Genomic DNA, 72089 nt, shown 5'->3' with positions numbered 1-72089 from the left:
GATCTAAGAAGTATGACCGCATAAGCCCAATTCTGTCATCTTTACACTGGCTACCAGTTAAATATCGTATACAATTTAAAATATTACTAATCACCTACAAAGCCTTAAATGGCCTAGCACCCTCATATCTTAGAGAATTACTATCAGAATACAATCCATCACGTGCATTGCGTTCACAAAATTCTGGCCTCTTAATAATTCCTAAAATATCAAAAGTGTCTAAAGGTGGCAGATCCTTTTCCTACTTAGCCCCTAAGCTATGGAATGATTTACCAACCGACGTCCGTAAATCAGAGACAGTAGATAACTTTAAATCTAGACTTTTCTCTTTAACAAGGCATTCGCATAGTTTGTTTTAGCAATAGTACTTATCTCCCAATAGCTAGCTTGTACAACCTAATAAATAAATTAATTAATGAATAAATTAAAACCTTTTTTTTGTCAACACTCCAAAGCATGGTAAATGTCATTAATACTCTTTAGTAATATGCTGAAACTTTGAATTGGTTGTCGATTGAGTCTTAATTGCCAAATATGGTCGGTTTGCAATTTTGGCCTTTTTTCCCATGGCCTTAAAAATAGTTTGTCATACAGAACCGTTTGCCACTGTACGTTAGTATTAACGACGGCAGTGGGGCCTCTGGCCTTAGTCAAACGAGTTCCGTTTCTGTTTCTAAAAATCATCAACTACATGTAATACACTTATCTCCCAATAGCTAGCTGGTACATCCTAATAAATAAATAAATTAATGAATAAACTAAAACCTTTTTTTCGTCAACATTCCAAAACATGGTAAATGTCATTAATACTCTTCAGTAATATGCTGAAACTTTGCATTGGTTGTCGATTGAGTCTTAATTGCCAAATATGGTCGGTTTGCAATTTTTGGCCTTTTCCCCTGGCCTTAAAAATAGTATGTCATACAGAACCGCTTGCCACTGTACGTTAGTATTAACGACGGCAGTGGGGCCTCTGGCCTTAGTCAAACGAGTTCTGTTTCTGTTTCTAAAATCATCAACTATATGTAATACACTTAACCAGCAATAGTTAGCCTGCCCGGAACCGAGCTGACTAAAACCACATTACTGTGTGACACTTGCTTTTTATGTGAACGGCCCCTACGCTAATAAGATTTTGTTTCTCTCTCCCTGTCTCGTCCTCAATCCCGAGGACAATAAGACAAACAGATCCAGATCCAGTTCCGGTACGTGTGAAAGTCTGCACACCTCTGATCTACTGGCTGTTCTTCAACGTGATGCCTAGCTGATGCCTGACCAAAGACCACCGGCAGAACCCGCTTAATCTCCGCTTAATCTCCTTCCGTTTCAATGTGTATATATATATATCTCCCAAGGGTTTTTTCCTCCTAGGACTTTTTTTTACTTCCCCGGCAAAAATTCCGGGGTTTTTTTTCTCCTAGGGGGTTTTTCAACCCGGGGAGGCAGCCTTTTTGGGCTTAACTTCTATACGTTACATTAGTAATACGTTTTCTTATAATGTTGATTTATAGAAGCAGCAAATTTAGCTGCTTGTGCTATCGTGTATTATGTTATGCTAGCTGTCGATTTTCTGTGCTTTTCACTACATCTATTATGTAAAGCTGCTTTGATACAATTACCAAATTGTGAAAAGCGCTATATAAATAAAATTGATTTGAATTGTTTGTGTGACGAGTATTCGCGGAGTTTTAACTGATTTTTGTAATGTGCTTTGAAAGTCAGCTGGCGGAGACAGAAATGTCTGAATGCACACCGTGTTTATTTTCTTTATTTGACAAAAACATAAAGATATCTTGTTATTGTGAATGTACACTAATTAAAGAGGACCCACAGTTTCAAATGATGTCAAACACGTAAGTATGCTATGATAAGGAGAAAACACATCAAAATGCGTCCCCCGCGTTTTTGGACCCCTGGGGGTTAAATTGATGTTGTAATATTACAACCGAGGGTTTTGCAGAGTTAGTTGAACAACACATTTTGCGGCACCTGCTGACGTATTTCTGTAATATGGAAAAATGGTCATTGAATGAATCAGTGAATAAATCTGAACGAATAATTTTTCCACCACTAATTCGTAGCCATCTACTGATTTGTCTTGATTTTTTAAACTTGATCTGTTCTGCAGTGCTCAACAATAGTTATTCAAATATGCCACCTGTACAATCAAAGTACAAGTCCTACTTATTGGTCATTAATAAGAACATACCAAGGACAACAGAATACAGACACAGGAAGGTAATTATTATTTGTATCATTATTTTAAATTGTTGACATGTTTTTCTTGTTCTTCTTATAATTATGACAGTAGTCGCCCTACTACTTCTAAAATACTACCACTACTACTACTAATAATAATAATAAGAAGGCCCTAGTATAGCAGTACTAACAATAATATTATTAAAAAATATTAATGTTAATAATAGTATAATTGTTATGGTGATGAAGGATGAACCCAAATGCAGACCGAGATGAAGAACACTTAAGACTTTATTTGTACAATAAACAGAAAACAAAACCCACGAGGGGGCAAAACAACATAAACAAGATACTAAATGAACACTAAACTAGACAAGACTGGACTGTGACATTAAACACTAAACTTGACAAAACACTATATAACTCACACTTGACTATGACTAGATTAACTGAGACAGCGTACTCACAGGTATCTGGAAACACAGAAACAATGCACAAGCACAGGACAACAAACACAAGGATCTTAAATAGAGGACAACTAATGAGGGCAACAGGTGACAGGAATCAAACAATAATGAGGAGGAAGACAAGGGAGCGGGGTAAAAGAGACAAGACACTGGGAACACGTGGTCCAGTAAATCAATACTAAGACCACGTGAACCCACACAAAACATGGGTCTGTCATGGTTCTGCCACAAGACTAGATTAAACATAGGACAAGATGGCAGAACCACAACAGAATCCCTCCCTAAAGGAGCGGCTACCAGACGCTCCCCAGGGGAACACTAGACATGGGACAAGACAGACTGACAGATAGACAGACACCAAGAAAACATGACAAATAATAACAATGGGAGACAAGAATACAATATAAGAGGGTTGGGGTGACAATAAAAACAACAAACAAGGGAGGGGGGGCGGAGGCAAAACAGAGTTCATGTGAGGAAGTCCAGGTGGGGTGGAGCTGGGTGGGCAAGGGGTCTTGGGTTCAGGGGTAGTGGAGGACTTAGGACGAGGAGTCCGGGCAGGCTTGGTGGGGATCTTGGAGGGAACAGGCTTGGTAGGGGATGCAGACTGGGTAAGGGGAACAAAAGGAGGCAAGGTAGGGTTCCAGGGCGTGGTAGGGGTAGACAAGGGAGCAGATGGGGGCGAGCCAGGACTCCCTGGGTAGGGGAGAGAGTTCAGGGAGGACATGGAGACAGTAGCAGGGGACCAGGCAGACGAACAGGACGACAGTGCAGGGGAGGAAGCAACAGAAGGAGCCGGTGAGACAGGGGGCGCTGCGTCCGGCAGCGGAGACGAGACAGGAACAGAGACAGGGGGCGCTGCGTCCGGCAGCGGAGACGAGACAGGAACAGAGACAGGGGGCGCTGCGTCTGGCAGCGGAGACGAGACAGGAACAGAGACAGGGGGCGCTGCGTCCGGCAGCGGAGACGAGACAGTGACAGGGGGCGCTGCGTCCGGCAGCGGAGACGAGACAGAGACAGTGACAGGGGGCGCTGCGTCCGGCAGCGCAGACGAGACGGGGACCGTGACAGTGGGCGCTGCGTCCGGCAGCGCAGACGAGACCGGGACAGTGACAGGGGGCGCTGCGTCCGGCAGCGCAGACAAGACGGGAACCGTGACAGGGGGCGCTGCGTCCGGCAGCGCAGACAAGACGGGAACTGTGACAGGGGGCTGCAGCGGGGGCTGCGCAGACGGCAGGGGCTGCAGCGGGGGCTGCGCAGACGGCAGGGGCTGCAGCGGGGGCTGCGCAGACGGCAGGGGCTGCAGCGGGGGCTGCGCAGACGGCAGGGGCTGCAGCGGGGGCTGCGCAGACGGCAGGGGCTGCAGCGGGGGCTGCGCAGACGGCAGGGGCTGCAGCGACTGTGAGGTCAACCCCCTTCTCCTCCTCTTCTTTCTCGGGCGTGGTGCAGAGGCTGTGGCAGGTGAGGAGAGGACAGTGGTGGGAGCAGCAGGCTCCGAAGAGGACCCCTCGGATGGCGACTCCCACGAAACTCTCCGCTCTCGCTTTCCACGTAGCAACAAGGGTGGGGAGGAGCTCTCAGGGGCCGAAGGAGGAAGACTCGGGTCGTCAGACGCCACCACTCCCAAGATACATCCCTCCGGGATAGATGGCAGCGTGGCAGATTCTGCGGAAATCTGAATCTAACATTTTAATTGTTTTAGGAAGATCTGAGAGTATGGCAGCTATAAGTATTACAAACTGCATCCAAAATATCAATTTCTTAACTTTTATTTAAGATTTACAATACTAATATGATGGGAATTACTAGTTTGTTTAACAAAGCTAGATCTCTTTTATAGTACACCTAAGAGAGGCAGAAAATATTCAGTATCAGTATAAACTGCATTGTACAGTTATAAATAACATATGTAAATACATAAACATTGACTGGTGTGACAATCAATTATAAAACAGTTCAATAAATACATAAGAACAGAACTTCAGAACAAATTGTGTAGTTTGGAGTTCATTTTGAATCTCTGCTATTAAATTTGGCAATCAGCATCATTTTAATATTGTCCTCAGTTAGGCTGCGTCTGTGCTATGTTAGAAGTGATAAATCTACTGAAGTAGTAGGAAAATGCAGGTACAGTGCAGCCAGTGGGGCAAGTGTTGGCATTCAGTGTATCAGCATGCTTCCTCTCATATTCTTGCCTCCTTAGACGCTGTGTATCATGGTGCTCTAAGATTTGTCTTCCCTAGCAGCCCACCACTTTACTGCACTAACCTCTCCTGAATCACTTTTGTCCATACAGATGTAGCAATGCCACTCCTCTGGAGGGATCACGCTTAATGCAGGGACAATCTGGACATAATTCTTAATATCAGCTTTTAAATCAGCGACCTTGGCTGGATTAAAGATTGGGAGGGCTTTGAATAGTTCAGTACAAGGATGCTTCTCCATCACACCATCCAACTTCCTGGAACATTCTGCCATGGCCTCCTTAAACAGCTCTGAACAAGTGTACCTTTCATTGTCATTTAACTCCTTCAGTTGCTCAATAGTGCAGGGGCGCCAGTCCTCAGCATCTGCAGTGCACCCATACTGAAACAGCATGCTGAGGTCCTCCAGCTGACTGAAGATGGTAGCAGCTACGGGTCTGGAGGTTTCCTCCAATTTGGTGAGGGTGGCAAGTAAATCAGAGCTGTGCTCAACAATGAAGGTGGCCTGGACTTTCAAAAGATTTCTGTTCTCCTCTATTAGAACTCTAAGATCCCGCACAGCTTTGGAGGACAGTGGCAGTGTTTGAATGAAGCCATGCAAGATATCAATGTTTTCAGCCAAATACTGCACTGCTTTTATCCAGGATCCCCATCTTATCTGGACAGCAAACACTGGCATGAGAGGAGACAGGCCCTGCTTCATCATGAAATCCGGCAATTCTAGACGACGTCGGGGTGCCTGGCAGAAAACACGCTTCACCAAACCACACATTCGGTTCACATCTTCAAAGGTGTCTGGAAACACTTCTAAAACTAAGTGCAGCAGGTGTGCAATACAAGTGAGATGTTTGGCATTTGAACAAAGAGGCAACAAAGAATTGTGTAATAGGCCTTTTTCATATAACTAGCAGAATCTGTCACAAAACCCCATACATAATTGAAATTGATGTTATTCGAGTTAAGACAGGAAATGACAGCCTGTGATACATTGCTGAAATTAACCTTATCTAAAAATATGATATCTGCTACAACAGGTGGTTTTCCCACTGGCTGGAGGAGAATAGCGAGGACACAACGACCACAAGCATCTGTTGTTTCATCTGCAATTACATATACAGGACTTCCATGTACTGTCTGCTTGATGTCTTCCAAATATTAAGGAAATAATTGTGGAAGGTAGTCAGAGCGTAAATGAGATGGAGCCGGAATTGACCCTCCCTGCTTGCAGTACTTTGCAGAAATGAGGACAATTTGGGAGTTTTTTTCAGTGGTATGTCAGCTTCAAGGAGGGTCTTCAAAATCAAAGATGAACTCCATTTTTCAGCTGTCGATGGTGTCTTTGATATACAGGATGCCAGTGTTTGTGTTCTGAAAGATGCTGTGAAAAACATTAGAATTAAATTAATTAATTAGAATTAAAATTGATTTAGAGGTGGACACTGAAAAGAAAAAAAACTGTCATTGAGCTCATAGTCCTAGGCTATTATTTTTCTATTTTTTCTTCAATACTTTTAAATGTCCCCAGTAAGTCCTTAAGTCTATTTAATAGTGCTAACGTTACATGTAGACAGACTCCAGATACACCTGATTAAATTATTGTATTAAACTAAATCTAGAGATAATGGCCCTCATTTATCAAAAGTGCGTACACCACATTTCCAGCGTACACCTGGCGTACACCCAAAACCACGGTGACTTTGAGATTTATCAATATGGACGTTGGCGTACGGCACGCTCAAATCCGCACGTTTTGTGTTAGTGTGAAAATGCGCAAACAATTCCTAAAATCACGAAACGCACTGACAAACTAAAAGATATGCAGAGGTGGAAAGTAACGAATTAATTTATTCACGTTACTGTAATTGAGTAGTTTTTTTGTGTACTTTTACTTTTTTGAGTAGTTTTTAAAATCTGTACTTTTACTTTTACTTAAGTAAGTTTTGTTAAAAGTATTGTACTTTGCTACATTTAAAATCATATCCGTTACTGAGTAATTTAAAAAAAAAAAAAAAAAAGTAAGGTGATAAAGATGCGCAACGGATGATTGATGGGCGGGGGAATGCGCAAAAAGAACCATGGAGACGGACGAGACAGGCGTGCTATTTTTCTTATTTAGTCTAAAGTATGGCCATAAATTTAGAATTCGTTCCCAATATTCAACAGTTTGTTCCTTGAATTGAATTATTATTTGTAATTACTATTACAATTATTATTACTTCAAATTATGAATTAGCCTAGTAAAACATGTGGATGTCATGGAAACAAATAGTTAATTTGAATTATATCCGGAGCTCCGTATCAAACTGGGTCTAACATCTATAGCTAATGTAAATACAGAACAACACACTACACAAGTTACTACAACATTTTAAAATATTATTTAAAAAAACTTAACCGAACCATTAACTCTTTCACTGCCAGTGTTTTTTTAAAAAGTTGCCAGCCAGCGCCTTTCATGATTTTCACCAAAGTTTAATGTCTTCCAGAAAATGTTCTTCTTTAAATATATAAACATACAATATACCAAATGAAAGAACAGACCCTCTGCTTTCAAACAAAAAAAAAACCGTTTCATCCTACCTTCAGTGTGTCACAACTCACACACACAAATAGTAAGATCCAAAAGCAGTTTAATAGGGGTGATCCAAAATCATAATCCGTACAAGCAAAAGGTCCATATCCATAAACACAGTCCAACACAATAATCAAAAACACAGACACAAAAGGCGATGTGACATAAAACAAGGAATCCACAACAATGACTGAACAGACAGGGCTTAAATACACAAACACTAACAAGGTGAGTGGGAACAGCTGAGTGCAATGATTAATGATGACAGACAGGATAATGGGAGATGCAGTTCAATGGCACATGTGACAGTGAGGACAAGAGACATCTGGTGGCTACTCGGGGAACAACACAAATACATCATTAAATACACAGAACACAGTTTGACACTGTGACACAGTGGTCCTTTTGCAATCAGCTTTTGAATATGGGTAGGTTTCTGCAAAAACACCACATTTTGAGCAAAAAGCAGAGATAATTCTATTTTTGTGACGGACTTTTCATAGAGATCCCATTCAGAGCGATCTTTAAAACAGACACGGACAAGCAGCCGCTTGCCATAGGGCAATACTTCCGGGTTTAAAAAGTTGCGGAAGGGCGCCACCTGGTGGATAATAGCGGTATTGCGGAAAGACAGAAAATCTCGTCATTGGCGGGGAAGCATTTTCTCTTAATTGACGAGATATCTCGTCAATGGCGGGGAAAGAGTTAAGCAGACATAGAATTTAGATGTAGGCAACAGTAAATAATGATGATGATAATAATAATCATATAAAAATAAATCATTCTTCTTCTAAATAACAATAAGCGTCATTAATAATAAAAATCATAAGAACATTAATGGGTCTTTAATCCCACTCTTTAAACTCCCAAATGACACAATTTTGTTTCTTTCCACTTTCCTGGTTTCTCTTCTTTGCCGTCTTCCGTGGGTTCATGTCATAAAATGAGGGCGTGGGGAAAGCGGAGACTTGAATATGTATGGGCGTGTTATTCTAATGACGATCGTTTTCAGCCACAGCATTTATGAAGGGCAGGTATTGCGTACACCTGAATGTCAAAGTTACGCACAGCTTCATAAATCAGGCGTTGAGAGGAGTGTAAGCATAATCTTACGCCAACATATACGCCCGTTTCTACTCAATGATAACAATGATAAATGAGGGCCAATGTGTATATCAAGACCACCATATTTATATTTTGTATGTAAAATTAAATATAGAGTGATTTACAGTGTCTATTACATTTTGCAATCTATTAAAGCAAACTTAAAAAGCTTGTGTAAATACTTTTTACATAGTTTACTTTTTATATTGAAATTAGCATGTATTAAGATGTCTTAAGACCTTTTTATTATGTTAACAACATAATGAAAAATAACAAAATAAAACTTACCGGAGTGCTCGCTTTTCGGTTCTTGTGTCGAGCGGATCGGAGATGATCTAATGCTGTCTGGCGCCTCAAGTAATAGGCTTACTACACAGGGTGCGTAGGGCCCCGCAAATTACGTAAGGCCCCACCTCCCCCTGCCTCATTTTACAGCGAGTGTTATTGTTTACACTGGATGACAATATGAAGCGGAGCTATCCATCTGGCCACAAAAAAAAAAAAAAAAAAAAAATGAGAGTGAAAAGCGAGAACAGCAATCAGGTAAACTTGTCCCAGATAGCAAAACCACACTGGGGTAGATCTGGCCCACACCTACCATGCGATCCTCCCCGGATCCATCTCATGGACATTGTCCAGCGTCCAAATTCACAACGGGCCAAAAGTGGTCAGGATTCGTTTCATGGCTCTGCACCAGAGATGGGTCAGCGCTGGCCCACTCTTGTACCAAAACAGTAAAACAACACTGGAGTGGAGCTGGCCCACACAAACCATTCCATCCGCATCAGATCCGTTATAGGACACGTTCCAGCGTACAGACGCACATCGGCCAAGAAGTGGTCAGGATCAGTTTCACGGAACTGAACTGGAAATGGAACAGCGCTGGCCCAGTCCCGCATACAGATGTGGCACGGATCCGCGTACCAGATCTATGCCTTATTTTCGGCATTTATAGTTTAAGTGAAGTTTAGTCTATCATGTGTTTAGGCTACCTTATATTTAATTACCCTACAGTCAGAAGCAATAATCATAGGCCTCCATCCACATAAAGTACACATTTCAGAATGTATATAGGCTAACAATCATAGCAGTTGTCGCTTGTAGGTATTTAGGCCTAGTTTAAGAAAATTACCCAGAGGCTATCATAGCCAAATACCCCAATGAAATCAAAGAAAATGTTTAAATTTAAAAATTCTTTATTTAAAACATGAACATAACATGAACATAACATGAACACAAAACAATTAATCTAGCTGGCTTCTTGTGCGCTGGCACTTGCTATGGCCGCCCTCCATTGAAAACATGAACATAAGCTAAAACCCATTAAAAACATGAACCTAAAAAAATAAATAAAAAAATAAATAGCTGGCTTCTTGTTCTTCACGCTGGCGCTTGCTACGGCCCCCTTCCTGGTCGTGCGACAGTGCAAACCAGCGTATGGCGCACTGGTGGATGTCTGTGTCTGTTACCTGGGCTGTTACTGGACACTTGCGTACTGCTCCTATGGAAAAAGATAATATGTTAGTGTGCTACTGTAGGGCATCCTTTGGGCAGGCTACAAGTGCACTATACTCGAAGACCACAAGGATCGTCAGACAAGCTGTTGCTCATCCCCAGTTGTCTAAAACGAAAAGGTGACCGTGTATTTTTTATTTATTATTATTGAGCACATATCTTTGTGTATGGAATGCGCTACATAAACCCAGATAACCTATGACATTGATACAGTGTTGATTTTCCTTCCAAACAATCAATAGCAACCTAGTGATAATATAGGCGATTCAATATCATTAGCACGTTAAAACTTCATCATAATTACATCATTGTAGAAATAGCCTGCACCATTACTATGGCTAAAACATTTAGGTCTAATGCAGGCCATCATGGTGGGTGTAAAAAATAGAAATATTTTGAAAGAATAGGCTAAATGTGTTATAAGCAGGTCCCTTATTGATTTGGAAGAACTAGAGTGGTGGACACAATAGCCTATATGCCGTGGATATCTGGTGTTACATGGCAACTGGCATCCACATTAACCACTGGTCTATAATAGATCAGTGATGTTAAAGGAACACGCCCACATTTTGGGAATTTAGCTTATTCACAGTATCCCCCAAAATTAGATAAGTCCACAGATACCTTTCTCATCTCCGTGTGTGCTGTAACTCTGCATGACTCAACCCCCGCTAGCTTAGCTTAGCACAAAGACTGGAAGTGACAAAATACACAAACATTTTCCTATTTATGTGTTGTGATTTGTATAGTCACACCATGTACAAATAACAAGGTGATATGAGACACAGCGATCTTTTAACAGTATAAATACTGGGAACTATATTCTCAGAAGGCGAAGCACTGCTACTTGGGCGGAGTGTCATTAAGCTAAAGCACTTTCTGCTTAGGTCCACCCTTGCTCTCCTCCTCAATGCCGAATTGGAAACAAGTGTCTTGCGTCTATTCATTGTTCAAAAAGAAATTCTTTACCTGTGTTGTTTATGTATTTGGAAGATTTTGAAAATTAAATGTTGGAATTTGAGAAGCTGAGATAATGGCAATGTTAATTCTATGTATTATACCTTCATCTCACAAGTTGACCAAATGTGTGCAGCATCTGGAAAAGAAATGGAAGAAATAATTTAATTTACAATGAAAAAGGAACAGTGAACAATGCAACATTTGGCACATGATAAAATCACAGTGTTTTCAGGGTTATTTATTTATTTGTTTGTTCATTTTTTATTCACATGCATTTACCACATATCTCGAATGGTCAGTTCAACTAATTCTTTTTCTTTCTCTTTTCAACTGGACCAATTAATCAGTTAGACCTACACAGGGCTTTTCTATTTAATTTTCTCACAATAAATGTAAATTAAAGGCGCTCTAAGCGAATTGAAGCGTTTTAGACCATAAAACATTTTTGTTACATACCGAAAAACATCTCCTCACTATCTGCTTGCTGCCTGTCCGCTGATCAAACTGTAAAAAAACGCGATCTCTGTAGACAGCCCAGGCTTCACAGCTGATGGCGATTTACTTCTAATCACGGAACCGGCTTTACTGATGACACGCGCATGATAATCACAGTCGATTTTTTGCACAGCCCTACCTAGCTTGCCGTTAAACCATGCATTAACTCTAATGTAGGACCGCCATCTACTAGCCTTGTGCACCCATTTAGGGAACAGAAGTGGTGTTATTCCCCATTGGTTCTAACGTGTTAGCAACTCAGAAAGTTTATTAAAATGGTTTCCCAGCATCAAAATGTCTGGTTGTTGCGTTTGGTTGCACTAATATAATATACTAATATACATATATATGTATCTGGCAACTATATTTTTGGCCATCTGCTAACGTCTTCTATCCACTCCACGATAGTACACGGATCTGGTAGCTGTGTTGAAAATGTTGATAAAGTCAACTTTTTAAAATAACTTTCTCTGTCTGTGTTGCTTCACTCCTGATTCTTGCCATACTTCTGTTGCCTAAATGCGTGCGCATACGCTGCCACGTCATCTTTGTGTGCAAACAGTGAAAGGGTCTATTGGCAGAAGCTTTACATGGCCATGGTTTGAGGCATCAACAGAAGATTTAGAGATTTGCATAAAGTTGTCGTTATCGTCCGGTGGTGTGGACACTAATATATTTATTGTTAAAATTAACGTCTGTTACAATGTGAATATAATTAACGTTATAGTTAATGTGAACGGCCCTTAAGAATTTTCTCAGTAAGACAGAAGCTAACTAGAAAAATGTATAAATTCCAATTTTTCTTTATTAATTTTATAAATGGAAATGATAAATGAAAATTCTATTTGTTTTCTCATCTTTCGTTTTTGATTTTAAAACGGATATGGAATGGACGGAAGACCCTGATTCACAACCAAGGGCGGAGTGGGACCAAAAAAATTTACCGCGAAATTTCGTAGACCACCAGCCCTCCGTGGTAAAAAAAGAAAAGAAAATGGTTCCCTGTAAATAAGCAAATGCTGAAATCTAAAATTACAATAAAATGACTGCACAACAACATAAAATACCAAGTGTAATAATTATTATTTAAAAGACCTTGAAGTTAACAACAGTTCCCTAGTTTCATGTAAGCTAAAGCTTAATTTGGTTACAAAGCAGTTGCTTATAAATTATTAAGACTATTTTGAGAGAGATGTTTAATGTGACAAAATGTCAGTCATCGTGTGATAACGGAAATATAACGAGGCCTAGACTACATGTTTTGAGCAGGTGTTGTCAGTGAACAGGCTGTAAAACATTCTCTAACAGCAATCAAGTTGTCATTGTTTGTGTCAAACTAGTTGTGCATTTGTTGTAACATTAAAGCAGAAGATCAGACTCTGTGCTCAAAGTGATGCTCGGAGCTCCATTCCTCAGTGGGTGAACGAGGATATGCTTTTTTATTGGTTGTTGCATTAAATCTTACCCAGATACAACAGTGCTTTTTTGTGATTGGCTATTGTGTAGCCTCTTTATTTATTTTTTTGATTGGATGATAAATTGCAGGGAGACGGGCTTGATAGAGAGAGCGGTGCGGCCAGATACCTTTTGGGTGCTGCAGCATATTAAATATGTGATAAATAGTTTTTCTGCGTGAGAAATACACTGTGTGGCGGGAGTGCGTGACAAAAGACTGAAAGGCCGGCTATTATCAGACCGCCCCTCGCAGCCTCAAAACACTACCGGCCCACCGGGAAAAGTCCAGACTCTCTCAATTGCCACAACGCTACTGTTCACAATGCATCTCAGATGAACATTTGGAAACCCAAACAAAAGAGCACACAGTAAAAGACAGAATATAATGCATGCACATTGCACCGTGAAAGCTTTAGCCAGAAACTTAACTTTATGCTAATATTAGGACAGAGGCCGTTTCTCAAACAGAAAGCTGCATCCTCCGCAGGTCGCATATGCAGGATGAATACGTCATCAAGCAAGCCTTATTTCACTTAACTGAGCATTACATTCGCAGATCATAAGAATATTACAATAATTTACGATTAACTAAATATAATAGTGTAAAACTTTATAATTGTTAATATTCTGTAATAAGTCTTTATGATGTATGCAGCTTACAAATGTGACCTCCTAAGGATGCAGCCTTTTGTTTGAGAAATGGCCAGCACCTCCACGAGAAAGGTTCATTTATTAAATGTTATTAAATGAAGTATTAAAAATATCGTTGTTTTAGGATTTTTAGAACGAAATGGTTCGTAATTACTTCACGATAGCGGGATGGGGCGAACTAAAACTTAAAGCGGAAACTTGCATAGTCCCATAACACTTTATTCACCACAATCACACCATTGCCAACGAAATACAGTATTAAAAAAACAATATACCTACCCATGTTGGCATCTCTCCGTGAGCATTAGAGACTTCTTTCCTTCCTCGCGTTACTTGATCTAGATTACTCACAGGATTTAACATTGTGTCATGCAAATTATTCGCTCGAGATAAATATTTTCAACTTGGGCGAAGACATGTTTGAGGTGAATAGTGCGTGTTTTTGCGGCAAATGCTCCGCTCATATGGCCTCATTCGCATCGCCCCAGGCGAGGATGCGTCTGATCGTGTCTTTGCATTAACTTTGAATGTAATCTACTTGCACAAATCGTTGAACTCATGTCTGGTGTGAACCCACTGTAAGAGCAGCTGCAAAGGATAGAAATATTGATAGATGGTTCTGATTGTCTTTTGCGCTGACCCGCAGACACAAGCTGGCTCTAAGGGTCCTTTGTTCTGACCCCCAGACTGCGTTCTAATCTAACTGGTTCTATGTGTCATTTGAATGTTAATTAAAAAAATTTGAATTGTCGGGCCAATGGTGTATAGTGGGCAGCGCTCCGACATGCGGTACTTTCACACTTTCTAGGACCCGAGTTCGATTCCCGGCTCGTGGTCATTTGCTGATCCAATACCCTTCTATCCTCCCTGTCCTTTCCTGTCCTCTCCAAAACTCACTGTTAAATAGAGGCCAAAAAATATAACTTTTGAATTATATTATGTTATATTTGATTTTGGTCCTAGTTACTGTACTATCAAGTGTTTAGAAAAATAATGTTCTTAATTGACCAATCCCCTTGATTCTTTTACTAGTCCAACATTAGTTCTGGAATGTGTGGTTGTCAAGCTAGCCGGTCAGGATTTTATCTGTTACAATATGTGCTGTTATGGTAGTTTCAGAGTGGAAAAAGTAAGTGGATCAGTGTACCCCGAGCTGGTTCACTTTACCCCCTTGATTTTTCTGGTCTGTCTCAGTTTACCCCTAAGCTGGGGTAAAGTGAGACACAAGACCACTTTTTTTAAAACAATCATATTTTCACTGCTCTTCGTCCTGAATACAATCGGGTAATTTCCATAGCTAGGAAACATCCTGAATTAATGGGAAATGTGTAAATTTGACTGATATATCATTTTAGCTCGCTTAGAGGGGAGCAAATGTAAAAAATGTCTCACTTTACCCCACTCTCCCCTATTACAAGCAATGCTGAGCATTTGTATCGCGTGTATAGACTCAAACTAAAATCCTCTTTTGCTTTGTGTTTTCTCCTTGATGTAAAATAGGCCTTCAGCTGATACAGATGAGGACTGGAATCTGGAGTCCATTCATGAGAGACCACATTCAAAATAACAAGTATTTTGTTATAATGTGCAAATGCTTTTTTTCAGAAATAGTTTTTTCTATGTGCTTTGGTGGGCAGAGGAGTTCTGAATTGATATACATAATTTAGTATGGAGTCCTAACTCATTCTCTTTTGATTTTGTTATCATGTGTCTATTTGGAGTTTCCAAATTTAAAAAAAAATAAAAGCTCACAGAAACTACATTTTTTGGAGTATCATTCTCAAATTTGAATCACAACATGGTCAGACATTCAGTTTACCTATATGGTGTCCCCTTCAAACAGGACCTTGAAGAATTATGAATGCTCAAAAATAGAAGTGCCGGCTAACAGGTTAAATTCCAGCCTTAGTGTAGAAATGAAGTGGCTGCACCCTCATGGTTTCTAAATTTGTGCCATAATACTTTTTTTCTACAGCAGCCAGCTGATGTCTCTATTCAATACCACCTGGGCCTGCTGTGAAAAAAATGCTCCTTCTGCCCATATCCATATCACAGGTTTGGGCCAAATCAGTGTTTTGTATTTTAAACGCATCTCCTGATTTCCGGTTGAGTTGCGGAAAACAAATCTGTAATCCGGTGAAAAAACAGCATTGCTAGCAGAGCTGAAATCTTATCAGGTGCAGATCTGGCCCACTACATACGGATCTAAAGGCTTTCATGCGGATCTGGCCCAAAGGAAATTGTTATCTGGGGTGTTCTCTTTAAGTTTGATGTCATGTCAGCAAGAGCAAACAGTAAAGTTAAGTTGATGTGATTCTGTCTCTCTCTATCTGACTTGCTAAATTAGCCGTGTAGTGTTGCCAGTGCATCTCTTAGCCTGTCCATCACACAACAATTTATTGCGTCAATATTCGCGTGAATAAACGCCCAAGGGCTACGGTGTTTATAAACGGTAGCTCAATAACGGCGCCGTGCGTGAATATGCGTTCATATGCGCGTGAAATCGTGCACGAAATGTCACGCGCTCTTTGCAGCAGCAACATCTGTGTGGGGACCATAACAAAAATAGCGTGATAACACTCCTAATGTCAACGTTAATGCAATATGGAAACCAACAGATTTTCATTGGAATGGGTATAATGCCAGATAGGTCAATATGAATGCACATCCCTCAGTAAATAATAACCATCAGGAATCAAGTATTGCTCTTATGCATACTATAAACCGTTCTACAGTATGGCAAGCCATTTTAGCCTTTATACATTCACATGATATGGATTTTTATATCAAGAATTCAGTTTTCGGTACTTAAAATATAAATATTAAGAGTGTGATTTATAGTAGTAACCATATTTTTAATATCAGGAATTACATTTTACACTAGTAAAAACGTAATTCCTGATATCTGCTATTGCATATTCACTAGTTGAATATTGCAAATGCCAAGTCATATTATAAATAGTATTTTATATTTGAAAATGGATAAAGAGGAATCTGAGGGAGGAAGTTTAAGTGGGGCCTAATGCAGCTAATAAAATGAATAATAGTAGTTATCTATAACTTACAGGTGCTATGCTCAAGTTTGTTAGTAGAGGAGATGCTGGATCAACAGCCAGTACAAGCAAAGGCTCAGTTCATTCACTTCCAGCCTCAGCGAGTACTAGTACAAACACAGTACAGCCAGCTTCACCAAATACTAACACAGACTCAATACAGCCATCTTCATGCAGTACTAGGATAGACCCAGTACAGCCAGCTTCACCAAATTCTAGCACATACTCAATACAGCCATCTTCATGCAGTACTAGGATAGACCCAGTACAGCCAGCTTCACCAAATTCTAGCACAGACTCAATACAGCCATCTTCATGCAGTACTAGGATAGACCCAGTACAGCCAGCTTCACCAAATTCTAGCACAGACTCAATACAGCCATCTTAATGCAGTACTAGGATAGACCCAGTACAGCCAGCTTCACCAAATACTAGCACAGAATCACTGCAGCCATCTTCGTGCAGTACTAGAATAGACCTAGTATAGCCAGCTTCAACAATTATTAACACAGACCCAGGACAGACTTCTTCAGCGAGTACTAACACAGACCCCTGGTGAAGTACAGACAGCTTCAATCAGTACTAGAACAACCAGAGATGTACAGCCAGGATAAGATACAAGCAGCTCAGACCCTATTAGAACAGTTGCTGCTCCACCAAATGATCCAGCAGATTGGCCCCCAGTCTTAACAGACTTAATGAGGACTGAGTTAGTGCGCAGGGGTCCATTCAAACCAGGAATGGATTTTTCTTACCCTAAAGACAAATCTAGAAGAGGGTTCCATTCAGGCTTATTACAGAGACATCTGTAAAATGGGGAAAAGATTCCCAGGAGCTGGCTTTCATACTCTATCAAGAGCAATGCTGTGTATTGTTTTTGCTGTAAGCTCTTTTCTACAAAAGACTACAAAATAATAAAGGAATGTGTAAATGACTGGTCAAACATCAATGCCATTCTGAAACATCATGAGGGTAGTTCTGAACACACAAACAACATGATTAAGTGGAGAGAACTTGATCTGCGCCTTAGTTGGGGACAGACTCTTGACCATATACAAATGACAATTTTCAAAGCAGAAAGAAAAAGATGGCGGGATGTTCTTACACGTTTAATAAGTATCACACAGTCTCTGGCTGAAAGAAACCTAGCATTCATCGGACAAACTCTTCCAACCAGATAATGGAAACTTCTTAAAAGGGGTTGAATTACTGGCAAAATTTGACCCTGTTATGGAAAATCATCTCAGAAGAATTAAAGATGGAGGGACACATGCTCATTACATTGGGCAGCACACACAGAATGAGCTCATACAGTTTATAAGTTCCAAAATTCTGGAAGAAATAGTTACTCAAATAAAAGACTCAAAGTACTTTTCCATTATCTTGTACTGTACACCTGACATTAGTCACCAGGAGCAAATGTCCATTATTCTAAGAAGTGTGGCTTTAAAGGGAAAGCCAGAGATCAAAGAGCACTTCCTCGGCTTTGTGAATGTTGAGGTAACAACAGGCTTGAATCTGTCCACTGTCATTTTAAATAAGCTGAATGAGCTAAAGATTCCATTTGATGATTGCAGAGGGCAATCTTTCGATAATGGGGCCAACATGAAGGGCAAGCACCAAGGAGTACAAAGCCAGACTGCTTTAAAAAAATCCCAGAGCCGTGTTCGTCCCATGTGAAGCACATACCCTTAAACTTGTCATTGCAGATGCTGCCAAATCTTCAAAAGATGTTTGGGATGGTTTTTTGGGAATGCGCAAAAGCTTTTCACATTCTTTTTAGCGGGCACACAAAGATGGAGTGTTTTAAAGAATCATGTAAACATAACCGTGAAGTCATGGAGTGACACTAGATGGGAGAGTAGACTCCAAAGTGTTCATGCTATCAGGTATCAGGCTTCTGAGGTTCGGGAGGCATTACTAGAAGTAAGACAGACAATCAATGATCCTGTGGCCAAAGTGGAGGCACAAGCACTTGCAGAGAAAGTTGGGTCTTACCGTTTCTTGATTTGCTGTGTTGTATGGTGTGAGATATTGACAATTACAAACAAGGTTAACAAGCTCCTCCAATCTGCCTCAATGCAGCTAGATATTGCAGTGAATTTAATCTCAAATGCAAAGGCCTCCCTCACTACATACCGGGAAACTGGATTCTCTGAGGCCCAGACCAAAGCCAAAAGCATTTGTGAAGAAATTAATGTTGAGGCTGTTCTGAAAGAGAAGAGACTGAGAAACAGCAAGAGGCATTTTAGCTACGAGGCTCCTGATGAACCAGTGACTGGTGCACTGAAAAACCTTGAAGTAAATTTTTTCAACATTGTGGTCGACTCTGCTGTGACGTCCATGGATGAGAGTGGACTGGCCATCATGAGCATAAATCATGAAGTGGAAAAACACCTGTCATATGATGCTATCATTGATGATTTTGCCTCAAGAAAGTGCAGAATAGGAATATTTTGATGGTAAGATTTTTAATTCAAACATTTTAATGTTAACACACTTACATACTACATTTACAAGTGTAGTAAGATTGTATGACCAAAGAGCATTTGTGTAAATGACTGCATAAATAACTATGTGACATACTTTTTCAGGTTATTCCAGACAGTCCAAATAGACTGGTGTCCACAATGCTGAAAATGCCCAGACTGTAGCGGGAACAAAGTAAATCCCAAAATCCAAAGCTGTGTTCTATTTCTTTATATTATTTTGATATATTTGATTATTTTCTTTTAATATATTTAAGATAATGTAAATATTTACTTTAAATTCAATTGATAATATATAACTCAAAATTCTATTTAAAATATTTCGTTCAATAAAGATTTGTTAATACCTCATTCAATTTTGTATTGTTCTACTCTTTGACTGACAGATGCAGCAAACTTTTTTAAAAGGAGGGAGGTTTGTAGTGAGAGCAGTGTGGTGTCAAGTGTGAATGTGTGGCAAAGCTCACGGGTCATGGCCCGGGTAAGGTAGGAGGGCCCCTTAGCAGAATTTTGCTTAGGGCCCCAGAGAGGTCAGGATCGGCTCTGGGTAATCCACAGAGTGCTGACAGACTTTACAGAACAATACTCCGCCATCCTCATAAAAGTCATTGCCTAATTCTTTTGCTCTGTCCCGTGCTGTAATTTTTGCAGACAAATGACGTTTCCTTAACTCCTCAGTGGTACATTTTATTTTACTCATCATTTCATCAAGTTTGAGCTGACTGAAACCGTAACGACAACCACAACAGCCTACTGCTCATAAACTCGCATACACGGGGTAGATAGGTCAAGCAGGGTTGCGCAGACTGATCGGTGTGTGACATCAAGATATCGTGAGAGTACTTCAAAAGCTGCGGGGTACTTTACTGTGCACTTTCGCATCACTTTAACAATAATTTAATGTCATACGTAGGGGTGTGACGGTCATTATATAATGCACTGACATACAGGACAGACCAGGTTTACTTTTGGTTACTTTTGAGATTAAACATATTAAACAAAGTCTCACCTTTGAAATGATCTCTTCCTTCTAGTTAATTTATAGCATCAAATAAACATGAATGACCAAAAGAAGGAATGTTGTTTTAACCGTGGAAAGGCGTCAGTACACTCTGCTTTTCAAGTTCAAATCCTCCCATGCTAATCTACGAACTCTCCTGAAAGCACATTCACTGCTAGTTGTCTTGCTGTTAATTTTAAATAAACGTAGAGCAAGTAGCTAATCAGTGTCTAGTTTATTCAAATGCTGGTTTCACATCCCAAGCTTGAGCACTGAGCAGCGCGTTTTCGTAGAGCGTTTGCTGCGCATGGCTCACCGGCTGCGTTTGCAGCGCATACTGTGCAGTTTAATAACAGTATAACAATCTCAAGTTCACATTACTTTCTTTTACATGCATTTATGAGCAAAACCTCTTCAATACGCTTTTTAATCCACATTGTTTTCGTGCTGTTCTGGTCCGTGTAATGAGAGATACAATTACAGACATAAAAAGCCCATGGCAAAAATCTGTTTCTCTAAAGATTATTAAGATAGATGATAGATAGAGGATTAATTTATGCTGGGCAAAGAGTGACAATGAAATAATTCATTGCTTTCTGTTAAATTGCTCAAAGTCATCACTGTTTAAAACACACTTGGCATCACATTTGTGATTTTATGGTAAAATGACACTTTCGTGTCAATCCATGAGCATTTAAATGAGCAAAACGTCCCCCCCAAACCACAGACGGTTATGTTACGAACCGTCACATTTGACTCACGTCATAACCGTCATCACCAATTCTGAAACCGGCACAGCCCTAATCATACGGCTATTGTCTGTGCAGTGACGCCTGAACTAGAAAGCAGCTAATGACGTGCACTAAAATCCATGGAATTCCGCGGAGTTTTCAAACCGGCCGTTCGTTGTAGGCTTTGAAAGAGGAATTCTATTAAAGAAAATATATCGCCTGGCAGTGAACTTTGAGCTTTATGATTTTACAGGTATTATTTATGCTATTATAGCAACATTATACACTAACTAGGGTTTAAAAAATGGGATGATGAAGAACGTGACCTTTAAGATCCCACTCAATACCAAAATAACACCAAATTCAGTGATTAACTTGCCACACATTTTGCGTCAACTTCAGAATGGATCACCTGCTGAGGACGATGTGGTTGATATAGGACAGCACCAGACCATACAAGGACCAGAGGCTAAGGGCGCACTCACATTATCCAAACCAAACCATGCCCCAGCACGATTGTCACCCCTCCCTACTCCCCCAGGTGCATGCACTCACACTGTACTTCTTATCGATCCGAGTCCGGGCGCGCTTTCGTCATTAAGATGCGATTGTTTTGAAAAAGCAGGAAGTAAAGCGCTCTCTTAACACTGGAACCCACCGTAATGTTAAGTCTGTGTTTTTTTTAATTGGAGTCGTTTGGTGCGCGATTACAGACAGCCCTCTCACATGTCATCATATTGCTTACTTGATCTGTCACGTGTGCAGCTCGGACATTCCCGTAACCCCCCTGCGCGCATCAAAAAGTTTTTACGGAGGCAGATGAAGGTGAGTTGGCGCACAACTGACGTCTTCACCTTTTGAATCGCGCTCAGGCGCGATTGCGCTCACACCACAGCCTTCCGCGCCTGAGCCCAAGTGAACCGCGCTCCAGCCCACCTCTGCAACCCGGCCACGGCGCGATTAATCGATTCGCGCCCCTGGGCACGAAACAGAGCGATCACACTAGTCAATCAAACCAGGCTTTGGGGGTCAAACGCGCCCGAGCGCGGTTTGGTTTGAATAGTGAGAGTGTGCCCTAAGAGACCCAACACAAATCCGTCACAGGTAAGATTACAATTACTTACAGGCTAGCTGTAATGAGGAGTCACGAGACAGAGGATCCATTTGCAGTTTTATTGATAGAGCGTTTAATATACAGGGACAATCCAGAATCATAAACAGGGATAGGCAGGGTCAGGGCAGGCAGAGAACAATCAATAATCCAATATAACAGACCAGGTCACAACAGAATAAACTAGTGATGGGCGATTTCGATGCACACTTCATGAGGCTTCGAAATATTTACGAATCTTTTATTTCGAATCATTGGTTCAGAGCTTGTTTTAAACTGTTTTAAACTGAATTAATTTGCAAAGCAGATCTTTACAATGCTGCTCGTAAATAAATGACAGATATTGAAAAAGTCTAACACAACCTCTGCTATGTGTTTGTGTGTTTGTGCGTGCATGTGTGTGTTTGAATGATTACCTTGATTAGTTCATTACTGATAATAAACCCACATTACACTCATGTAACGACTGAGACAGATCAGACCCACAATAACTTCTTATATTTCATAAATATAAGTGCAGACCCTCAGTCAAAAAGCAGGCTAAGCCCAGGGGTCTGTAAACTACCCCCAAACTAAACGGCTTTTAACACTTCAAAGCAGAACTCTCTCGTGACTATGGTATCACATTAAGATTAGAGTTTTTTTAACACAAAAGAATGTGGGAGATTTTGTAACAGACAGATAAACTTTCTATTTAGTCATGCATGTATTCATTTATAAATGTAAAAGGGGAAATGTCTTAATCAACTATTTCTAATCTCATCATGGATTATGTTCTTGGGGTTTATGTTATATCAGTATATTAACCCAAACTAGTTTTAATGAATGTTTAGTATTACTTACTTAAAGGAATAGTCTACTCATTTTCAATATTAAAATATGTTATTACCTTAACTAAGAACTGTTGAATCATCCCTCTATCATCTGTGTGTGTGCACGTAAGCGCTGGAGCGCGCTGCGACGCTACGATAGCATTTAGCTTAGCCCCATTCATTCAATGCTGCCATTTAGAGATAAAGTTAGAAGTGACCAAACACATCAACGTTTTTCCTATTTAAGACGAGTAGTTATACGAGCAAGTTTGGTGGTACAAAATAAAACGTAGCGCTTTTCTAAGCGGATTTAAAAGAGGAACTATATTTTATGGCGTAATAGCACTTTTGGGAGTACTTCGACTAACCTGAAAAGTCTGCTCCCCTTCTCACTCTCATAATGGGAGAGGGAGGGTGTTACTGCGCCAAGTCGAAGTACGCCCAAAAGTGCTATTACGCCATAAAATATAGTTACTCTTTTAAATCCGCTTAGAAAAGCGCTATGTTTTATTTTGTACCACCAAACTTGCTCGTATAACTACTCGTCTTAAATAGGAAAAACGTTGATGTGTTTGGTCACTTCTAACTTTATCTCTAAATGGTACCATTGAATGAATGGGGCAAAGCTAAATGCTATCGTAGCTCCAGCGCTTACGTGCGCACACACACAGATGATAGAGGGATGATTCAACAGTTCTTAGTTAAGGTAATAACATATTTAAATATTGAAAATGAGTAGACTATTCCTTTAATCCAAATCATTTCTAGACCTTGTTTGGTATGTGTTTCGTTTTTTATTTCCTGAATGATAATATGAATTATGATTAGGAAACTCTTCTTCATAATAATATTATGAAACTCTTTAACATTTCCACCTTCACATCTAATTGAATTCCATATGCAAAACAGCATGTTGGAAGACAAAGACAGTTAACTTTTCCTCTGAAAGTGTGACCTCTGATTGGATCAGACACATCTTTAGGTGTGACCTCTTCACAGCTTAAAAAACCCTACCTAAGAACACACCAGATGTTCTGTGGTTTTCGTATGCGAGATGTAGTTGAGTTGGGAGTTGTTATATGAGTTCTTATCTGAGTTGTGTGTGTGGAGCACACACATCTCTTAAGTGTTTCTTTCTGGATACATCTGAGTCCTCTCAGGACTCTCAGCAGGATGAGGATGCGAAACTAGAACCCCATTCACACAGACCTTTGGTCCCAGAAAATACCCGTAAAATTGCCAGACAAGCGTCTGTGTGAACAAAAACTGGTCACGTTAATCTTCTGGGATCATTGCTGGAAAGAGGACCTAGTCAGATACCCGGATAACCTTCTGTGTGAACATGAAGCCGCAACAATGCCGTAATGGGCGTGTCGTAGTGAGGACACGCGCGTCATCTCAACACAAGTTATGGTTCAGCTCCTTACAACGAGAGATAACATGCATATAAACATTCACCACGAGAAATGTTGCAAACTAGATTGAAGCAGTTTTCAGGAAATGATAAATGAGACGCATAAACAATGACGCACGTGCCGTAGTGAGGACGCGCATGTCATGGCAACACGAAGTTGGTTCAACTCTTTAAAATAAGGAATTAACAACATTCACGACGAGAAATGTCAGCAAACTGGACTGAAGCAGAATCAGGTAAGTTAGCTTGTCATTTACTGCGTTGAAACGGAGATCATTCAGCAGCATAAAAGAATATCGCGTCACGTGCTCATTTGAGTTATAATAAACGAAAATACCCGCGCGTCATCCCACCAAGATATATCGTTCAGCTCCTCAAAATGCGGGTTTTAAATGCATATAAACAATCACGATGAGAAATGTCTAAAAACTGTATTAAAGCAGAGATCAGGGAGCTTGTCAAATATCCACTCAGAAGCTGAGATCATTCACCAGCACAGAACTGTGCGTTCACGCGCTCCTTTGTAGTCTTATTATAAACAAAAATGCACGCGAGTTGTTTCTGGAGAGAGAAATAATAAATACTTTGCAAACTTCAGATGCTGCGTAGAAGAGAGGGCGGGACTTTCAACAGGTCACGTGTCTTTCCGGGACCATCAGATGCCGTGTAATCTTGGCAGTGTGAATGAACAAAAACTTTAACTATTCCGGAAAAATCCAGGATGCCTGTCCCGTGTATTTTACGGAATCTCTGTGTGAAAAGGGCTTAAGCCGCCTTTCCACTGCACACGACAAACAACGGTCGATAAGCCGGAAGTCATTCATTTCCTTTGGAGAGTCGCAAAGCGGATGCGTGAGGTGCCGACCATCTGCGGATGCGTAAATATCGGATCCGTTTTGACGGTTGGATGCGTTAAAAAATTTGAACTTGTGCGACTAAACCGCATGCGATATGCCGACCGGAAGTTATGTTTTTCATTGTATTCCAATCACAAACTGTGTGTGAGGTGAAAATGATTAATCCTTTTGGTTTAACTTTATTAGTTACACTTGTATCCTTAAAAAAACACTATTGATTACTGATAATAAATACATTATTAATTTAATTTGTGTATGTAATTATTTTAATCTTGTCTTTATATGTTCTCTCAAAAAAATATTGGCAATCTTTGTCATGTATGCATAGCTGTTTATTGTTTCATTCATTTGCATTCATTTATTTATTCTTCTTCTACACCCTTTTGCTCTTTGGGGAGCATAGGTCATTCATGAACTTCCTCCAGGTGGTTCGATGTTGGGCGATCTTCTCTGCGTCCTTCCAAGATGATGTTGCTTTCCTGAGTTCTGCCTCAACAGACCCTTTCCAGCTGTTTCTTGGTCTTCCTGGCTTTCTTTTTCCTTGTGGGTTCCAGGTTAAGGCCTGTCTGGTCAAGTTAGAAGATGGTTTTCTTAAGGTATGTCCAATCCAACCCCATTTCCTGCGTTTTATTTGAGTTTCAATTGGTTCTTGTTGTGTGATTTGCCAGAGTTCTTCATTTGTAATGGTGTTAGGCCAGTAAATCTCCAGGATGTGTTGTAAGCATCGGTTAATGAATGTTTAGTGCTGGGCGGTAATTCGATAACGATAATTTTACCGATATAAACTTTTTCGATAAAACGATAAGGACAGTTCGATAAGTGATCGATAATGTTTACGCACTGTCCGTAATGTTGCGCGAGCACTTCCGGATGCGGCACGCGCTCTTGGTTTACAATCACAGTGACCGTTAGACTTGAAGGAGTGGAAGATGAGGCAAGTTACTCATTTATTAGTAGAGACCTATGATTTTCGTGATGCGGATAACGCGGACGGAATCACGGAATCCAAATGCGCGGAAACATTTTCTTGTGTGTTATGTTGGACGCGCAAACAGGGTTCGTGAAACACAGCAGACACAATAGGTGCAGTATACTGTACTTTCATTCAGCGTCCGCCTTGCGCACGCACACGTCCGCACAGCTTTAAAAGTATATTTACAGGACATTCACAAATTCAAGAAACTGAGGAAAAGCAGCAGATCCACCACTGCAGTGAATATAGTGTTTGCGTATGTGCGCTCCCACAGCAACGTGACACTCTTGACATCCATTTATCAGCGAGTATAGCTCGTATATGTATAACACACGCGTGATCACTGAACTAAGTTTTCTTTCTTGTTTAAGTGAACATAAACAGCCGTTACTCAGTATATTGAAACGTAAAGCAGTCTGTCTTGGGTCTTAAAGTGACAGTAGTCTGCTGCTTTTGTGTCAGAAATGTGTTGATTTCATAACAAATAGATTTACATTTAATACAGATGCATTAAAACAAGATTTTAGTATTTGTATGTGTCATGTTCTAAATAAAAAGTAGTTTAAAACCATTATTAACTGTCTGGTTTTTACAATTTTCATTCAGGAGCAAAAATCCGCCTTTAAATTTGACAGGAGTAAAGATTTTTTATTTATCATGATAATTATCGATATCGACTGATATGGAAAACATTTTCTCGATAATTTTTTTTTGTCATATCGCCCAGCCCTATGACTGTTTGTAACTTATTTGATGATGCTTTTGTGGTTCTCCAAGTTTCTGCCCCATATAATAAAACTGATTTAACATTGGAATTGAAGATGCAAAGTTTTGTGTTTTTGGAAATATATTTTGCGTTCCATATTGGCTTAAGTGTTAGAAAGGCTGATCTTGCCTTCCCTATTCTTGCTTGTATGTCTTTGTCACTACCTCCATCCTTCCCAACAACGCTTCCTAAATATGTATGTGTGTCCACCTCTTCTAGTCCCTCTCCATCCAGTTTTATGGCATCTATTTTGTGGTTAATGGTCATCACCTTGGTTTTTGTTTTGTTGATGTGAAGTCCAGTGGTTGCTGCATTTCTGGCAAGTTTTGTGAGTTTGGTCTGCATTTGTGTGTTGGTGTGTGACAAGAGGACTATGTCATCGGCGAAGTCCAGATCTTCTAACTGGGACCACATTGTCCACTGAATACCCAGATTTTGTTCAGCTGTGGTTGCCTTCATGATCCAGTCAACTTGATCTGTCATGATCTGTCTTGACGGAAACCTGCTTGTTGTTATCTGAATTTTTTGTCCAATTCTTTTGATAGTCTTTCCAGAACAATCCTGCTTAAAATCTTCCCTGGCACAGATGTAAGCATGATACCCCTGTAGTTGTTACAATCTTTTAGGTTTCCTTTTTTGGGGAGTTTCACCAAGTATCCCTCTGTCCAATCGTTTGGCACCCTTTCATCCTCCCAGATCTGTTTGAAGAGTTGATGAAGTAGTGTTGTTGCCATCTCTGGGTCTGCTTTGATGGCTTCAGGGGGGATTCCATCAGGCCCTGGTGCTTTGTTGTTTTTCAGTTTTTGAATGGCCTTTCTTATTTCTTGTTTGGTGGGCTTGTTGGTATTAACCTGTAGGGGATGTACGGCTGGAGGGATATCGGCCAATTCGATTGGCCTGGGTCTGTTCAGTATATCTCTGAAGTGCTCGGCCCACCTCTTCATCTGATCTTCTTGTTTAGTGAGTATTTTCCCATCTTTGTCTAGTATTGGCCTATCTGGTCTTTTGTGTTTGCCTGCTAATTTCCGTGTGGTATCATAAAGCTCCATCATGTTATGTTGAGCTGCTGCTTCTTTTGCTTGGGTTGCTAGGTTGTTAAAGAATAGTTTTTTATCTTTCTTGATGTTCTTTTTAACTCTTTCACCGCCAGCATTTTTTTTTTAAAGTTGCCAGCCAGCGCCAGCGTTTTTCATGATTTTCACCAAAGTTTAATGTCTTCCAGAAAATGTTCTTCTTTAAATATATAAACATACAATATACCAAATGAAAGAACAGACCCTCTGCTTTCAAACAAAAAAAACCCGTTTTATCCTACCTTCAGTGGTCCTTTAGCAATCAGCTTTTGAATATGGGTAGGTTTCTGCAAAAACACCACATTTTGAGCAAAAAGCAGAGATAATTCCATTTTTGTGACGGACTTTTCATAGAGATCCCATTCAGAGCGATCTTTAAAACAGACACGGACATGCAGCCGCTTGCCATAGGGCAATACTTCCGGGTTTAAAAAGTTGCAGAAGGGCGCCACCTGGTGGATAATAGAGGTATTGCGGAAAGACGGAAAATCTCGTCATTGGCGGGGAAGCGTTTTCTCTTAATTGACGAGATATCTCGTCAATGGCGGGGAAAGAGTTAACAAGCTTGTCTGCCAATATGTAGGCTTGCTGTGCTTTAACTTTTGTGGTTCTTGTGCGGCCATTGTTGAGAGTGTTTTTGGCCTGTTTGCGCAATTCTATTTTCTGTAGAGTATCTCCTGTGATCCACTCCTTGTGTTGCCTTGTCCTTCTCCCGCATGTGATCTCGCATGCCTCTATCCAGGCCAGCTTCATGTTCTGCCATCGTTGGTCCACGGTTTGGTGCTCTACTTCCAGTTTGCACAGGGGGAGGAACCGGTTTGATATGATATGATATGATATGGTACTTTATTGTCAGACAAAGTCTGAAATTTTTCTTGCATCACAGTATCCAGGTTTACAACAATTAACATTCGTTAAACAATGACATACACTTCACAGAGACACAAGACACATTATACATTACATACCCTTCTCCAATTACATCACATTCACAGTACTCTTGACTTTTGGTTAAGCGTCTTATTCAGTTCTAGGGTTGCCTGATACACAAAATAATTTTTCAGCTTCACTTTGTTAAATTTTGGAACTCTGTATCTTCGGTTTGATGGTAATAATTCAAATTCATTGTGCAGAACATGATTAGGATCAGTAACTATATTATTAGCCAGTCTCATTAGATTATTATAGTATGCTGACTCATATAGCTGCACAAGGGGCTGACCTACAATCTTTGAACAGATTTTTAGTAGGTTAAATAACCTTGTTTTTAACTTAACAGGCAAACTCCTATACCAAATACAGTTGCAATATTGCATTACACTCATTATAACAGACAAGAAGAACATGAGAAGGATCGGATTTCTTACTCCGAATGACCTAAGACGACGAAGAAAAAAGATTCTCTGCTTAGTTTTTTACAAAGAGACTCAATATGATCATTCCAAGATAACATGTTGTCAATCGTTACTCCTAGATACTTATATGTTTTGACCTGTCTAATTGTTTTATTATGGATGAAAACAGCCGATGTATTTATATTAGTATTTGCTGTAGACTCAAATATAATTTCTTCTGTTTTACCTATGTTAATGACAAGATCATTTTTCTCACACCATTCAACCAAATTATCGACACCCTGTTGATGAAACTCAGGGCTGTTCCCATCATGCAGCACAGATATTAACACAGTGTCATCAGAATACTTCAATACATACTGATTTAACCTGTCAGTTCGACAATCATCTGTGTACAAGGTGAAAAGTATGGCAGAACTAACACAGCCTTGGGGTACTCCAACATTAGTTGTAATAGCAGATGACAGTGTCTTATTCACTTTAACTTTCTGAATTCTGTTAGTAAGGAATGACATATACCACCTAATCAAATAGGGGTTTACACTCAGTTGTACAAGTTTTGACACCAATGTATTGACTTTAACAGTGTTAAACGCGGACGAAAAGTCTAGGAACAAAGTTCTGATGGTTGCATTGGGTTTGTCTAACTGTTTGGAGATGATATGCACCAAAGCAGCAACTGCATCTTCGGTACTACAGCCTTTCTTGTAGGCAAACTGCCAAGGATCAAGTTTGTTTTTAACCATCCTGACTAAGTGCTGAAGTAACAATCTTTCAAGACATTTCACAATTACTGAAGTAAGGGCTATTGGTCTAAAATCTTTAAATTCTCTTGGACATGAAATTTTAGGTAATGGTTTTATATATGCTGTCTTCCATAGCACAGGAACTGTATGTGTGTCAACTGAAGCTTGGAATACTGACTGCCTGTCATGACACGGAAGTGGGGTAAGGACGCAAACGCAGAGTTCGAAAATAAATAACATTTAATGATAAAATAGGAAACCAAAAACACGAGGAGTAAAATGACGAACAGGTAGCAAACACAGGAACATCCAAAACATAACACAGGAACATCCATAACATGACACTGGAAACAGACTGGGTAGTAATGACAATCTTCCGGCAACAAGTGTGACACAGACAGCAGTATAAATACACAAAGACTAATGACACACAGGTGGAATGAATGAGGTGATAATTAAGAATTGTCCAGGTGATGACAATATGGAACAGACATAAAACATGACACGGATCACCGTGACATAACCCCTCCCTCTAGGAGTGGCTACCAGACACTCATTACAAAAACAAACAAAGTCTGGTAGGGTGGGTCCAGGGGAGGGATGGAGGGCTTGGAGACCCTGACGAAACCGGCAGCCGCCGGGACGAAGCCAATGGGCGGTGAGCCGGCCTGGCCGAACGGGAGCGACCCTCATGAGGACTGAGGCAGACGAATTACCAGCTTCTGGGAATCGCCGGGGATCCGATGTCCCCGGAAGTCGCGTCCCGCCATCTCGGGGAACGGGCTCCCTCACGGTGGCGACCACCCCGGGGAAATGATCGGGCGTGGTGTCCGTTCCGGGCCCCAGTCGAGCACAGCGGTGGACCTCCGAGGAACCAGAGATGACGACTCAACCGTGCGGAGACCGTCTGGGCCGATCCCCCTCCTGCCGGAGCGAGCGATCTCTCTCGGTGATCCCCAAGAGACATCGGGGCAGAGCACGCCCCGATGTCACTACTCCCCCTCAACTAAATTCTTGGGGAAGCAGCCCTCCCCGAACTCGCTGCGTCCAATGATGGCCGGAAGATTCTGTCATGACATGGAAGTGGGGTAAGGACGCAAACGCAGAGTTCGAAAATAAATAACATTTAATGATAAAATAGGAAACCAAAAACACGAGGAGTAAAATGACGAACAGGTAGCAAACACAGGAACATCCAAAACATAACACAGGAACATCCAAAACATGACACTGGAAACAGACTGGGTAGTAATGACAATCTTCCGGCAACAAGTGTGACACAGACAGCAGTATAAATACACAAAGACTAATGACACACAGGTGGAATGAATGAGGTGATAATTAAGAATTGTCCAGGTGATGACAATATGGAAAAGACATAAAACATGACACGGATCACCGTGACACTGCCAGACTGGAGCCAATTCACTTGCACACTTCTTTAAGAGACCTGCACTACATCCATCTGGGCCAGAAGATTTTTTCGTATTAATAGACTGAAACATTTTTCTTACTTCCTCAACTTCAATCAGAATTCTGTCAGATGATGATAAAGCCACAGTATCTATTATTTCACTGCATTTGGAATAAGTACCTACTGATTCAAATCTGGTGAAGAATGTGTTTAGTTCATTACCAAAACGAAATTCATTATCAATCACAATGGGTTTGTTTGAAGGTGACAGACCAGTAATTGTTTTCATAATATCCCAAACCTTTTTTGTGTTATTAGTTTTAAAGGCTTCCTCCAAACGCTTCTTATGAACTTCTTTGGTTTCTTTTAGCTTAATTTTTAGCTCTCTGTTTGCTTGTTTAAGTACTACAATATCCTTATTCCTAAATGCTACTTTCCTCGAATTTATAACTTCTTTAATACCCTTAGTGACATATGGTTTATTGTTTGGATAAACTTTAATCTCTTTTGTAGGTATTACCAGCTCTACACAGAAGTTGATGTAGTCATTTAAAATTATAGTTCTTTCATCAAGTAATTCTTCCTCAAAAACGTCCCAATTTGTCCAATCAAAACAAGCTTTCAGTTGTTGTACACTTTCATTCGTCCACAATCTAATTATTTTCTTTTCTGGTTTACTTTTTTTAAGTTTGGACCTGTACACTGGAATCATATGTACTACATTGTAATTAGAGTTTAAGATTGGTGGCATACTCTTTGACACATAAGCGTCCTTAACGTTCACAAAGCATTTATCAAGAATAGCGTGATTTCTTGTTTGAGTTTTCACATACTGTTCAAATCCAGGCAACAGAGTCTCCAGTTTGCATTGGTTTAAATCGCCAAGCACGATCACAGGTGCATCTGAGTAGTTAAGTTGCAATTCATGAACATGATCCGCAATCAGCCTGGCTGCCTGAGATGTTTTACCACTGGGCGGCACATATACCACGAACAGCAGAATACAGCCAAATTCTCTAGGCAGATAATAAGGTCTTAAAGTCATGCCGAGAAATTCCACATTAGAGTCACACACCTTGTATTTTACTGAATACGCTTGGCACCTTTTATCTTTTATATAAACGCAAATACCGCCTCCTTTGCTTTTACCCGAGACTTCGTCTCTATCAGCTCGTACTAATGTAAAACCAGGGACTTCAAAGAGCGAGTCAGGCATTGCCGACTTCAGCCAACTTTCTGTGAAACAAAGCAGAGATGCCTCACGAAATTCATGACAGTACCTTGTGTGCGATCTTATCATATCCACTTTGTTGTTTAGAGAGCGCAAGTTGCTGAAAACGATAGATGGCAGAGGAGGCCGGTTGAATCGTCTTCTTAATTGTCTCCGAATGCCCCCTCTTCGTCCTCTTTTCTTCCGTTTGGTTCTCACCAACTCATCGGGAATATTTCCAAGCACATCTCTGAATTGGCTTGTTTTCAACTCTTGAGTCATCACGAAGTTTAGTTCCATGATCGTCTCCCGGCTGTACAAACGCGCAAACGGAACTGTGAGATCGCATGTTGTCAGCGATCCGCGTGCGGTTGGAGTTTGTATGGCCGAACATAATCCGTAGAGACATATTGTCCCCAAAGTCCAGATCAAGATTGCCTTTTTTTCAGCATTCATCTTTCCACTTTTACACTCTTTCCACTTTTACAAGACCACAAAGACCATACGTTGACATTAGACAGACAAATCAGACATCGCAAACACAATACTGAGACGCAGTGCGCCACCGAGCAGCACACCGGAAGTCGAGAGAGTGATTTGGTATTTCTCTCTGGTGTTCTGGTCTTGGAGAAGGCTGACATTATATCTGGTGCTGATTTCTCTTGCAGAATTTGCAAATTTCTTGAGTTTTAACCGGAGTGTCCCTATTAGAAGGTGGTGGTCTGTGGACGCGTCAGCTCCTCTTTTTACCCTGACGTCTAGGAGGGATCTCCTGAAATTCTTGCTGATACAAATGTGATCTATCTGATTTTCATACAATTTCATACAATCATTACCAAAGTTGCTTTGTGCTCTCTTTTGTGTGGGAATACACTGCCTCCTATAACTAGATTATAAAATGCACAGAAATCTGAGAATTGCTCTCCGTTATTCTTCATTTGCCCTAGACCGAGTTTGCCCATTATGTGCTCTTTGCCCATGTTATCTTGGCCTATCTTGGCGTTAAAGTCACCTGTCAGAATAATGATGTCTTTCTTCTTCTGTTTCTGGATGACTTGTTGTAGTACATCATAGAAGTTGTCTTTTATTTGCTGTTCTGCTTCATTTGTAGGTGCATAGCACTGGATAATAGTGAGTTTCTTGGTCTTGGTATAGAACCTTGCTCTGATGATACGTGAATTTACTGCCTCCCACTCCATCAGTGACCTGGCTGCTTCATTCGAGAGTATTAGTCCCACTCCTTCTGAATGTGGGGCATTTCCTGTTTATGTCCCGCATATATTATTGTTTCTCCACTAGAAAGTTGTGTTTTTCCTGATTGAGTCCACCTAGTTTCACTGAGTCCTATTAGGGAGAGGTTGTACTGTTTCATTTCAGCTGCTATCTGAGATGCTTTACCGGCTTGATACATCATTCTAATGTTCCATGAACCTATCTTTATACTGTGTTTGGTTGTAAGAAGGGGGGTCAGCTGGGCAACGTCCTTTCGGCTTGAGTTGTCCAGTGTCATATTCTTCTGGGAGGAGACACCTTCTACTTCCAAACCTTTCTGAATGTTATCCATGAATGTTTCTGTAATCGTATTTAACCACTAGGCGGGTGATTGGCCCCCCTAGCTTCACCGGAGCCCCGTTTGCCAGCGTGTTTCCGGGTAGGTTATTTATTCCACCATGGTAAATATATTAGAATGAAGCCTCTTGCGCTGGAATGAGCTTCCCTCCCATATACGATTAAACTGAAACTTCATTATGACTGCCACTAGGGGGAGAACTCTGACTGTCGTTTCCGTATGTCGTGTGCAGTGGAAAGGCGGCTTTAGGTGTTTCCAGCATACATCTAAGTTTGTGCCAGGCCTCTGCCTTGTCTGTTCATTTACCAAGGATCATCTGCATCAAGCTGGTTTTTCTCGCATCAATCCATTCAGCCAAGATCAACTGAAGCCTTACCAAACTACATCAGGACACTTTCTTTTAACGGGCAAGACATTCAAGTATCATACTTAGTCTTATTCACTGATGCATCACGCATCATTATCCACTTTTAACTAAGGTGCATTCGCATGATATAATGTTTGTTTTAGGCTTTGATCTGCTGAATTACAAATACTGCCATAACTTCATGCTTTATTCTTACTTAAACCTTTACCTTCTTCCAATGCTGAACTGTATGTATGTGAGCGTGTTTGCATGTTTAGAGTAGTATGTGTATAGTAAGTCAATAAAGTCTGATTTGTATCACACATGATGTTGTTGGTAGTTCATGCTCATAATCTGCAGTCATTACTCATTAAAGGTATCGCTACCTGCTCTTAAAGCGGTTGGATCAATTTTAGGATATTCATCTACTTAGCCAAGAGAGCTACAGGTATATCCTAATATAGTCTATAGTGTCTTAATAAACATTCGCAAGTGTTGGCCAGACACCCAAGACCTTTATTTGATCCACATACTTATAATTGATTACAATCCATTGTAAGTACTTTACATTTGAGCTTTTGTTTGTTTCCCTTAATTGGGATAGTGGATAATTTGGTTATGTTTTAAAATATTAATAATTAATATTATTAATTATCATAAGCCCCTCCTTTAAAATCGCTACACTCAAATTTATAGATTCATAGTACATTTATTTCATTAACAGTTGACTTCAACAGTACAATTTTCGGCATTTTAGCTAAGTGGTAATTATGTTCATCACCTGATAAATGGCATTTCTACAGTAAAAAATTGATTTTGAGTTTGTTTGCGCCCTCCAAAAATTTTTACCACAGCCGCCACTGCTTCTGACCCTGTCAGCTGGGATAAAAGTAACACACAGGTGTGGCAAAAGTAACACAACAGAGCAAGATAGATTTTTGTGATAAACTTGTTTTTAGTAAATATACATGACTATAACTTTGTTTATATGTAACTGCAAACATATTTTGTCATTTATCTTTGCAAAAAATAATGAAATTACATTTTCATTTGAAATTTCAGTTTTATCACAGGTTTCAAAAGCAAACTGACAATACAAACTTGAATTGTTGAAAATAAAAAAAATCAACAGTTTAAACAGTATGAAAATTTAATTAAATCAAATTAAAATAAAATAATATAATTTTTAACATAATGCAACAGTATTAGCAGCGGGACAAAAGTAATAAGTGTTACTTTCGTCTGACAGGAACTGCTGACATGTAGACATGATTTACTTTTATTTTGAAAAACTCTGATAAGTCAAACTTCAGGATGTGTTACAGCACTAAATAACCTAAAGATTGATTAGTACTGCAACACATGAAACCAGAAACACAACGCGTTATACAGTAAGGAAAAAATGTACTTATTTGAAAACAGCTTTCCGGACCTAAACACGCAAAACGGTGAGAAAATAACAATATTTGTCAGTAACATGTTACTTTCGTCCCGGTTCTCCCCTAGCCTAGGTTATTTTTTGTTTTTTTGATGACAGTTTTTAAGTATATAAATGTAAATACAGTACAAACATTGTTCCTTACTATAGTTAATGTTTAAAGATTCCCTATGACATTGCTAAAAATAACATTATTTTGTGTATTTGGTGTAAGCAATGTGTTCACATGGTTTATGGTTAAAAAAAAAACAAATTATTTCCAGATACATTATTTCCACGTCCTGAAACATGTGAATTTGTACAAAGCTCATTGCTCTGAAAAGCATGTTGTGCTCCAATTTGCCAGCTATCCAGTGAATTGTAATAAATGGATAAAACAATTACAACAAGTCAACAAAAAATATATAAAAATTTCTTGATAATTTATACATTTGAAGTTTGCTTTATGGGCATTCGTTGAAGATCAAATTAAACTACATGTATTATATCTTAATTGAATGTAGTTTTGTTCTGTCTGTGAAACAGCTCTCCAACTTCATCCGTTCTCCAGCTTATTGTGTTGAAACTGTTCAGTCCGGCGCTCGTAAGCTTTTCACTTATCTTAAAGAGCAGAGAAAAATCACAGGGTGCATACAGACTACAAATCATAGTGTATATTTCAATATATCATGCAGCCCTATAATTTGATGTAGGGCTGCTGATGTATTTTAAATGAGCAAATTATCGCAAATGTGCATATCGTCACTGTCCTTCCGAAAGCTTGTATGTCCAATTCACTCTTTTTCAAGAAACAGAATAAACAATGTATTTTTTAATGATTAGACACTGTGTTGATAAGCACTTTTTATACTTTTATTGATGGAGTATTTGCAAAACCCACTGACAAACATAAAAAGTGACTAATAATAATTAGTTATGACAAAAAATGAAATTCACAAAATATGGAGATACAAGATTTCGGACGGAGAGCGTCGATATTGTAATATTAATATATATACAGGGCTTGACATGAACTTTTTTCTCCCCAGCCACAGTGGCTTTCCAAAGTTACTAGCCACTCAGCATTTTTACTGCTCAAAATTTTGCTGTGTATGAGCCAAATTACAGAATATGTGAGTGGCTCTAATATCATTGCTCTTATAAAGCAGGTGGGTCCACATATAATGGTTCTGATGCCCATGGTTTTACGTGCCCTCTCAGATATGCCCTAAGCTCTTCATGAATACGCTTTCACCCAAAGAGTGTGCATGCACTTTAAATGTCTTTAAAGTAATTGCTAATCTTTTCCATTGCCCGAAGTGTGCGTGTGTGTGTACCGCGCATTCACAGATCCACCAGTGCTCGAGTTCTCTATGGTAAATAACCCATACGTTGAGCTTGGTGGAGGGAGTTGTAGTTATGTAGTATCACCACGCATTGTTTATCATTCTACTTGGCTTAAAAAAAACTACAATTAAAAAATTAGATCCAACCCTAATTTTTGTATGCCACCAATAATGAGTCATACCTTTTTTAAAATGGAAGTCTGCAGTGAAGGATCATGCAAATTGTATTTTCCGTCAAGGGACAGGTTCAATCTGACAGTCTGTATTTTAACATCTGTTTTAAGGAAATACAGAATAATGATATATGCTTTAAATAGAAATACATAAATAAATCACACATTTTTTTTATGCATTTAACAAAATAATGTAAACTTTTAATTTGGTGAGCTCACCAAGAAAGCAGAAAAAATGGTGCAGTTCATTACAGGGAGATTGGACCCATTTTTTAGAAACTGTTGACATGGTAACACAATCACCAAATCCTGAAGTCCTGGATGTGTATCTTGTTACCCAGTTTCTAAAGGCAAGGTTCCATTGGTCAGACCACTGCCAAGAGTCCAAATACAGACCGATCCAGGCCCATGGCCCATTTCCAACAACTGCATACAGCTGGTTCTGCTCTTGTGAGTTGTGTATGGTGGGCAGGTCAGTGTGATACTGTTTACAGTAACTCTGAGCATCTGGCCAGTTTTTATAACTGTTTATCAAGATGTATCCAGTCATTTCTATTGAGAGATGTCAAATAAAAATCAGATCTTAGTTTTTCTTCTCATTTAAACTGAATGTCAACTACTTACCATTGAAACACACAAAATATAATGCGGTTCCACACGGAAAACCGTGCCAAGCATTACTGATAAATGCAACACAGTATGATCCAACACTAGGATCTCCTGGGTTCCATGCACTGTATTGTGAAATGGTATCTTCTCCATTTGACCAAACCCAACGGCTCTGTGTCGTATTATGCAGTCCAATCCACACTGATCCACTGTACCCATCATTCACTGTATTCATCATCCTGTCCACATCATCCATCGAGTCTACAGTAGCCAGATCAGTGTATCTCTCTCTACAGTAACTCTGAGCTTGTGTCCATGTCATATTTCTGTTTATGTACTGATACACTCGCTGCAAACCAGAAGCACTGCACAGAAGTCCTGTTAAAATAAACATGTTTAAATATATTCATGTGCACACATAAACAGTTTTAGATGATGACACCAACCTGACAGCAGAAGCAGCAGAAACAAACTCATGTTCATAACTGCTGTCACAGCTCCTCTCTGATGTTTCACCATCACTGCACACTGAGAGGAAGATCGTTGATGATTTCCTGTAGCACACTTTTATTAGAGAGTTTCAGATGTACTGTGGGTGTACACATATTGCAATAAAAACTAATTTATATAAAATTATGCAACTTATTTAAGTCCTTTTAATAGTTTATACAGTTTCCTGTAAAATTTTTACTGAAGTATTGTTTGTGAATTAATTTCTTCTAAAAGAATACATGTAAACAGGGTGCGATTTGTGAAAAAAACAGCGGGGGGATGTTTTCATAGGCATCGATTTCGGTGACGGTGGGTACCCACCATATTTCGTCATGAGTTATTTTGTACCCACCACTAGTTTTTACTTTTTTGACTGTTTTCAGTGGTTATGAAGAGCAAAATGAGAGAGACATTTGGTAATCATTGTGCGACCTAACAAAAATCCATTATAATATTATTATTTTTTTATATATTTATAATTAAAATATTTCTAATATTCAGAAATGCGCTCTCCGCTCACGAGCTCTGATCGGAACAAACCCGAATCTCACTGTGTGCTGAACTTGCGCAGAAACATCAAAATATAACCAGCTTTTTAAAATGGTTTTAAAACTAAACATTTAGACTATTTTAGCGCATATTATGAGCTTATTGACGATTTTTTATAATTCTTGACATAATGCGTCTCTGTCCACAGCACATTTCAAAACATTTTAATTCATAAAAATAAATCATGAGAACATGAACTCATCACTGCATGGTTTTAAAACTAAACATTTAGACTATTTTAGCGCATATTATGAGCTTATTGACGATTTTTTATAATTCTTGACATAATGCGTCTCTGTCCACAGCACATTTCAAAACATTTTAATTCATAAAAATAAATCATGAGAACATGAACTCATCACTGCATTTGCAGGAATTGTAAAATCTTTTTTCTTATTAACTCATGAAGCAGCCTAACGCAATATTTTTACTCTTATAGCTTATCTTTCCCCACACATATGAACTGTGATCATGCACAACGAAAAAACGCGCAAGAATTAAATCTTGAATGGCAAAACTGTATGGCACAACGTAGTGTCAACTTAAACATAAATATGAACAATGGATTGATTGCAAAGTTAAAACATTACAGTAGAAACAGCTTTACTGCTGCTTTTAAAGTAATAACATTAACTTTACACCGCGATGCTGAGCTACAGTGAAATGAAAGAAAAGACAGATGCATTATGTGTTAAGTCAATTACCCTCATTTGCGCAAACTGGACGCGCCCGCGCCTCGCTAAACGCCTCATCTGCGTGTAACTTCGGCCATTCTCAGTGGTGTGACTGGGACACTAACTCTGCTTGTTATCATAAACAGATAATCAGATTGTTATGCTGCCTTCCACCGTTTCGACACACAGCTCCATAACCATCTCGCATGTGTTGATAGGCTATTACTCGTGAGGTGTAACCGGGTCTGTAACCAATCAGATAGCGCCGTGGGTGGGACATTGAGCAAGTCTGCAGAGTGGTGAATACAGAGAGGCTGCGCGGCAGCTGTATCAGAGCCAGCCAAAGCAGCGCATTTTAAAACAAAATTGACTTTAATCAAACCACGGATCAGTGATAAGTTTTGTGATCCGTCTCGCACCTCACTTTGAGGGGGGGATAAATTTAATTAAGCAGAGGCAGGGATACATTGACCAGAAAGGGGGAAATCCCACGCATCCCCCCGGCAAATCGCACCCTGCATGTAAATATCATTTGAATGGTCAAGAACTGCCCTGGGCAATTCCATGCAAATATCAGAAGAAGTGAGGGTTAACGTTGAGCCCTGCAATAATTAATTCACCAAAATAAAAAAGATCTAAACCATACTGAATCATTAATATATATGTATGTATATATATATATATATATATATATATATATATATATATATATATATATATATATATATATATATATATATTAGGGGTGTAACGATATTACGACCCGACCGATCGCGATACACCACCCACGATACGAATCACGAACCTCACGTGTCGTGTCGTGGTACTCTCACGCCTCCTGCTGCCCATTGTTGAGGTTAACGTCACTTATCTCTGACTAACTAATCTATTTATTTAAAAAAATATTTGCATATATTTGATTAAATTGTATTAGTAACGACTAATAAGAGCTTTTTTAAATGCTGTTCTAAATAGTATATTCCAAAGTTACTGTTTTCCAAGTGCATGTCATGTCATGTCACGTGACGTGACGTGACTTGGGAGTGAGCGCAGGTCACAGGATGGCTGCTCCGCCTGAGATTGCAGATCCCCCGGACACATTTAAGTCTCTTGTGTGGGAACATTTTGGGTTACCAGTGGAGTACAGGAATGGAATTCGTGTCATAGACAAATCACACATAATCTGTCGTACCTGTGTGCGTGTACTTGCGTTTGTGTGTGTGTGTGCTTGCGTGTCAGATCGGGTTAACTGAAGTGAAATAAAAGAGCGCAAGATCATTCTCCAGAACAAAAGTAAAAATGTAACAAGACGTCGTCTGTCTGAGGTAAAAACACGGGGTTTACACGTTTGTTGCTATTTTAATCGCAACAGAGATTTGATTTGTTTATTTTTGCCTGTTCAGCACAAGTTCGCGTGTTTAATCGCCTCCGCTGTCACTGTGAGAAAAAAAAAACATTAATTCATCTGTTTCATGATGTTAAACATGTGAAGTGATGCATGGTGTCCATTTATCTGTTCTCTTCTTCACAAATAATTAAACACATTTTAACTTTAATGCCTTTTTGTAAGTCCATGATTAAAAATAAACATGTAAACAAAAACAATTTTTATAATTAAAGCATGAAATGACGAATAATAAGTGATGCCAGAATTTTTAAAAGTGAAAGTCTAACGCGACCTCTAGTGTGTGTGTGTATGCGCCTGCGTGCGTGTGTGTGATGATTACCTTGATTAGTTCATTACTGATAATAAACCCACATTATACTCAGATTTACAGATTCATAGTACATTTATTTCATGCATTAGTTGACTTCAACAGTAACATTTTCAGCATTTAAGCTAAGGAATGATATTCATCACCTGATAAACAGCTAATTACATTCCTGCATTACTAAAGTTAAAGTTTAATTGTTTTTAAGTTTGTTTACCAAAGTTAACAAAGAAAACGTCAAGTTATTTTTGTTGTTGTTATTAAGTTAAGTTAATCTATTGTTCCTTAGCATTGCTGGTAAAATGGCAGGAACCCTACATCCACAGCAAACCGAACCGAATCGGACCGAACCGTGGCTCCAAAACCGTAAACCGATCCGAACTGTGCAATTGGTGTATCGTTACACCTCTAATATATACACACACACAGTACTTTGCTGTACTGTGCAAAAGTCTTTATATATGTATATAAAGACTATATATGAAGAGTTTGGTTCCAAAACGCAATAAACGCCATTTTTGAAAAAAATGAGTTACTGCCAAAATCAGTATTATATCAGGTCAGTAGTTAAAAGTAAATAATTAATTTTACGCAAAATCCAATACCCGCCGTGATATTCTGTCATCTTTTCTCCCTTTGTTCCCAAAATGCGACAAACGCCACTCCTCCTTTTTTACAGAACGCAATAAATCCATTCCTGATATTACAGCGGACCATTCACGCAATGTAAAAAAACATGGCGGCGCGCTGAGTACACGGAATCCTAATTTTCCTCATCTACTTTGTACTTCGTGATCAACAAACAAAACAAAATAATACTTTAATAGCATTGCTAAACCTGTGATGGTTTTCTGTGACGGGAAAGAAACGTAAGCCACCAACATCTAATAATTTCCGCGAGAGGCACTCGGCTGCTTGTTCTCCAGACAGCATCAAGCTTCTCATGCTAAAACATTGACCCCAGAGGATCTTATGAAAACTTTACATTATTTTACTCAAAGTCAACGAAAATCGAGCGGGACCAAAACATTTTACAGCTGATCGCTGTGAAAATGTAAAGAGACGACGTCAAATATAACCGCAGCAATGTGTTCTTAATATAACAAAGTAAGTGTTTTGGTTAATGCCATTAATGTTTATTTTTTAATCATTGTATACCACTAGTCAACTAAATAAATATAAAATGGTAAAGATGAATGCACATTTATACATTGATTTAATAGATTTATAGCACTTTGAAATAAAAAACGGTCATGGATTTATTGCATTTTGTGGAAAAAATAATTAGTTTTTATAATAAATCTTTGAAAATCAAGTTATGGATTTGAATTTCTTATGTTTTTATAACCTAAAGATGCTATGTGAAAGTTTGTAACAGAAAATAGTGGTTTTCATCTTGTCACTTTCTTGGTATAGAAAACACGTTTTTACCGAAATTTGTCAAAATGGATTTATTGCGTTTTGGAACCAAACTCTTCATATATAAGTGTGTACATGTATATAAATAGAACCTCCCCACACATTTGTTGGTTTAAATACTGACACAGTCTCTAAAGTCTGTGTCAAAGTTTTCAAAACACTTTTTAAAATTATTTTCCATAGTACACAATTCAGAATAATTTGATTTTACATCTATAACATAGTTTTTTCCTTCAAACTAAATTATATTAAAATAAATATTAAATGTTCTTTGAAGAGCCTTCCCCTTTCCATTTGTTGGCTATTATTGCTTCTGTTTTGTACATATTAATTTACAGAATTCCTACAAATTATGTTGTCTCCCAAAAACTTGATACTTCCAAAGAGACTGATATTTTTCTGGTGTCTGGACTCTATTATCAGGAGTTTTAGAAAAAAATAAACAGATGGGTCAATATAATAAATGCGTTCTCTGACAAAGTTGTTTAAAAGGTATACCAGGGAAATACAATGGGTCATTTGGTACTATTTGCAAGATTTTCATTTGCGTTGGAAAATATCTACATACAATTTGCTTTAATCAAACAGAGAATAAAATTAGAAACAAATTTTAATGAAACATATAGGCAAACAATTCGCAAAACACAACCGGCATTTTTATGTATTTGTCACTCTTACAATTGTGGCAAATCTGCTACTGTCCTAGTTTGTTTCGAGGGCCAATAAAAGTACATTGAAAACGAGTCTGTTAGTCATGAAATGTCTAGATTTTTTAACGTGCAGATAAAACACTTGTATTTTGTATACAGGGTTGAAGAGTAACGGATATAAAAATAGTAACTGTAATCCGTTACAGTTACGTAAAAAAACATAGTAATCAGATTACAGTTACATTCTGTAAAAAAATGGGAATACTTTCAGGAATACAAAGGTTTACACTGATTTTCAAGCACTGCTTGACTGTACAGTAAAGTGACCAGATTTTTCAAATAAAAACTGCGGACATGTCCAAGTTCAATAGTTAAAATATCACTGAAATCTTATTTGTTATCACCTATGAATAAAAAACCTTTTTGAATGTTTTCGTCTTTTGATTGTTGTTGGGTTACTAATTCAGTTAATTTCTATAAATCACTTTTTTCCTTTTTACAATGCACATTAAGTTAAGATAATACATTAAGTAAGTTAAGTGTCATTAAAGTTACTTCTAAGTTACTACTTTAGCTGATTTCATAGCATTGCAAATGTTGAACAGAAGGAATGATACAAAATGTAACACATTTACACAAAACAAAATGCTCAGTACCATGCTGTGATCAGTTCACTTCATAGGTTTATTACTTTAATTTAACATGAGTGGTCTACTCACGATGTCCCTTCTCAATTTCTTCTTGCAGACATGTTAAAAAAAGATGTTAGCTGTATAGGTAGGGGAATGACCACTGCCAATGTCCAAGGCAGATTGTGTAGACTTTTTAAATGTTGGTAGAAGCTATAATTATTTTAATTATAACACACACACACACACACACACACACACACACACACACACACATTCTGGTTTCCATGTTTTGTGGGGACAGATTTTCAATAAACATCATCTTGTTTGATTTATAAGCTTGTTTCCTCATGGGGACATCAAAATGTCCCCACAAGGTCACAAAAACACTGGTATTCCTATCTTTGTGGGGACAATTGGTCCCCACAACGTGATAATTACCAGGTACACACACACACACACACACACACACACACACACACACACACACACACACGTGACCTTGAAGGAATCCAAAATTAATCAGATTACATTACTTTTATATTTTGTTGACTGAATAAAGTTGCTAAATGTTTTTTTTAAACATTGTTATAGTCTTTTGTGAAATAAAACTAGTTGATTTGATTGAACAAAGTCAGAAACAAAATTCTTACCTTAAAATTGTCCTTCTATCTTTTATGTTTATGGTGTAGAGACAAGACAGCTACTGTTATAATGATTCCCTCTTGCCAATTTCTAATTGGTTAATCTGATATTGTTACCCAGCAGTAAACATTCCCAGGTCCACCTACATAATCTGCTTTGAATAACCCAGCCCCCTGAACACATGAAAGCAAGCATGTGTATATGATCAGCCTATGTTTAGATCACTATTTTAGTGATTAATATGAATGATTAAACTATCAACAAAAAAAAAACATAACTGATGTAGTGTCAAGCTTATTAAAAAAAATACTGTAAAACCTTTTTTAGTGGTCATGGAAAAGGCACTAGTTTCAGAAAGGATAAATGATTAGCCTGCATCAAGCACAGTAAACAAATGTATAAATTTGATAGAACAGAGGCTTTCAGTCCATCAACTTTCAGTGCATTTAAGCTCTATACTACTTTTATCAGTATATGGGACCCTGGACCACAAAACCAGGCATAAGGGTCAGTTTGTTTGTTTTTTTATTGAGATTTATACATCATCTGAGGTTATGTATAGTTTGCTAGGATAGGACAATATTGGTCTGAGATACAACAATTTGAAAATCTGGAACCTGAGAGTGCAAACAAATAAAATATTAAAGGGACACTTCACCCATTTGCATTAAGCTTTGTATAGTTATAACCCCAGTCATGTTTTTGAATGGTCATGCATAATTTTTTCAGTTGCTGCTGAGACAGGAGAAATACAGATTTCAGTGTTGCACTTCCTTTTTCAATGATGTAAAAAGCATCATTTTGCATCATTGAATGAAGGAAGTGCTATATCTTTGTTGAGGGAGTGAGACTACAAACACCCCTTTTCTCTATCAAATAGGCACCAAATTCTAAATGTATGTTACATTTCGACCACAAATATGAAGCACTTTCAATAAAGATTAATGTTTCTACAGGTGAAATGCTCCTTTAAGAACATTGCCTTAAAATTGTCCAAATGAAGTCCATGGGGTGTGCATTATTATCAAAAAACTCAAAGGAATGGAGTCAATTATTCCACTTATACCATGGTTACCACAGACATTGCTCTGGTGGATATTTTAAGACATGTGACACATAAGGGGCCTCATTTATAAAATGCTGCGTAAAAAACATCCTACATTTGATCTTACGATCATTTAACAAAAATGCGTACGTGCCATTTATAAACCGAACGTACGCGCAGAAAACGTGCGTACCCCTTTCAAATCTATAAATCGCAAATGAACTTGAACTTGTGCGCGCAGCCGAGCAGTTTTTAGATCTCCGCTTTAAACGATGCGTAATTAATGTCAGACATATAAAAAAGAGCTTGTCAATGTTTAAACCCAATTTCAAACAGCAAGAATGACTTATATTTCCAAAAACCTGCAGCAATAGGACAATCAAAAGGGCGTACGTCTGCTCAGACCCTGACTTGGCGCTAAGCACTTTTCCACGTCAAAGACAGTTTTTATAAATATGGACTTTGCCGTGGATTTTTGCCTACGCACACTTTACGATCAAATCTGTGCCTACACACGCTTTATAAATGAGGCCCCAGGTGTACCGTATAAGGTGCGTATATTGAAAAATAATGCATACCCGTGAAACATTTCTCATTTAATCAGAATAAAGCATAATTTAATACGCTATTTAAGGAAATCTACAACATACTGTATCTTCATGGAACATGATCTTTACTTAATATCCTAATGGTTTTTGGCATAAAAATTATAATTGTGACTATTACAATGTATTGTTGGCTATTGCAACAAATATACAGGTGCTACTAATACTGGTTTAGTGGTCATAATTGTTTTCCTGTGATTAAATTCATGGCCTTTGTATTGCTGACATGATGCTTTACCCACCTAGCCAAAAAACTAAATATTAATGGATGTCACTATTGATTTTTTGCCATAAAATGTATATGTGATATATTTACAGTTTAGCCAGAGTATGCCTGACACACAGTAGTGTATATTACATTGTAAGTGAAATTTGCATCACCAACATAGAAACCCTGAGGAAATAAAAAAGGGACTGAGTCACCTGGACACACACCAATGTGTGCTATTAAAGACATTTAAAAGGCAAATAAAGCAGCATCAAAATAAACGACTAAATCATTTCAATGGAATCTGAATCACATCACTGGTCACTGTAGGGCTCTTGTTTTGGTATTTAAATAGTTTGTAGTCAAAAGAGCTCTACTTCTGTCATCTCATGATATAAACATAGTACCTGTGAGATGCAAATGAGAACAAAATGTACTATACGGCTCATTTTGAAAATATTTATCTCAAGATACTGAGAAAACAAAAAGAATCCTGCACACGTAGGAATAATGTAACGTAAAGAAGAGAGTTCTAAGTTATGCCAATGTCAGCTGACTCCCTAGGGGTTAGATAACTCCTAGGGGAAAATTTTTTTTTTAATAGGAGTAAAAAGTCCTAATACAAAGTATGTCCATAATCATATATAACCAAAATATTATATATTAAAGGGTGTGTTGCAGGGTTAATTTTTCAACGAATTTGTGCAATTTATAGATAGACAAGTAGTCGTGAGACAGAGGATTCATTTGCAGTTTTATTGATGACACAGTGGCTACGTTTACATGTACAAAATTTTGTCAATCCGATTGAATTAAATACAATTGAAGGTTACAACGATACAATTTACATGCACCCTAAACATTGCAATCTGATTTAAATCTTCGTTTACATGTACATTCTATAGAATCCGAACAGAACGTCTGTTCGGATTCAGCAAGGGTTGCCAGATTCGCATATCAGAACCATCCCAAATGGAAATTCAAAACTAGCCCCAAAGCATCCCAATGACTATTCACACCCCAAATACCAATAAATGATTAACAAAATACTTTCATCTTTAACCCGCAGAAAAAACAACTGGTGGCAACAGTTTAAACAGTAGCTCACATCTAAACTCGAAAAAGGAGAGGACTTGGCAAAGCCTCGCTGCGTACAGTATCTCTCATCGAGTTCAGGCTTTATCTCTGGTTTAAAGTCAAAGGGGAGTTGGAGAAAGTTGTTCTTAAGAAGTTTTCAGTTATAGGTAATGAAAACACACTTTTCAAAAGTCACAACGCTATTTTATTGCTTTAAGTAGCCTAATGTTTTAAAAGTACACATAACTGTGGCAGAAGGATATCGCGTGACCCCAGTAACCTTACCTAAATAATGCGTGATGCCACTGCCTTGCTATAGCGTGTTTCTGTGACGAGAATTATGTGATATAAGAGGTTAAAATAATACATGAACTTGAAGCACAATTGTTCTGCGTATGTGCACAAGGTGTTTTTGCATCCGATTAAGATAATACTACGATTCACACGTTTACATGCATACTTTTCTCCCGCAGATCGAATCACAGATCGGAGTACACCACCGCCTTTAATACGATCCAAATTTGCATCTGATCGTTCTCAGTCATATTGATTAAGGTGTTTACATGAAGTCTTTTCAATATGATTGAGCCATCAATACGATTACAAACTGATTATTTGGTTGCATGTAAACGTACCTGGGTGATTCTCACGAAACCATTGAAACACCACGGCACTAATGATTTTAGATATAAAATGTGTAATATAGTAATATTAAAAAGCCTCAGAATTAACACAATACTGTGTTCTACCTTGCACAATGTGTGATTTCAACATAAGAATTTATAATTTGTCAATTTTATCTCATTTTCTGCTGAAATTCTCATTACCGCAATGCGTCCGGCTGTGTTTGAACATGCGTTATGCTGTAATTTAAACATATTAAAACAAAAATATTTAGAAAAAAAATAAATGGATGTTTTGCTAGACTACTTTAGATGACAGAAAAATAATTTACTGAATATTCATGTATAATAATAATGAAGAAAAATTAGGAAATTTATATGTCCATGCCTGGTGTTCTCATCCTCCGCAACACTTTTTGAGAACAGTTTAAGCACACATACAGAATTTTAATAAAGTTTGATTTTGAGTGACCAAGCAGATGGACCAGTTACTTCAAGATGGCTACCAGGTAAGATCATCTCTTTATATCTTTCCAGTTAAATTTGAAATATTCTCTTGTCAGAATGCTTACACGACATTTTGATTATCATTACCGAAACAGGTAGTTTTCTACATTTCGAAAATTGTTTGATTTACAATTTTTTATGAAAATGTTCTTTATTAAAGTCTAATTATATGCACTGAATTAAAAATGAGCAAAGCCTACGTGGCTTCTCTATTTTTAGCAAAACATACTGGGGTACCTCATCCTCCGCAACACCATTCTCATATACCGCAACCATTTAATAGCAGTTGTGGTAAAGAGAACTTCTGTTTCGGAAATGAGAATTTAAGCATATTGTTTATTACATTTAAATATCTCTTATGAATTTAAGATAAATTTAAAATGTTATAACTGTTGATATTTTGCTTTATGATGCTTCATTGTAGACAGTCAGCAAGTGAGAAAAAAGCTTTAGCAAAGGCCAGGGAGACTAAAGGCGGCACCTCCTTTCTGCCCAGTGCGGGAGTCACAGACACCAGAGAGGATGGCCTAAAAGCGCCCGGCGCTGTGACAGAAAGCGGGTTGCTGCGCAATTCATTAGGACTGTGCGTTAACCCTTTCCGCCTCTGCTGTCTTCGCAGCATGTGGGTCGTGTTCGAGAGTGGGGGGGGGGGTGTTGTAGACGCTTATGTGAGGACGGGCCCTGGGGCGAGCAACACAAAACCAACTGAGGAGAAAAATGCTGTTTTTGAGCGGCTTCGTTCCGGACGGCAGTCCCCCAGGACCCAGTTTCTTGCATCATATACTGGAGGATTTGTGCCAGGGACTCTTGTGATGCACCACCGGTTCTGGTCCATGAGACGCAGGGTGGTGAGGTAGGAAGTGGCTCATAGACTTAGAGCTCTTCACCGCTTCCGAGAAATGCTCCGTGATTGTGCCCACCGTGTCACCAAACAGGCCGGATGGAGAAACAGACGTGACTGTGCATGACCACCATGAGTGGTCTTCGTGGCCCTTAGCGTGAAATCCGTAGCCATTCTCAGATCCCTGAAGGTATTTAGATCCATGCTGCCCTCATCTAGAGCCTTAAGCACCTGCGCCTAAAAGATCTGTAGGACCGCCATAGTGTGCAATGCAGACAGAGCCTCTCTCGGCGCGGGTATGCTTTTTCGGACAGGTGTGCTGTCATGAGGCTTCACTACCCTCAAAGCTGTGCCACACCATCCAAGGGAGTGGACAAGGGGCAGAGGTGAGCAGCCACAGCGTCCTTGATGGGGGGAATACACAGGTAGCCTACCTAAGAAAAAAATGGGGGGAGGGGTAGCCCACGCTTTGGTGACTTTCCTCCGAGCATCAGCGGGGCGGCCTGAGTGAAGAAAACAAAAGTCAAGCTTGCTTCTCTGGGGATCTTGTGGGCCGCTCCACTCAATCTCCAAGTCCTGCACGGCTTTGAAGAGAATGCGCACCAGTTCCTTGTAGAAGGATGGCTGTGTGTCTGATGCACCACGTGGAGCCTGGTCCCAGTCTTCATCCAACACTGTCAGAGACATCTCATCTTCCTTCGCCGGAAACCCAAAGGAAACAGACCTGGCGGCTCCCGGTTCAGGACACAGGCTCTCGGCGACAAACTGAACCGGTTGAGCGAGGGGAGGACGACCACCAGCGGCTCTTTGCCGGCAGTGGGACACTGCAGTAAGAAACCTCCAAGGGCAATGTTGACCCGGGTCCTGAGCACCTTCATCGGGAGATCCTCACAATAAGGGACAACCTGAGCCAACAATTGCCGCCTTTGGGTGGAGAAGCCCCAAGCAGAGCACACAGAGCTCGTGTGAATTGGGTGGGTCGATCAGACCTCCGCACCACAAGCAGATTTGCGACATCCCGGAACACAGAGAGGGCTGCTTACATTTCAACCTGAATTCAATTTTGCTGCCTATGAAGTCTGTCCTAAAGCATTTCTCGGAGCTGCCTTCAGAGCTCGCATTTGTAGGCAGCATATGTCATCAAGACCATCTTATTTCGGTATGTTAAATGCATAAATGGGGACTTAAATATGACACAAAGGAATATTAATATAAGCCTTCCTGTTCTCATGTTTTTTCTTTAATATTTTTTTCAAAGACTACACAATAAAACAGTTTTGAACTTGAACGCATGATGCTGTAAATATTATCAGACTTTCTACTTTAAAATTTGTTTTTAACTAAATCTCAGGCTAGTATACGTATTCTCATTACCGAAATAATTAACCTCATTTCCGAAACCTATGTATCATTACCGCAACAGATGCTTATTAAATGTTAATTTCATTAATAGAAGCATAATACTTTGATTTTAAATGCATGTGCAGAATCTTCAAATTATGTTCTTTCAGGTTTGTCATGTCATTTTGAAAATGTGTCAGGTTTCTTCGAAATATAAAAAAAAAATAGTTGTAAATTGTGGAAGGTGTTGCGGTATATGAGCTAAATAAAACAAAATAAAAAAAACGTTAAATTTAAAATAAATATTATTTCAGAATTTCAATTTACTGTGCATGACTATTAATAATCAATTTTTAAAAATGTGAAAATATATTAGCTTTTCTAACAGTGTTGATGTTTTCTGACTGTTGCGGTAATGAGATTTTTTAGGACTTATTTTTGAAATTATGTTACAAAAAGTGTTAAATGATAAGTAAAAGTTTTTAAATTAATGTTCCCATATACTTCAGACTTTGTTTCTAATGTCTGGTGGAAAAAAAAGTAAATTTAAGCAATTTTTACATTTTCATGCTTGACATTTTTACAACCAAGTTTTCGTGAGAATCACCCACCTAGTGTAAAACAAACAGGGATAATCCAAACTCTTAAACAGGGACAGGCTATGTCAGGGCAGGCAGATAACAATCACAGGTATAAACACAGGCAGAGATCAGAGGCAGGCAGAGAACAATCAGTAAACCAATATAGCAGACCAGGTCACAACAGAAAAAACACACTCAGAATAAACGTTCGGAAATTATCACACTAGGCAAATCAAGACTTTGCAAAGTTCAGAGTTCTTATGGAGCTTATATAGCCAGTCTGATTGGCTGCAGGTGGTAGGGTGATCAGTCCCAGGTAAGTGGCATAATGGGAAATGTAGTGAAACGGTAAGACTGACTAATACTCTGGTGAAGGCACCCTCTGTCGACCGGGAGGATGCGAAGAGGCGGGTTCATGGACACAGGGCCCATGGCTTCCCTACGAAGGACAAGGCAACTCTCAGACAGTGGGTACAATTTGTTCGTGTTAGGCGGGCACATTTTTCAATGACCTCCGTCACCACAAACTCGAAGATCTGCCACGCGCATTAAAGGGAGGAGGATTACGGCCCAGGGGATATCAGGATGGTTTCTCTTGGGCTGAAGAGGCTAAGCCAGGTACAGCTTATTCTGACCGCCGTGCCGTATGTGGACACGTAACTCTCTACCTGCCCCAAGACTGATAAGCAATAACATCGGTTCCACCTGCCACAAGCGAGAGCTAGCTACGGTAAGCTAGCCCTGTGTATACTATATACCTCTTCACTACAGTCATGATCAGTCTGACATCAGAAAAGCACATTTCATGATTATTGAATATGAACCAAAATAAAAGTGCAATGTTCAGAAGCTTGTCATATTTAGATAGTTCGCGCCTAGATATTTAGCTAGATACCTTGGCTAAAGTTAGTCTTTGGATCACTGGTGATAATCAAGCGACGTTCACAAGAGTTTGTGTTTGATTTTTTAGCTGCTTGATTTAAAATGGATGGAAATTGACTATTACGGTTTTCTTTCATATGTATTTAACGTGATCATGTTGCTGACCATTTTGGATTTCTTTGCGCTTCGACGCAGGTGACCGCGGACAGTGTCGGTGCTACAACAGATGACCCCTTGCCCTCCTCCTCCACTTGTGCCACAGGGACACAATGTAATTTGAAGCCCCCTGGAATGTCTCACAGTAAATCTTGGGTATTTAATGGATGATTCAAGTGGTTGCTATGCTGTCTAAAACATATGTTGCCAAATTCTATGCATGCAGGACATTTCCATACACATTGATGAAATTAAAACATGGCCTACTCCAAAACATAACCTCTTAGATTTGCCATGATTGTCATATTTGGGGGTATGTTTACTGCCTCTGCCACAGCTGTGCAGGTGAACCTAAAGGCCAAGATGGTCAGTGTGGGGACCCAAACGACTTCCAGGATGCAAACTTCCACACCCCTCACTAGTCCTGAACAAACTGATGAAGAAGAGGATCCCTTTGTCATCATCAGTGATTCAACATGTGTGCAAGAAGACCAAATGTCTGACGAGGATGAGGAGGAATTGTGTGAGGAGGAGCTATCTCAAACTTGTCACCCCAACCAAAAGTGAAATAATTTAAAACCAACATAGACCAACTTTGAATTTTCATTTTTGTGTATCTGGTAGTTTGAATGACACCCCGCCTACTCCTACTTTTTCCGTTTAGTGGCATTGATAAATTCATTGTTTGCAAAGCAGAACTTATGGCCCTGTTTGCCATCTGCCCGGCCTGTTGTGAGAAGTGTGATAGTAGAATCATGCAGTAGGGAGGAACATTCATTAAAATAGAGCAGGTAGGTTTTTTTTCGTATCACAAATACAGATTAAAATCATTATTTCTTACTCCGACAATGTCATCATGTTCTGCTTGCTAGATTTCCTATGCAGGGTAATCTCATGTATGTTTCCATTGACACCAAGAAACATTTGACCAGTAGTGTACAGTTCTTACTCTATATGGAATCCTGATGTACTGTTGATTTTACTTTATTTGTTTACATATCTAGGTCTGTGCATCATCTGGTTGCCAGTGTTTCTGGCAAAACCAGCCGATCCTACACAGGAATATGCGAACTTGCAACCTCCTTTTAAGTGGGGCCATTCATTTTACTGGATGTTTGGCCTCCCAGACATTGCAAATGAAGACCCTGTTTGGCCTACAGTGCATCAGCATGAGCACCTACTTTTGTATTCAGCGCCGTTACACGATCCCTGTCATCATTTCAGGCCTGGCAGAACAATCAGGCCAAGACTCTGAGCAACCTCAAGGCAATGGATGGAGGCCTAGTTGTTGCTGGTGACTGCAGGTAAAGCAGAATTGTTTATTCTATGGCATTACATAATTTTACATACAATCTGGATTCTGGATTGCAATATAGGTGGATTGCCTTTACAGACACTGGTTAAAAAAACGTGAAATATAATTCTAATTTGTAATTATCCCCAGGTCAGATACTCCAGGGCACTCTGCAAAGTACGGCTCACACTCATTGATAGAGGAGAGAGTGAACAACGTGGTGGATGTGCAACTTGTTCATCAGGTAAGCCTGATGTTATACGACAAAGAAATTAAGTCTGTGGACTGCAACTTATATAGCACTTTTCCACTAATACAACCATGCATAGGGCTTTATCGTGTCTTTCTTAAAGAGCCAGTAAGATGACAATTTTAAGCATCCTATCACTATTTATAAGTCCCGGACAACAGGTTTAAATGCATGCAAGGTCAAAAAACTGTAATTTTCTCAAAATATAAATTTAAAATTACCCCATTTCTCAGAGATCCCCAAACGATTTGTGTGAAGCCGTTCAACGACTCAGTCTGCCTAAACCCCACCTGACACAGTGTCTTTGCACAGATCACAGATCAGTCTCACAGACCACAGACCGGTGGCACAGACCAACAACAGTGCAACATGTATTGACCTCGTGCTAACATGATTTACTGAGAAGACATTATCAACATCAATACACATCATTCATCATTAATCCAAACAATACAAACGACGATTGAAACTTACAATTTTACACTAATTTAAGCATTTATGTAAACTAACCGGGTCATAACAAAACCGTAAATGAGCATGAGTTAGCCGTTTGCTAACGTGACTCTCTGACAGTAAATTAACATTTTAAACACACAACATCATTCATCATTAATCCAAACAATACAAACGACGATTGAAACTAACAATTTTACACTCATTTAAGCATTTATGTAAACTAACCGGGTCATAGCAAAACCGCTTGCTATCGTGACTCTGACAGTATATAAGTTAGAGTTTAAACAACGATATCATTCATCATTAATCCAAGCAATAAAAACGAATATAGACATTTTACACTCATTTAAGCATTTATGTAAACTAACCGGGTCATAACAAAACCGTAAATGAGCATGGGTTAGCTGTTTGCTAACGTGACTCTCTGACAGTAAATTAACAGTTTAAACACACAACATCATTCATCATTAATCCAAACAATACAAACGACGAATGAAACTAACAATTTTACACTCATTTAAGCATTTATGTAAACTAACCGGGTCATAGCAAAACCGCTTGCTATCGTGACTCTGACAGTATATAAGTTAGAGTTTAAACAACGATATCATTCATCATTAATCCAAGCAATAAAAACGAATATAGACATTTTACACTCATTTAAGCATTTATGTAAACTAACCGGGTCATAACAAAACCGTAAATGAGCATGGGTTAGCTGTTTGCTAACGTGACTCTCTGACAGTAAATTAACAGTTTAAACACACAACATCATTCATCATTAATCCAAACAATACAAACGACGAATGAAACTAACAATTTTACACTCATTTAAGCATTTATGTAAACTAACCGGGTCATAGCAAAACCGCTTGCTATCGTGACTCTGACAGTATATAAGTTAGCGTTTAAACAACGATATCACTCATCATTAATCCAAGCAATAAAAACGAATATAGACATTTTACACTCTTTTAAGCAAGTATGTAGCTATAATCATACTTACAGTTTGTGGTTAGGAGATGCATGTTATTCCAAATAAAGTGGGTACTGCACCACTTTCATTGCCAAACGTCTAAATCCCTCCGATAAAAATTAATTTTAACCACTGATTCTTCACAGCCAGAAACGTTTAGTATATCCCTCCTTGAAAAAGTCTCCTTTGGTAGTGAAAACCACACAAGCTGAAAACACAGCGTGAGCCGATGCTTACACTCACACAAAAAAACTAGCTGTGGGCGGGTCATAGTTTTCGTTTCTCCCGGGCAAGGCTGTAGGCGGAGATTAGTATCTCATGTGACGTGGATAAGTTCGTGTGACGTGGATAATATCAGGAAGAAGACTCACTCCCTATAACGACTCGTTTTAGCGATTCAGAGTCGACTCCCTACTTTAGAAGCCAATAACTTTATTAATCGTGCACTTTTTGGTTCAACTACTTTACACGTTGTTTACATTGATGGACAGCTACATGACACACTGCAATACAGGTAAGTTTCGATTTTGGATCTGTGTGGCTCTTTAAATTTGATCCCTGTACAGTGTATTATAATGCTTGGACCAGCAAACCTCTGGTTCCTTCACACCTCCTTCACCACCACAAACATCCAACAGCTCTTGGTGTGAGCTGAAGGGGCTCAAGCGCAGCATCAGCTTGCTGAGGAGGCAGGACCTGCATTTGTCAACCCTTATCACAGACATTGCCAGGTAAATACAATATAGATGTAGAATGTAGATTTATGAATTGCACTGAGGTTGGATTTTTGTACACTAATGATGTAACGATACCAAATACTGCGAATTTAATCTCATTTTTGAACACAGATAGGCCTACATCAGAGCCAGGGAATCTGTAGCCCAGATATGGCGTTGGTCAGCGGGGTGAGCGAACACTGTCGTCAAATGATTCGTTTGGTTCTCACGTACCGAATCTTTCTAAGCAAATGTGTAAATAGGAGCTAGCTTTACTAACCGACTGTAGATTTGAATATTGTACATATATATTCTTGACTGAACTAATGTTAAAACTACACTTCGTGACCAAGAAACGGTAATATTAAGAAACGGCTATTCCGTCCATTGAGTTATTATGAGATTCAAAACCGCCGAAAGTGTTACCTGTCATTCTGAGCTTTAAATCCGTGGCGGAAGAAAGTAGTTCCCAAATATGGAGGCTTTTAACTCTTTCCCCACCAGCATTTTTTATGAATTTTTACCAAAATTTTAATGCCTTCCAGAAAATGCTCCTTTTTAAATATATAAACATACATTATAAAAAAAGAACAGACCCTCTGCTTTCAAAAAAAAAAAATCTGTTTCATCCTACCTTCATGTGTTCTGTTTTTATCACCTCTCAAATATGTGTTGGTTTCATCAAAAACACCAAATTTTGAGCAAAAAGCTGAGATAATTCCATTTTTGTGAAGGACTTTTGATAGAGATCAGATGCAGAGCGATCTTTAAAACATACACGGATATACAGCTGTTTGCCCTAGGGCAATACTTCCGAGTTTTATAAGTTGCGGAATAGCACCACCTGGTGGATAATAGCTGTATTGCAGATTGACGAGATAACTCGTCAATGGCGGGGAAATAGTTAAATAACTCTGTTGTTGTTTTCTAGTTTTCTTTTTCAAACGTGTGCCGTCGAACTGTTGTATAAAAGCAATATCGCTCTCGGGGTCGTGTGATATTGCTCTATATCATCACGGCTGTGATTAGTCTGTGAATCATTGGTATTTGGTATATCATTGGTATTTGTTTAAGCACTACAAGCTTTAAAGGCCAATTCACACTGGTCCAGTGTGTCCAACTACCAACTACCAACTCCAACAGAAACCAACAGTTACTGCCAACAGGTGTTTCACACTGGCCCAACAGACTCAAACAAATTGGCCTTAATAGTCATTTCTAGGGGTGTGACGGTCATTATATAACCGTGAGACCGACGGTTATAGTTGAACACCGTCATTAGAACTCTATAACCGCCAAAACCGTGTTATTAAAATATTTTTTAAAACATTTTTTATCATAAAGAATTTTTAAATACTAATTAAAATACAGTCTGTGTTATACGCCCCCTCACGTTCTCACGCAGTGAAAAATACAGAGCGGAGCAGACACTGACAACGCGCTGACATACAGGACAGACCAGGTTACTTTTCGGTTACTTTTGAGATTTAACATATTAAACAAAGTCTCACCTTTCAAATCATCTCTTACTTCTAGTTAATTTATAGCATCAAATAAACATGAATGACCATGAGAAGGAATGTTGTTTTAACCGCGGAAAGGCGTCAGTACACTCCGCTTTTCAAGTTCATCCTCCCATGCTAATCTACTAACTCTCTTGAACGCACATTCACTGCTAGTTGTCTTGCTGTTAATTTTAAAGAAACGTAGAGCAAGTAGCTAATCAGTGTCTAGTTTATTCAAACGCCGGGTGATCACTATGCAGCGCGTCTGCGGAGAGCGTTTGCTGCGCGTGGCCATTGTGCTCTTACACCGGCTGCGTTTAATAACAATCTCAAGTTCACATTACTTTCTTTTACCTGCGCATTTATGAGCAAAACCTCTTCAATACGCTTTTAATCCACATTGTTTTCATGCTGTTCTGGTCCGTGTAATGACAGATATAGACACAATTACAGACATAAAAAGCCCAATGCACAAATATGTTTCTCCGAAGATTATTAAAATAGATGATAGATAGAGGATTAATTTATGCTGGGCAGAGAGTGACAGCGCAGTCTTCTGGCAACCGTGTGTTTTTTTGAAATATTTCATTGCTTTCTGTTAAATTGTTCAAAGTTATTACTGTTTAAAACACACTTGGCATCACATTCATGATTTTATGGTAAAATGACACTTTCCCGTCAATCCACGAGCATTTAAACGAGCAAAACGCCCCCCACTGACGGTTATGTGACGAACCGTCACATTTGACTCCCGTCATAACCGTCATCACCAATTCTGAAACCGGCACACCCCTAGTCATTTCTAATAATACCCTCTCAGAAATTAAGGGACAAAAGTTGTTTTGGTTCTCAAAGGTACATATTGGTAGTTGAAATGTAATTGTGTCATATGGTGTGACAGTAGTTTAAATGAACACCTTTTGCTTTAATCTGAATGAAATCATTCTAATTGATAAATCCTATCATAGCATTTACACAAACACTTGATGTGGTTGGATTGATGTCCGTGTTTATATGGCACAAGCTTCAAATCAGATTCGATCATTTGACATGCACACATTGCACAAATATAGTTTTGTGCTGTTTCAAAATTTAAATACAAATCATCCTCCTAAAATCACTGTGTGCCTTCTTCAGGTCATAATCAATAAACGACAAGCCCACGAAGCTTTGTGCATTGCTGATTATTAAGCAGGAGCAAAAACATCCCAGTGCCCAAAAATCATGTTTTACTTCACGAGGTGTTGCATAGACTGTCCGTGAGACAGGGGTTTACATGGAGAATTTTTATTCAGATTGAACATTTAAACTGATTACAATTGACCAGCAATAGAAACAATCTAGAGGGGTGGCACATCGCCTCACAGCAAGAAGGTCCCCGGTTCGAGCCCTGGCTAGGTTAGGTAGCCTTTCTTCGTGGAGTTTGTATGTCCTCCCTGTGTCAGTGTGGGTACATCAAATTGTGCCTTCCCCAACACCTGTGTCTGGATTAACTAGTCTGAATACACTTGTGTATGAAATAATCAGTTATTGCCATGAATATAGCAAAAGCCCTGCTAGAAAAACCAGCATACCAGCAAGACCAACATATGTTGTGTACATTAAAACATACAACATACATTTAAATGTAGAGTTGGGTCCGAGTCCACCTTTGTCGAGTACGAGTCAAGACCAAGTCCTTACACTTTAAGTCCGAGTCCAAAAGGGTCCGAGTTGGACTCAAGTCCGAGTTCTTAAAGGCCGAGTCCGCCCGAGTCCAGAAAGTAATTAAATTGAAAAAAGATACAAAATTTGTATTGTAAATGGTTACTTTCTATTAATACTTTAACCTTTCAACCCATTTAACCAATGGCAATATAAAAATGTGATAAAAATACCTATTGCATCTTGTCATTGCCATTGAACATTTTTATTCTATGTCAACTAATCCTATCAAAACTGAAAAAAATTTCAAAGAAAAGAAAGGGATATAAAGGTATATTCTTTTTACCAGATGTCTTGCAAATAAATTCTCTATGATTTTCGTAAGCGAAACAAATTATTGCTGACTTTGAGGACATCGTGCTCCCACGCATTGATGTGTGTGATGTGTTTGTCTGCAAGTATGATGCGACTGGCTGCTGCCTGCCAGTGTGTTGCAGTAAAATAACAGGAGGGGAGACGGACACACTGCATATTAAATTGGGTTGTCACTTCACCTTTTAATGCTTAATCCTGTTCTGTACACACACACTTCAGTAATTTACGGTATTTACGTACAAAAAAGCCGAGAACCTGGCAACACTGCAAGACCATGCGCTGTGGAGCAGCCTCACAAAAGAAGCGTACAATACACAACGCCCGGACGGAGGTTCATTGCAAAACACAATGCTGTTAGATTATTTTGGTCAAAGCTGTGAGTGATAAGCACGCGAGACGGCAGAACGTTGCTATGGTTATTTCTGTGTCAATCATCACATTTTCGGGAGTGAGTCTTGTTCCATACAGACATGAAACGAACATTTAGGGGATTCACTCCCACATTTAAATGCGGTTGTCACTCTCGAAAGTTTGCAGTGTGTACGAGACGAGAATTAATTAATTTCTCATCTCAAGTTCATGCTGTTTTTAATGTTGCACATGACGTGGACTCGACTGTACTCGGGATATTTTCCGAGTCCAAAATGTCCAGGTCCGTGTCAAGTCCGAGTACAAATTCACCCGAGTGCGTGACAAGTCCGAGTTCATTCAAAATTGGACTCGAGTCCGGACTCTTTATCATAAATGTGCATATTTTAATATTGCTATTGCTTGCTGTCCTGCAATGTTGTTCCAGAAAAAAACTGTGTATGGATTGTGATATACACGTACACAAAAAACTCACCCTCCATAACAGGGAGTCCTGCATTGAGTGAATTTACAAGCCCATTGACCCAACAGTGTGCTGTGTAAAAAAGATGGCAAATATACACTGGTCAATCAAGGTAGTGTTTTGAAAAAAAATTATATATATTAATTTATTCTTGTCCCTTTATGTGTTACAATGTTCTACTTTTTTAAATTTAGGTCAGTATGATTTGCACTTGCCAAACTTGCTGTGCAGATTATGTCTGGCACATTGGACACCTGACATCAGCGACCTAATAAAAAGTGGGTATTGGCCAGCATCTGTGAATGCTGACATGCTATTTTCAGTAGATGTCTTTAGCTCATTTGAAGAAATGAAAACTGTAGCACCAGGTTTATCAAGACAAGCTTTTTTGTGGATGTTGGAGAGGAGGACCTGTCTCTTTGGAAGGGTAAGATCATTGTGGTAGCTATTTAATTTTACTCTTTACTAATCAAATGTACAGGCTGGGAAAATACATGGAGACGTATTACAAAGAAGCTTCATGGAATAGACATTCTGAAAGAACCATTGTGAAAGAATGGCCAGTGTAGAGCACTTCACCTGCCCAGAATGTACACGTAACATGCTTGCTCTTTGTGCAGATGGCAACAGAAAAGTGTACAGATTTCAGCAGTCAAAAGGGTTAGTTGTTTTAAACTTGTAGTGGTTTTACGTAATGTAAAATTAACAGAATATATAATGTCTGACACTGAACATAATGTAAGGTCAGAGGAATCCTATTTTGATGGCACCTTCATTACCAAGGACCCTGATGTACACCATTTTGTTGATGAGATCAGGAGTAAAATAAAAAGTGTTAGTAAAATATGTAGTTTTTTGCACCTTTGATTTAATTCCAAAATTTGAAATGTATGATTGTTGCTTTATTAAATAGATAATGTATCCCTAGTTGGTGTAAGCTTATGTACACACTAGGATCTTAGTTTGTTACAAGGGCTTTGAGCATGGTGCACTCTTTTAAGCAATCTTGTGTTGAGGTTTGAAATTGGATATTGTTTGTGTGGTGGGATCCAAAGTGTCTAGTTTAGTAGCTTGGTCATTTATTATGTAATAGCAAATCTCTGTAAGAGATAGTGACTGCAGTTTGTCACCCTGCCTTTCAACTAGTCTGTGTAGCTAAAGTAGAGAAAGTGGAAAATGCATTTTCTGAAGCTCCTCTTTAGTAATAGTTTGAAAATAAACCTTTATTGTCACCAATCATTACAAAGATACCAGTTGGTGTGGTGTAACCTGACTCATCCTGATGAATAAACTTACTAGTTACTTTCAGTTTTAACCAGAAATATTTTGTCATGCTGTCTGCCGGCAAAGGATCTGCCGTGCCAGTCAGTGGTCTGCTGCACGTGAAACGGCCAAAAGAGCAAACAAACTGGATGACTTAACATGTACAGGGGGGAAATATTTGCTTATTTGCAGAAGGAGCTTATAGCAGCCACAAATGTGCAGTTCTGTTACACAGATATTGCTTGCAAGTATTGGCCTTACCTTGAGAAATTGGCAGTCTCCATGTTGGAACTCAGACCTTTACTACAGATGAGACCATGGCTGAGTCCCAATTCGCATACTATCCATCCTAAATATAAATGTAAACATGGCAGCCGGATGCAGCAGCGAAGATGCGCCCTCAGCTTTTAAGTGTAAGAATTCAAAAGTTTAACCCTAATTAAAGTTATATTTTATTGTCTCTAAATATTCGGTTGATGTTGTGCCAAAAATGTTACGTGTTTATCTTTTAAGGTCCGATGAAGATACTGACACATTGCCAATGACGCCCTTTTCACAGGGAAAAGAAACGTGGCAATTAAAGGTTTTGAGTAAGTAGTGGTCATTGTCATTTGTATGCTTTTGTAGATGCTGTAGTAACAGTCTAGTTACGCACACCACGTTTTCGTTCACGTTGCATGACGTTTAGGTTGTTGTATAAGTAGGCGAATTGGGACTCAGCACATTCCTTTCTGTCATGCATGCCAAGGCTCAATCAACAAAGTGTGAGTTACTGCATACTGCATCATTCTATCATAAAATTTAAAATCTTTATCATACCATTTTTTTATTACCTGTATAATACACTGTATATGACTATGATTTAAGTGCCACGCTGATTTGTTAGATAATCTGGAGTGGCAAAAATAAGGAAGGTGCTGGCCCAACTGCTGTGGAGGAGGTGGAAAGGGTAAACAGCTACCTGTCTTGTTGTGCCCTCACAATGAAGTACATGACAAAATCTGGTAATTATTGCTCATTTATATAATTTTAAGGAAACCTGTCTTTTATTCTTTTTTATTTTTATTCTATGTCTAATACTTAGTACTCAAATATTACAAATATTATATAATATGGGAAATGTACAGCTGTAAATATTCTAATATACAGTAAATTCAAAAAACTGCATTGCATCTATCTTAAATTAAAACTATTAAAAATAAATACTAAATAAACAATGTGTAGATGAACTGAAATACCATGAGCATTAATGGGACTTTCCTCCATCACATAATGTTGTGGTTAAATGCCAGGAATGAAATGCTAACTGTCCATGCTATTGGGTGGAACCGACGGAAGCAGGAAGACCTTCATCTTGCAATATCCAGCAGATACATCAAGGTGTTATGTTAAGTCTGAGTATTGCATACAAAGCTTTTTAAGATTGCAAAGTCAAAAAAAATTTTTTACACCTGACTTTCAGAAACTGGAGGATTTGAGCAGTGAACTGGGGTGTCCTGAGAACATTGTGCATCAGTGGGTACATGATGTCAGACAATGGGCTACTGACGGTTCAGTAAGGGGGCGTCATCCTGTTTTGTTTGAAAGACATCATAATCATTTACTTGTATTATTGTTGCTGTTTTAGGTTCAGTAGGTACCAGATGTGATGACCAACATAACCATCAGAATTCAACTGAACAGATGTTTCTTGGTGTTCATAAAAAGCCAGCCTCCACTCCTATACAGAAAGCTGGACAAGCAGTACATCAACACATCTATCCTTTGATTTGGCTGCACTGCAGTGGGAGCAGAACAGCCTCCTTGCACAACTTCATCTGTTAAATACAGGGAAACATTTAAAATATGTAAAAAGTATTTAAGGACAGTTTATAATGAAGGGCTTTATTTGTAAAAATGTCTTTCCGTGAACAATTAAAACTTTGTTTCAGGGATTGAAGGCAGCACACGGTGAGCACTTGATACATGAATTATGCATTATGGGTGAATTATTCCTTTAAGGATAAACAGGTTCTGCCATTAGCAGGCTAAAGCCACTGAAGGACTGGTACAGTCAGTTTGGAATAATGTCATCACAGTGAAGTAATCACAGCTGAAAATAGCCTATCAATCCACAACTTTATAACCAGGGGTGCACATAACTGGTGCGCAGGTCCGCATGCGCGATTAAAATAAGAAATGCGCACCAGTCATTGCTCTAAAAGGAGCTTTTGCGTACTGCTGGAATTTTAGGGATTGTTCCGTGCATCATTGGTAAGATGATTATTACAAATGTGTTAACATTAATGTGTTGGCAGAGGCGCAACAGTCACTGGCCCGATTGGCCAATTTAAATATTTAAGCACAACAAGCACGAAACAGATCTCATGCTATATCTATACTCACGTGTTGTTTGATAAGTTTTGTTTGCGCGCACCTCAAGCGCGAGCACGATCCACATCTCAAAGTTTCAGACAGCTTGCAAGTAACAGGCAGCGCGCAAATGCCAACTGAGTTTGTTTTCTTGCACTTCAGTGGACATTTAAAAACTAAATAATCTCAAAATGCCGTGATTATATTAATAAAAGTCTTTTACACATGAAATAAATACAGGCAGTTGAGGAAAAAATGCGTTGTGTAGCAATGTATTGGATTCATGCATTTAAAGTGACAGTACACCCATTTTTAGAGTATAAACCTGATGCTGTTTTTAATATGAATCAAACCACAGAAAGAAAATCATAATTTCATTGTCTTGACTAAGTAACTTTTGTAATTTTTAATAAGAATTATCAAATATACACAGTAAAGACTATACAGTATTATCTGATTACTTTATTAAGTTTCTGTACTCTACCTGAAAATTACAGACAGCCTGAAAACATGAACAGCACTGTTTATTTCATTTGTATGTTTGTTTGTTGTATTTATTTGTGCTATTGCTCATAATCAGATTTTTTATTTCTTACCATTTAATTGACTTAAAACAAAATTTGGCAGACATTTGTAAAGGTTACATGTGTTAAAACAATAACCAGGCATATTTTATTTTATATACACCATCGTCTACCATGTTTAAACCAAAGTGAAATGGCAAGTGGAGTAGTCAGGAGATTAGTGATATTGACAGCATGTAGGATGTCGGCGCTATGAATAGTGTGAGCACCAAGCAACATCTCCGGGTGCTCTGAGAACCAGGACAAAAAAGGTATGTGCACCCCTGTTTATAAACTTGAATAAACAGTTGATCTTGCAAAATCAATTTCCCTCAAAGTGTCTATGTGAAGTAGGGTTGCACGATATCGACAAAATGTGATATTGGATTGATTATAACCAGAGGTGGGTAGAGTACCCAAAATCTGTACTCAAGTAAAAGTACAAGAACTTATACAAAAATGTACTTCAGTAAAAGTAAAAGTATCAAATCTAATTATTTACTTGAGTAAGAGTAAAAAAGTATTAGAAGAAAAAACTACTCAAGTAGTTAGTTACTTGTTACTTCCGATCTGATAGAGAAGTAGCGCAAAAGCACTGAATTTCAGACTACTTGGAGGGTTTTCACAAACCTCTCCTCAAAAGTCTCATTGTTCTGATTATATACAAGTAAAGCAGCCTATCTCAGTCCTGCAATGGGTACATTAACATCATGTACATCATTGACAGTTAACTCTGTATTTATTTTCATGTTCACAACACAAACTTGCCAGCATCTGCCTTTAAACATGCAAACAGTAAACAAAAAAGAACGTGTGTGTCTGTTTGTTATCATGTTTTTATATGAATAGGTTATTTTCATTGCCATTAAAGTGCAATTACTGAACATAAACAGGAGCTTAATAAAAATGATCATTTTAGAATTTCATATGGAACTTATCTGTTTGTGCAAATCAACTCTACATTTATTATAATATATAATACATGTTTCTTTAAAATCAAACTTTATTCTTTTATTTTTATTCATTCATTCTTTAGGAATGATTTAAATAAAATACAATCCCGTTTTTATTTGTATGTATTTTCTACACATTAGTGAGGTGTCCGGATTTGTGTATAAATGCAAGACGTCCTTAAATTATGCTGTTTAGTTTGTTTAGTTGTGGGGAAATGATATGGAAATGTGCAGATGTGAACGTGCTGTTTGTATGGTTTAACTTACACTAGGTTTTGTCATCGCTTGCACAAGAGTGCATATGGCAAAAAAACTCGGACAGTGTGTGAAATGACCATTAGACATTACTGTGACACGTACCACTTCAGGTTGGATCTTGAATTCCTGTACGCTGAGATGTCAGCTCGTTTATTGAACAAAGCATGCATCACATTATGAAACTCTTCTTTTTGAACTCTTGGAGTGATAACATAGACTGAACTTGAAGCCACGCATAGTCTGCCTCCGATATCTCGCACAACGCACACGCGCCCTCATTTGCTTCTCTTTCGAACATGCCCTATAAACTTTTTTCACATATATATAAATTAATTATTACCTTTGACAGTAGCGCAGTAACGCCGCCGAATATAGGGAAGTAAAAGTACAGTTTTTTCACTACAAATGTACTTGAGTAAGAGTAAAAAGTACCCATCCTAAAATTTACTCTAAAAGTATTAATTACCCAAAAAATGTACTCAAATAAATGTAACAAAGTAAATGTAATTCGTTACTACCCACCTCTAATTATAACTATTGTGATAAGGATATTCATTTGGATGTTCTTAAGCATATTTAGAAACAAAAGTTGAGTGGCCCCGTTTTTGATATTTTTTTGCTTCAGATCTCCATTTTTATGTTGTTTCTCAGAGCCACACTAATCTTCTTTTTTGTAATTTCTTTTCTTTTGCTCCTCTGACTCTCTTATCTCTCCCTCTTCACTAACCTACTGTTGAAGTATGCACACACATAATGTGTTTCAGGTGCAGTCCCGGAACCATGGGCGGGCTTTAGGGGGCCGGGCCCTCCCTGTGAGTCACTAGTGCCCGCCCTGGACGAGCCTGCGGTCTCCCTTCACATGTTCATCAGGTCTATATGTCCCACCAACCAGTACTTGCTTGTTTACACTAGTGATGAGCGAGTCACTCGAAACTCGGATCATTTAACCCGATCCCTAAAATGACTCGAGAACCATGAGTCCTAGTGACCATTAACCCGAGTCAGTTGAGTCCTCTAAGATTTTGCATTAAGAATGAGAAATTGTATAAAACACAAAGCTCTTCAAATGTTTACAACAGAATTACAACAAATAACTCTACATAAGCTGCCATAGGTTCTATAACTTGCAACAACAAGTTAATTTACATCTCCAAATGTCAACTGGGGGTACCGAGTGAGCAAAAAGCTGCTATTCCGGATCGTAATTTCCTGCAGCTCCGAGTCCGAGTACAAAGGGATGCGTGCGCGCGACAATGAGTTGGTCGCCGGCTCGGGGATTCACACAGAGAGTGACTCAACTCATAGAGCTTAAATCCTGGACTAGGAAAAATGAGCCTTGCTCGTGTTATTAACCCACTGACTCATGTAGGCTAATCTGTTGCAATATTTGACTGGCACAATGTTTTGGGTAGAAGCTGCAAATGTTTAAACATTTTAAAACCGAGGACTGCTGCAGCAGTGCTGCTGGAAAGATCCGCCACTGACGGACATACACAGCTCCTCTTGTTGACTGAGTCACTCAGAGTGACGTGAGTGGTTCACTCACAGGACCCGTGCAGGAGCGGGCGTCTCTGTCTGGGACTCAATCACAAGATCATGTTCTTGCGTGGATGAGTGACTGTGTGGCTGCATTAACCGAAACCTATCGTGGATCTTTTAAGTCAATCTGAAACAGGACACGTTCCTCTCACATCCAAGTCAACAAAGCCTGACATCTTCTAAACGTGGTGTTGATATATTTGTCATTATGAAATGAAACTAAACACACCGAACTTTTACAAGTATGTTATTGATAATGTTACCACGGACATGCATGTTTTTTACGAGTTCCCCAGCCGTTTTTTGCGAGCAGAGGAGTCGCAGACTCGTAGCTGCATGCGTGATCTGAGTTGCTTGGTTGGCATTAGTATGATTTGGCGATTGGAATTGGAAGTGACTCGAGTGACTCGCACAACCCGGATCATATTAGTGAGTGACTCAGAATAACCCGAATCCTTAAAAAGATCCGGGTTGACCATCACTAGTTTACACCTTTTTCATCAATAGGCTACTGTTATTTAAAGTTACTGTTTTGTATATATATAAGCCCTGAATAAAAATACAAAACTGTTTGGTCTGATTTTAAAAAATATATATTTTGTATTTGATTGGTTTATCAATAGTAAGCACGGAAATGTTTGGTTGTTTGCTAAGCGCGCCACCGCTTACGTTAAGACTTGATTGAGTGTTGCAGTGAGACTGACACGTTATGGTTCTGCTGTGATCTTTGAACTATTTTCGTTGCTGAAACAACAAAAACAGTCAACCTTGCGTCGAAAATGTAAGTGGCTTAATATGAATTACTTGTTTCATGAACTGTCATGAAATCTGTCACATTTTCAACCGTGATGTGATGCTGCTCTACTATATCATGTTATTAAAAACTCCAAATTTTTACAGCAGTATGTTTAACCCACTTTGTTAACACACTGTTAACTCACTTTGTGTTTGCAGCGCTAAGCGTTTTTACATTATGCACTTTCGGTCGCCATTGAGACTTAAGAATGCAGAATCATTATTGTGTTTTGGTGATTGTTATTGGCGTTTTTAATCTGACTAGGCTACTTGTCCGGTCAAGCAAGTAAAATTCTCTATCATTTGGCCTTTTAAAAAATCCACTTGTCTCTGATATTAAGCGGACAAGCGTTGATGTCGAGCCTTGCTACGTGTTTTTATTTGTTTAGTTGGCTAGGTCCAATCTTTACGACTCCTCCGCTGTATTGCGTTAATATATGGAGAGGTATGTTAGCTCTTCCGCTCTTCCTCTCTTTTTTTATCCATTTAATTCATTATTAATGATATTATGGATTGCAGCGAGGTTGATCTCATTTGTGCCCCCCCCCTGAAAAAATGAAATGCCTGTCCGTGAATTTGTGTCTGGCGCCGGGTCTGTTCAGGTGTATACGGTATAGTAGTGTAGTGGACCTGTGTGCTCACACGTGCATGTGACAGGGCAACTGGCCCATGAAACATGATCATTATATAGCCATTTCAAGCGGGCTCTAAATTGAACACAACTAAGCCCACTGTCATTGGACGCATCTCTCCCCAAAATAAACGGAATATTGTATATATTTCTGCATATATATATATATATATATATATATATATATATATATATATATATATATATGCATTTAGCAGATGCTTTTATCCAGTGATTTTTTTTATTATAAGTGATTTACAAGTGATTTATTATCATTGTTGAAAACAGTTTTTTAGGATTGCAATAATTATAAATGTTTCTGGACTCTGAATTTGTTTATAGTTTCACAGAACAAAGTGAGAGTGTGGTTTTGTGGTGCTTTCAACTTATTTTCATTACTTTTCATAAAGTTCCTTTTATGTGAACCCTTTTCAAGAGAAACTGGGGAGGCTGCTGAAGGTCCTTCTAGGGAGATGGGTCTGGGATTCCCCAGGTACTGAGGGTGCTTAAAGGGACTATCCAATTTGGGACTTCGGTCGTCCAATAAGGGCTGATGGTGTTTCAGTTGGAACTGTTTTGGGATTAAGCAGGGGATTAAGCACTGCTTCCTGTTGATCTGGTGTGACCATTTGGTGTGGTCCTGTTGGGGGTTCAACTGGGACTGATGAAGGGTTCATCGAGTTGTCCAGCCTACATTGTAGAAGTATAGAATTATTTAGAAAACATTGATCAAACTTTTTCACAATTTTACGTAATTTAATAGAACAAACACCTAACTGATTAATCAAGAAAAAAAAACAATAGTAAAACAATCGATAGTTGCAGCCAAAGTAGCAAAACTAGGTGTGTATAGACATAACAAGTGCTGTTTTACCAAACTACTTCTACCAAGCAATATTGATTTAATAGGTGAATGTTTTAAAGTGATGGATGTTAGAGATAGTCTTGGTGGCTGATCAATTTTTGCCATTTTTTTCTACTGGAATTTTATAATTAAAATTATAGTATGGCTAATTACCTTGTCTATCAATTCAATGACATAGTTAGTTATAAACAAACAAGTAATAAAATAAAGGCTATCGTGGAGGACCAGTGTTAGAACAAAGTGTTCTATGACTTTATTGCAGGTCTATTAGGCTAAGGTGGTGAAGGATCTGCACAAGGGTGGTAAAGACCCTGCAGCTCTGGCTGACCTGCTGCTCCATGCAAAAGTTACATCGCAGTCTCTGTAAACTCTTGTCAAACTGTAACCTACAACTGTCATCTAACCAAAATCACACACACATTTAAAAGCAAAAAATATTTATCCAACCCCATTTAAAAACAGTCTGTGGGTGTCATCTTTTTGGACCTCCATCGTATTGCATTGGTTTTAATTTCTTTCATTGACTTTGTTGAATATGAGAGGTTGTGATGAGCTCACATTTTCTGCTACAATGAAGACTAAGGTATTATATTAAACAGGACCATCTCCAATATGACCCCTATCTTTGTTCAGGAATGAGATCGTTAAGAGAAAGTCAAGATTCACCTGAGAGCAAATTACCAATTCAGGACAGATTTAGAAAAAAGTCGAATGAAAATTTATAGAAATATGCTTGACATATTATAAAAACTTTGTCATGATCCTGTCAGCCATGTATGTTTTTTTATGTGTTTCATGTGACAGGGTCATTGCAGCCTTCACTGTTGTCTTGTTTTGTCTGGAGAGTCACGTGGCCTGTGTTTAGGTTTTGTGTACCTTGTGCTCTCCTGTCTTAAGCTTTGACCCCGCCCCCTCGTTTCCTTGTTAATAATTAATTATTAGTTTACACCCTTCACCTATGTGTCTTTAGACACTTTTGTGTGAGTCATGTCATGTCTTACCCTGTTAAGGTTATGTTTAATTCTTGTCATTGTTTGCCCCTTGAGGGTGTTTTTGTTATAAAACAAAAGTCTTTTGTTCAAAAGCTGTCTGCATCGGGTTCTGTCCTCCCCTCACATGACAGAACGATCCGGCAAGAAGAGAACCCAGCAGACAGCTCTGTTTTTGTTTTGTTTTACCAAGCTTAGTTTCATGTCTGTCAAGTGTTCCTGTCAGTCCAGTCCTCTTCCTGATGTCTGTCAAGCATTCTGGTGTCCGTTGAGCGAGCACCGTGGGAGTGTTCCTGGTCAGTGAGTTTCGCGGGAGTGTTCCAGGTCAGTGAGCTTCTCAAGAGTGTTCTTGGTTGGCAAGCCCCGTGAACGTGTGCCGATTTGGTAAGCCCTGCGGACGTGTGCCTGGTTGCAGCATTCTTTTTACTATACCTGCTGTTAAATCTGAATTTGGCTAAATTTGTTTTTGTCTGTCTTGGTTATTATGTCATTTTTATTTTTTGTTGTATTAACTTTTGTCTTTGTTAGATGTTGTGATATGGTCTATGGGGTGTTATTAGATTTTAAGTGCTGCCTTTCTGTCAGGACTCTGAAGTCTTGTGTTATATTTGTATTTTGTCATGGTGGCAGAGTTCTGGCAGTCCCAGGTCTTATGTGGAGGCTCATGCCTTGTTTACTGTGGCATGTGCCTCCGGTGTCTTGTCATTTGTCCCCGCCCCCTCATTCTCCTGCTTATTGTTAATTATTACTTATTCCCATCACCTGTTCCCTCCTCGTTTTCTTGTTTAGTTTCTCTTATATAATGTTCTCTTGTCCTTAGTTCTGTGCAGGTTAATTTTGTATTGTCCATGTTATCAAGTTGTATGTTTTCGAGTCAAATATCTATTAATTGTCAAGTCAAGTGTTTTATTGTCTAGTCTAGTGTTTTGTGTCTGTCTATGCTGTATGCCCCCACGTGGGCTTTTGTTTTTGTCTTGTTTTATTAAAATCTTTTGTTAACCCCTTCATCGTCCGCAATTGGGTTCATCTGTGCTATTCCTGACACTTTCTTGGCCAGGGATCATTTGAAAAAGAGACTATAGTCTCAATATGATTTCTCCTGATTAAATA

The 72089-nt window shown here is 38.9% G+C and overlaps 1 long non-coding RNA gene and 1 pseudogene across 1 annotated transcript; one reads left to right on the top strand and one right to left on the bottom strand.

The window, feature by feature from the left end:
• Window positions 1-25462: 25462 nt before the first annotated feature.
• Window positions 25463-34190, bottom strand: LOC141282363 (uncharacterized; annotated as a pseudogene).
• Window positions 34191-61114: 26924 nt separating this feature from the next.
• LOC135767178 (uncharacterized) lies at window positions 61115-64180 on the top strand. Its single transcript, XR_010541928.1, has 5 exons — window positions 61115-61198; window positions 62921-63038; window positions 63327-63414; window positions 63497-63549; window positions 63662-64180. It is a non-coding gene; the product is annotated as an uncharacterized lncRNA (long non-coding RNA).
• Window positions 64181-72089: the final 7909 nt, after the last annotated feature.

The sequence above is a fragment of the Paramisgurnus dabryanus genome, chromosome 6 (assembly GCF_030506205.2).
Source record: "Paramisgurnus dabryanus chromosome 6, PD_genome_1.1, whole genome shotgun sequence".
In the NCBI taxonomy this organism is placed as follows: Eukaryota; Metazoa; Chordata; class Actinopteri; order Cypriniformes; family Cobitidae; genus Paramisgurnus; species Paramisgurnus dabryanus.
This window is presented reverse-complemented; position numbering and strand designations above follow the sequence as displayed.